Source organism: Schistocerca gregaria, chromosome 1, assembly GCF_023897955.1.
Source record: "Schistocerca gregaria isolate iqSchGreg1 chromosome 1, iqSchGreg1.2, whole genome shotgun sequence".
NCBI classification, from domain to species: domain Eukaryota; kingdom Metazoa; phylum Arthropoda; class Insecta; order Orthoptera; family Acrididae; genus Schistocerca; species Schistocerca gregaria.
In genome coordinates this window covers 391,685,993-391,758,081 of record NC_064920.1, presented here as the reverse complement: position 1 = coordinate 391,758,081, position 72,089 = coordinate 391,685,993, and positions in this window count along the sequence as shown.

Below are 72,089 nucleotides of genomic sequence, written 5' to 3'. Positions count from 1 at the left end.
TAAATTAATGTTACTTCTTAATGCTGCAGCTTTTCTTTTACTATAGTGGGCGTCACGAAAATAGACGCATCAAGGTCATCTCACCACTCTAGTGATAATTTCAAATGTTAGAAAAAATTGCAGAAAATAGCACAAAACATCTCTATTTTAGCCAAGAATATGCTGGAGCACTTTCTAAAAGATAATTCTAGGCAGTTGCTACGAAAAAAAGTCTGATGTTACAAGAAATATTAAAGAAAAAATTTTTATAGTTTGCCGTGCGGGAAAAAAAAATCCTGACGTACTTGGAGTGAAAATAATACACAAGCATTCTCAAAGCTTATGCATATGATACATATTTTATCGTGAAAACTTTGTATTATTCCGAAATAAAAAATTAAATACCGTAAATGGTGTGACGCTGTTCCGCCTGCGGAGCCATCGTTTAGTAATGGATTGTTCAAAATTCCACCCCTAAGGGGGGGGGGGGGGGGGGGACAAGGCTACGAAAGGTTTTTTGAAAATAAGTTGCTATTAAGGCAATTTTGGAAGCAAGTACTCTCAAAATTGTTATCAGGTTTCTCGGTAAAAAGTAAAGAAACACGAGCCTAAGTATTTTTGGGAGGGGGTTAAATAATCGGTGAACTTTTTTTAAAATAAATCATTGTTGCAGTACTATTAAAGCTTTTTAAAGCTACATTTGTGACAACTCGTATTTGACTTGTAAATAAATACTTGTCAGGGGATGAAAATTTCAGCGGTAATATTACTATAAGAACGCAAAAAGTAGGTGCACAAATATGTCCGATCTCAGCTACCAGAATCGTTTCTTGGTCAGAAGTACTTTCTGAAAAGACCATTTCTCTTTGGCCTTAATTACCGTAACAAGTTTCGTTGTTTCAATTTGTGAACAACATAAAAATTCGATAAAAGAAAAAATCTGTTTAGACCATACAGTTTAAGTGAGCGAAGCAGCGGACGCTAATCTAGTTTGTTAATAAATTAATGTTACTTCTTAATGCTGCAGCTTTTCTTTTACTATAGTGGGCGTCACGAAAATAGACGCATCAAGGTCATCTCACCACTCTAGTGATAATTTCAAATGTTAGAAAAAATTGCAGAAAATAGCACAAAACATCTCTATTTTAGCCAAGAATATGCTGGAGCACTTTCTAAAAGATAATTCTAGGCAGTTGCTACGAAAAAAAGTCTGATGTTACAAGAAATATTAAAGAAAAAATTTTTATAGTTTGCCGTGCGGAAAAAAAAAATCCTGACGTACTTGGAGTGAAAATAATACACAAGCATTCTCAAAGCTTATGCATATGATACATATTTTATCGTGAAAACTTTGTATTATTCCGAAATAAAAAATTAAATACCGTAAATGGTGTGACGCTGTTCCGCCTGTGTAATGAAAAATACCGTCACTGATGAATATGTGTTCGTTTGAAACTAGTAAAAACTTTCTGCTGGGAAACTGTTAAGAAAACTATGAAATTAATTTTGGTAACATCTGAGACATTATTATTGTATCCTATACCCTATGAATGCATTTTATTTACGAGAGATTCCGTGCGCGAGATTGCGCAACTGCTTGCATATGAAAATTCAAATGGCTCAGAGCACTATGGGACTTAACATCTGTGCTCATCAGACCCCTAGAACTTAGAACTACTAACACTTAACCAACCTAAGGACATCATACACATCCATGCCCGGGGCAGGATTCGAACCTGCGACCGTAGCGGTAACGCGGTTCCAGACTGAAGTGCCTAGAACCGCACGGCCACACAAGCCGGCACTTGCATATCACCGCCAAGATTTTAGTTCCGATGACTCGCCTTAATACGACAGAAAATATTCCTTGCCTCCCAATTTTTTTTATTTACATCTCTGACTGATCCTCTACCACTCAACCCATCAGCCAGATCACCGATACGGGCTACATAAAAGTAACTGTAGGTCCTTCTAGGCCAATATTTCTCTTGAAATCAAGTAAAAATATACCTTTGCGTATGGTTTACTGAAACCTAAATTTTAACGAAGTATATTACAATGCTATATTTCTCAGTATGCCGTAAGTGAAGTTCACACAAACCTTCGTTCTTTCAGCAGCAGCCTTTGCTTTCCATTAACATTTTTTTCATCGTAATACTCTCTGAATCAAAAATCAAGTAAACGAAAAAGTACTTAAAGGTTGTGTTGTCATTTTTACTCATAATTTACATTATTCGTGCTTCCTTCTCTGTTAGCAGGGGCAGTAAAAAGATCTCCATTACGTCCGATACCTTCTTCTCTTCACTGATCTTTCCCGATGTATTCCGTTAGTCCTACCTGGTAAGAATCCCATACCGTGCGGCAGTATTCTAAAAGAGGACGGAAAAGGGTAGCGTGGGCCCTCTCTTTAGTAGATCTCTTACATTTGCAAATGTTCTGTCAACAAAACGCCACCGGTCGCGGTGGCCGTGCGGTTCTGGAGCTGCAGTCCGGAACCGCGAGGCTGCTACGGTCGCAGGTTCGAATCCTGCCTCGGGCATGGGTGTGTGTGATGTCCTTAGGTTAGTTAGGTTTAAGTAGTTCTAAGTTGTAGGGGACTTATGACCTAAGATGTTGAGTCCCATAGTGCTCAGAGCCATTGGAACCAACAAAACGCCGTCTTTTGTTCGCTTTTCCTAGAACATTTTCTACCTGTTCTTTCCAATTTAAGATTTATTAACTGTACTTCCTAGGTAATAAGTTGAATTTACTACCTTTAGTTTTGATTGATTTATCGTGTAACCTAAGTTTAAGGGATTACTTTTTAGCGCTCAGGGTCAGCTGCCAATTTTCGCAGTATACAAATGTCTTTTGTAAATCGTTTTGCAATTTATTTTCATCTGATAACTAGCATCATCTGCAAACAACCTTAGATTGGTGCTCAGATTATCTCCTAAATCTGTTATACAGGGTGGTCCATTGATAGTGACCGGGCCAAATATGTCACGAAATAAGCATCAAACGAAAAAACTACAAAGAACGAAACTCGTCCAGCTTGAAGGGGGAAACCAGATGGCACTATGGTTGGCCCGCTAGATGGCGCTGCCATAGGTCAAACTGTCGTGATTACCTTTTATAGTGTTCTTTAACAGTGGCTGATTTTCCTGCTCTTGGCTGATAAGTGAATGTCTAAATCTTGTAAGTTTACTGGAATGCGAAAGTGCCAATGGGAATATATTTCTCTCCGTTTTCGTTAATTCCGTGCTTGTTAATCTGTGTCGAATCACGGGAGTGAGGTGAAGCTTAATAGTTTACTATCTTCAGGTAAACTGTTTATTTTACGAATCTGATAGTGCACTGTCCGTTTGTGAGAGTTCATTGAAGTTTTTCAGAAGTAGTCGAAATGTGCTACAGAAATACATAAATACTTGCGATACCATTTTTAGTGTACCGTGCCTCAACCGGTAGAGACGGAACCATTATAGGATCACGTTGTTGTACATTTGTCTGCGTCTCTGTGTTTCTGCCTCACCGATTGTTAAGAGCACTTTTTCTCAGGAGCGGGTGTACGTGTCAGTTTCAAATTTATGTCACAGTACCTAAAAAATTTAATCTTCTAAGTCAGTGCAATCAAAAGACAGTCTTTAGTGCCACTCATCGGAACCTAATAGGGTAATTCCAGTTGACCTAGAATCATGATATCTCAAGAAAAGCCAAAATTCATAGACCAGGAAAGGAAAAGTGTTCGAAGACTTTTAAATGGCTCTGAGCACTATGGGACTTAACATCTATGGTCATCAGTCCCCTAGATCTTAGAACTACTTAAATCTAAGTTACCTAAGGACATCACACACATCCATGCCCGAGGCACGATTCGAACCTGCGACCGTAGCAGTCGCGCGGTTCCGGACTGAGCGCCTAGAACCGCTAGACCAGCGCGGCCGGCAGCAACAAATGGGGATGCGCAGTTACCACGCTGTCGCAGTGAGACGAGCGTCGTCTTGTCTGAGACACAAGACAACGCCATCGCTTTTCACAGAAAGCTGTCAGTCTCGCAAGCGGCAGGCCAGCCATTATTAGGAACGCTGGCCTCTAATCTCCTAGCACTTTCCCACGTTGTGCATGGAAATGAGCGCAGCCCTCACCCTTCAGCCTTCAGCCTTCAACCCTCAGCCCTCAGCATTCAAACCTCAGCCCGCAGCCGTCAGCCCTCAGACCTGCTTGGCAGACTACTGGGAGGCGACAACGAGACGCTGCTACTATTAGCTACTATTTCTCTCTCTCTCTCTCTCCGGAACACTCAGCGGGCGCCAACTCTGGCTCCAGCCAGCACCGCAAATTGTAAATAGCGCGCTGCAGAAGTGAAATGTTCTCGGCTTTCACGACGCGTAATCTCTCTAGAACTGTACGGCCTTCCTGTCTTTTGGCAAAGTTCCATGTATGGTACTAGTTCGCGAGATGTAATACAGGATAACATTTGTTTGCGAGTTTGTGTGAGTGGATAAACAGTTGCATTGCTCTTACTATAAGGTACCGTAATTGACAACAGAATTAGAGATGGAAGACACACTATAAGTCGAAAAAACGACGCACCGCGAAGGAATTATCCGAATGTGACAAAACTCGGTGCCGGCCGGAGTGGCCGAGCGGTTCTAAGCGCTACAGTCTGGAACCGCGCGTCCGCTACGGTCGCAGGCTCGAATCTTGTCTCGGGCATGGATGTGTGTGATGTCCTTAGGTTAGTTAGGTTTAAGTAGTTCTAAGTTCTAGGGGACTGATGACCTCCGAAGTTAAGTCCCATTGTGCTCAGAGCCATTTGAACCATTTTGAACAAAACTCGGTAGATGTGGTGTACGAGTGCAGACAAACAAATCACTACAGATTCAAAAGAAGTGGATGATTTATTCAAGAGAAGGAGCTTCACAAATTGGATGAGTCACTAACTCGTTGGTACACCTCTGCCCATCTCCGCCCCCTGTAGCTGAGTGGCCAGCGCGATAGGATGTCAATCCTAAGCGCCCGGGTTCGATTACCGGCTGGGTCGGATATTTTCTCCGCTCAGGGACTGGGTGCTTTGTTGTCCTAATCATCATCATCATCATTTCATCCCCATCGACGCGCAAGTCACCGAAGTGGGGTCAAATCGAAAGACTTACATTCGGCGAACGGTCTACCCGACGGGAGGCCCTAGTCGCACGACCTCTGGCCCTTATGCGAGTAGTTATTCTGATTGATACTGACTGACTGGGTTGTTGGATGTCTTCCTGCGAGTTATCGAGGCCAAATTCTGTCCAAACGATAAATCTTCAGAAGTAAGCTTGCCATGAAGGGCAACAAAACGTGGCGTATAATATCGTTCACGTACCGCTGAGCCGTGAGTGTGACACGGATGTCAACTAAAGGTGTCCTTCCATGAAAAGAAATGGCACCCCAAACATCACTCCTGGTTGTCGAGCCGTACGGCAGGCGACAGTCGCTTTGGTATCCTATCACTGTGCTGGGTGTCTCCTGACACGTCTTCGCCGGTAATCGGGGCTAAATTTGAACCTGGACATATCACTGAAGACAATTGTACTCCAGTCGATGACATCTTGTCAGAATATGCCGGACACCACTGTAATGGGGCTTGTTGGGGTACAGAGGTCAATGGCAGTCAGCGTAAGGGTCGTCGCGAGCTCAGTCCTCCATTCGGTGAGCCGCTTGGGTCCTTGTGGTCAATGAATCACCAGACGCATGTCGCATCAACGACTCGGAGTCCCTCTCTAACCATTGCTCAGTCCTCACGTTTTATCGTCTCTGTAAGTCGACCGCTTCCTTCTTGATGCTGCGTTCGTCCGTGGTTGACAAATTCCTGCCAGTATCATGGAGGAGTGGCGTCGCTGTTCAAATGTCGAACGATTCGCCGATTTCTCCAACCGGCTTATTCCCATCTACACGTCCTCTCTCAAAAGCTGAGATTTGCGTCTGTTGCTCCCGCGCGTACCTGCGAGTTGTAGTTACTTTCCAACTGAGTAAATGGAAAGAAATTCGCAAATGTTTCACCAACTGCGGCATGGTCGCGTATACAAACAGTGATCCAATACTATCAAATGTCTTTATTCCAGTCTTTGATCACAATATGAATTCTTTAGACGATGACCGGTTTCAGTTCGTAATGACCATCTTCAGATCTTTTTACACCATGGCCTTATCACTTTAGGACACGGTGTAAAAAACATCTGAGGATGGTAATTACGGACTGAAACCGGTCATAGTCTAAAGAATACATATTGTGATCAAAGGCTGGAATAAAAAACATTCGCAAAGGTTTTATGCCATGGTATCGACATATCCTATGTTTACTATTCTTGCCATATGCGAAGTAGAATTGCGTTGCAGTCTCATATACTCATTCATCGGACGCCAAAGTTTACAGTTTTCGTTTTCTGACGATACCCGTACGAATACCAGATTGTGGCCCATTTCTATAACTCCATCGTGGAGCGTTTTTCTTATTTATATATTTATCTTTTTTGTCTAACTCCTTATTTTCACAAGGGGTATCCACAGGTATGGGAGTCGGCAGAAGTTTATCCAAAGGAGCGGGATGAAGAAAGTTCCATCTTTGATACAAACGATTAGTTGAGTTTGAGAACTTGTGCCCTCAGGAAGTCGACAAAGCGTTTAGTATCTTAAACTTCAGCTTTTTACGAAGGTAGATTACTGCTGTACCTTATAGGTAAGCATATTTCATTAATATATCCAAAATACTTTTTTGAGACAATAAAATGAATGTAGGAAACCTTTAGAAACAACCATGAAATTTGTTCCCAGCACCGAGACTTAACAGTCTAAGGCCGGCCGCTGTGGTCGATCGGTTCCAGGCGCTTTATTCCGGAACCGCGCTGCTGCTACGGTCGCAGGTTCGAATCCTCCTCAGGCATGGATATGTGCGATGTCCTTGGGTTAGTTAGGTTTGAGTAGTTCTAGGTCTAGGGGACTGACGACCTCAGATGTTAAGTCCCATAGTGCTTAGAGCCACTTGAACCATTTTTTGAACAGTCCAGGTCTTCACCAAAATGACTTATTTCTCCCTGGTTGGGCGCGATATTCTGCAGACATGGCAACTTAACTACAGAAGTCATAACTTTATGGTTGAATTTCGCATAGCGCTGTACCCCATATAGTCCAAGCACCTTATAATTTACGAACGTTCCAGCACCTTTTCAGCCTTAATATTTCATCTTTTTTTCTTCTCTTCGAGCGCAGTGAGTTGTATTTTTTTCTGCATTTCGGACCGAAGATGAACTGTAGGCAAATGCACCCACATTACAAAACAACTATTTTCATCACACTCTGCCACGGCCGCTCCACATTGTGTGTACAAATGAATGCCATTTCATCACCCTTGACGGGTCAAATGCAGACTAGGTGCTCAGATTTAAGACTCCTTGAATGAGACTGAGGATAATTAGAGATAGTCATTTCTAGAAATACGTGAGAATATTGAAGCTAGTAACAAGTCTGCCACAGTTCCAGAAGGGGAGTGCTGCCTTCCCGCCCCCTCCCTCCTTCCTCCCCCCCAACTCACTTCTGGTGAAGCCTATGTCTGTATCTGTGGTAAACTGCAGGAATGAAGTTTGGATAGCGCCTTCAGTTGCTGAAGTATGCTACCCTGGAAACAACAGCATATGATGGACGAAGCGAGGAGGACATAAAGAGCAGGCTAGCACAAGAAAAGAGGGTAATGTGGGACAAACGAAGTCTGCTAACATCAAACATCGGTCTAAATTTAAGGATAACATTTTTGGCAATGTACATTTGGAACATTGCGTTATACGTAAAGGAATCGTTAACTATTGGAAAAACCAGGCATATGAGAATCTAAGCGTCCATGTAGTGCTACAAAGATGAAAATTATTATGAAGGCTGTTAAGAGATGAGAAGGTTGTTCACATAACCAGTCGGGAGAGAAACATGTGGAAAACATTGAGAGAAGGGATAGGACGATAGTGTAGCACTCCCACTCCGTTCTCCGCTCTAATCTACCGTGTTGACGCGCAACTAGTTTGTCGGAAAGCCATAGATTTCGTGGATACTTAAGCGAAACAATGTGGAAAAGTTGTAAGACTTATCACCAATGTGGCAGCTCAGTACACTGTCTTAGTAAAGACTGAATGCGGTGAAGTGTAATTATAAAAATCGGCTTAGACTCATTTACCAGATCTATCATTAATTAAAATTTATATTTTTTGGAGGCATTCCCCTCATGCAGTGACATATTTCGGTCGCCCGAGCAAAAGTGGTAAATTTATTCCTCAAACTAACTGGTTGTGGTCAGTCTTAAGTTCAAGTACCAATGATGATGCCAATCACTTCGTACAGACGTGTAACTTCACTACCAATGGGATCAAATAATTTTGGCACAGTCGAAGTTCATACTCAGAATTTTGGAACTGTTTGAAGTAATGATAAACAAAATGAAAACTGACTGCTTTACATTCGTATATGACACAGTGTTAATTTCGTAGCCTGACATGCCCATAAACTTTAACGTTATAAATCTTGATAGACAAATTTTTTCAAATATCTAAAATTCGGTCTCACAATTTTTTTACCTAAACGTTAATTATTACAACAAAACAGCATGACATCGCTGGAATACGATAGCCAAAACATCGATTCACAAGTATTGAAAATCACAGAGAAAAATAAATTCATTTAAATAAGATGTGAAAATTTAATCTGACTGTCAGAGTCAATGGTATTTACAGCTCCTTTAAGTATCAGCTCCAAAGCTAATCCTTGTTGATGTTACTCAACTTTTATTAATGACTTTAATTAATTAGCAACAATATGAACTTCAAACAGTAGAAAAATTTGGTTTTGCTTCCTAATAAAGCCGTTGTCCTGAACAGTAATTAAATACTGGATATAGTACATCGATTCTGTCCTGGATAATAATAATTGCATTAATGATGAGTGCGAAATTATAATTAAATGTAATACAAAAATTATATTTGTCAAATCACTCAAAACACTGGCCAGCCGCTTGTCATTCGTTGTTACAGGTCTGGGTACAGAATGGGCGTAGTAATAGCACGGCGGCCACGATATTCCGTAATCGCAATTATAATATTCTGTGTCCAGCTCCAGATACTCCTTACAGAAGCTGTGGTCCAACAGTACTCTTACTTCTATTCCTCATAACTCATGATTACGAACAAGCAATGTGCTGTGGCCTATGGAAATTACAGTAGTTTCTGTAGACACAATTTATCCCTGCACTTGCATTACCTGCGCCAGAATAGCCCACGCTAGCGTTCTACCACATGAAAAGTCCCCTTAGAACACTTTATACAAGACTGTGCTTAAACTGACACACAATATTTTTTTTAGCGCAACGCAATCTGACTTTCAATAATCCCTACAAAAGAATGGCCTGACTAACATTAACCTATACGTTTTACAAATCACTTACCTCACAAAAATCTTCGTTACTCTAGCTACTGCAATACAGCGAGCGCCACTACTGCCAGCTAAATAAAAGATTCAAACTATTGAAGGCACTAACTACTGATAGGCATAGTTCGTAAATGAAAGATTTTGATAGAGAACAAACAATGTATTTACCTGAATAGTGTTCAAAAGTGATAATATATATAGCAGTTCATGACATCCAGTCTTACAAATTTCAAAACTCCTCCATTTCTCTCCCCACATCCACCACTGCTGGCGGCTCACCTCCAACTGCGCAACGCTACGTGCTGTTAACATCCAGCTGCCCAACACTACAATGGCAGACAACAATGCAAACTAACCACAGACTGCACACAGCACAGCCAGTGATTTTTCATACAGAGCGCTATGTGGCATTACCAATAAGAAAACCTAGACAGCCTACTTACATACCCCCATGCTCCCCACAAAAAAATTTTACAAATTGTTTTGGGCACTGGCCAATACAGATTTGAAAAATTTTTTCATAATTACAATAACAAAGAAATCAAATGCACACACTTATTGATACAATGTTGGTCAAAAGCTAAAATTTCTCACAGTCCATAAAGATAGTCCTGATCGTTCATCACAGAAAAATAGCAGTGTTTTTCTCAAAGTCTGAGCAGTAAAAGAAAATGCACATGGAAGTAGTGGATTTCCATGCAGTCTTGAAGAAGTAGTGTTGTCCTTCCAACGGACAGACAGTGCTGACTTTTGACATGCAGACAGGTAATGGGCCACAACAGAGCAAACCCACAGCAGAGTCAGTCGAAGTTTTGAAGAATATTGGTAGGTATATCATCACAGAGCAGACCCACTGTAGTCCTGGTAGAGATTATGGTATTGGTGGGCTACCGGAGGTGTAGAACCACTGCAGTCCTTGTAGAAATAATGGTATTGGTGGGCCATCAAAGATGCAGACCCACTGTAGTCCTTGTAGAGACGGATAGCAGTCATGTGTTGCGACTGTGCAGATGCACAATCACTATCGAAGAGTCTTGCGGACAATATAGCAAGTCCATAAACCACCACTTGTGCACTCACAAAGTTTTTTTTTTAATTGCCCTTAGAACCAGCAATGCTGTTATCCAGTCCCTTCCTGAATTATTAGCACATGTGCAAACACTATGATACCCTATTTCTCACATATTATCCTTATATTATGACCAACAGAAACGTGTGCAGTGAAATGTAACTTACAAGTTACTTAATTTGAAGATTACAATTTTGTAACATAAGAATACAATAACAAAGGTACAAAATACATCATTGAAAACATAACAATACAGATAACATTTGTAGTAATACGGGCTTTACAAAAGAATAGAAATAAAAATATACATCAGTGGTACAGGAATTATGACATAATTAAATACATAAAAGATCAGAATAATTATTTAAATATCAACTTCACATATGAGCATTAAAACAGAACAGAATTAATAATGTCTAACATCTTTACAAAGTAAGTAACATATTATTAATACAAATTATATTTGAGGATAACAGTATTCCTCATCATAGTTCATTTAGCTGAGTATTAGAAAAATTCTACAACATAAGTCTTATCAGATAAACATATGAAGACAGGAAGAACACAAACACCCAAGAGTACACAAACACATAGTGGGATAACACAAGAGGAAAGTGCAGGGTTTGTTTTCAGTGTAACATTTGGTACTGCAGTCCAACCCAGAACTTCATTCCATAGATCTTTCGTCTTATTTCAACATTTGTTTCCACCAAAAAAATCCTATCCATGCATGCTTTCTCTATTTATATGTTCACATATTTCTGACCTCATTATTTATTTTCCAGTATCTTACCTCATAATTTATTTCCAAGAAAATCCTACCTATACCTGCTTTCTGTACATTTTTCGCATAACTTCTCAATGCATTTCTGCCAATTCATCACAATCGTTCTCTCATATAGTCTACCCCTTCTTAAGCTAACTTAAATCCACTGAGTTCAAATTCTGCCGTCACTGTACACAAGTGTGAAGTCATCAGGTAGCACAGGGCACAGGCGTACTGGGAAGAACCAGTACGTTGCGGTTAAAACAGCGCCAGGGGACCTGTGTTTGGGAGCCGAAACGGGCTCAGGAAAGCTGACACAGTAATTGTTAAAGAACACACTACTAGTCCCCTCTTGAGGAAATACATCGTGTCGTGAAAATTCGTACAAATAAGCGAACCCAGAAGCTCAAATCACTGTCGACATTCTGTCGGCGTCTAGTACCGGAAAGAATGACTATTGTTTAAGGTGCAGGCCAACCACGACGACCTCTGATGACTACCGCTGGACGGATACACCATAGCTGTGGCGGGCGACGTTGCACCTTGTAGCTGCACCAGCAGGAGGAGTGAGAGGGTTGCTGGCTTCCGCTCTCTCAGTGACATCGTCCGGTGGACAGCGAACTACCGTCAGTGGGGGCGGGGCCGGGACAGAACTCGAGGCCTCCCAGGTGCAGAACTGTCTGCGGTCACTGAGCAAACTAGCTTGGGTGAACAGCTCACTACAATCCTTCATGCTGTACATGGGTTAGCCGTGGCGAGAGTTGGAGCGCTACGTCTACAAGGATGGGCAAACGGATGCCGATGCAACAGATTCCCCCACTCGCATGCCGCACGGCGCCATAACCGGGTGTGTACCTTGTGTACCTTCAATGCAATAAAGTCAGTGATACACTGGCGAGTCACCCTTCTCTGCCAATATTTACCTGTCGATCGTTCTGACACATTGCAACTCCTAAATCTGGGGAGTTGTATCATAGGGAAGGGACAAAGAAATACCGATGTTCGATATACGCAGTGAGACAGAAAAATGATGCACCAGGAAGGAATTACCCCGAAAGGACGGTAATCGGTAGATAATTCAAGTTGCTCGCCTTGTTTACCTCCCACTGCCGTCACTCGAGGCCCACAAGAAAGACAGTCCGTGGCACCTACGTCACGAAGATAGGCCTGCGCTCGCTCAGCTGAGCAGGCCAACTAAGTTTCTGCTCTTGTTAAATCATAACTAGGTGTATACGTACAAACAAGAACTGCATCTTCCACTGGAATCCGCTATTATGGTGTCCTGTAATGATCGGAAGCCCATAGGCCTACTTTTAATTTGTTACGGCTGTACTGGGGTACAATAAAATTAAAATAATGCCAAAATGATTCATATGGCTCTGAGCACTATGGGACTTAACATCTGAGGTCATCAGTGTCCTAGAGGTTAGAACTACTTAAACCTAACTAACCCAAGGACATCACACACATCCATGCCCGAAGCAAGATTCGAACCCGCGACCGTAGCGGTCGCGCGGTTCCACACTGTAGCGCCTAGAACCGATCGGCCACAACCCCCCGGAGCCAAACTGACTGTCAGTTGCAAGAGGCACCACTTCCTGTTTGAAATTAGTACAGTTAAGTAGGAGAGACTAAATGCTATAAACAATCCGTTATACCATGAAACGTCCCCTTAACATGACACACAATAATTTTAGCGCAACGCAATCTGACTTTCAAAAATCCCTACAAAAAATGGCCCTGACTAACATTAACCTATACGTTTCACAAATCGCTTACCTCACAAAAATCTTGGTTACTCGAACTACTGCAATACAGCAAGCGCCACTACTGCCAGCTAAATAAAAGATTAAAAACTACTGAAGGCACTAACTACTGACAGGCACAGTTAGCAAATGAAATATTTTGACAGACAACAAACGATGTTTTTACCTTAATAGTCATAATATATATAGCAGTTCATGACATCCACTCTTACAAATTTCAAAACTCCGCCATCTCTCTCCCCACATCCACCACTGCTGGCAGCTCACCTCCAACTGCGCAACGCTACGCGCTGTTAACATCCAGCCGCCCAACACTACAATGGCGAATATTACAACAATGCCAACCAGCTACAGACTGCACACAGCACACCCAGTGATTTTTCATACAGAGCGCTATGTGGCGTTACCAATAAAAAAAATCTAAACAGCCTATTACAACCATTTATATCGAGTACTGATCTTAATTAAACTTTGTTATACTACTGTTGATCTGTAGGACTTCATAATAGCAGATTCCAGTAGATAATGCTGTGGTACCGATAGCTACGATGCCACAACGTAGGTGCGCTCTGCCAGGTTGGTACTACTTCACCGACACCGACGACAGCGCCCTCTAGCCTCGCTGTGCAGCTCTATGAGCGCCGCTCCATATTCTACTCATTTGGATGCCGAGCAGACGACCAAGCAACATTGTTTTCTACTTCATAGTGGGCGACCCACAACAGATTTTGCCTTTGTAACTTGATGTACGGCTTCGCACCTACATGCTCATCTATCATTCAGCAAGTAAAATAGTAAAACCACTTTTAAACGCCGTTCCGAAGCGTTTCCCTGCTCCTACTCTCGCTTCCTACATTCGGCCTATCCTTCAGTTACAGGAGCAGATCCACGCGCCGCCAACCAGTCCGGATACAAAAGATGCAGTTCTCGTTAGTACGTACACGCCAAGCTGCGAGTTAACAGGTTTAGAAATGTATTTTGTCTACTGAGCTGAGAAAGCGGGCGAGTTCAGGCCTACCTTCGTACGCATCGCGGCCTATCTCTCTCGTAGGCCTCGCCGAGACTACCGTGGCGTCGTACCGCGACAACATCATGGCGAATCTATACCGAAAATCAACATGGAGATTCGCTTTTAGATACGACTTTGCTAGACCAAAATCACTAGACGCCGAGCGCTTTTTAAGGAAAAGGCCTCGACCCTGGCTGACGACACCATCAGCATCCTCTTTTCGATTGTAGGTTACACGGTCTGTGTGAAACTTTTTAACGATGGTACATGCGACAGGGTTCTTCGAGAGATGTAAAAAGGATTACGCTTCTGCCATGCGGTCGAATATGTTGGCAACGTCGAGGTTGCTCATTCCAAACTAGGACTGCGGACTATAAGAGTATTCAAATTAACATCGAAATTACGAACAACTTCAGTTGGAAGGACCACATAGATAATATTGTCGGGAAGGCGAACCAAAGGTTGCGTTTCATTGGCAGGACACTTAGAAGATGCAACAAGTCCACTAAAGAGACAGCTTACACTACACTCGTTCGTCCTCTGTTAGAATATTGCTGCGCGGTGTGGGATCCTTACCAGGTGGGATTGACGGAGGACATCGAAAGGGTGCAAAAAAGGGCAGCTCGTTTTGTATTATCGCGTTATAGGGGAGAGAGTGTGGCAGATATGATACACGAGTTGGGGTGGAAGTCATTACAGCATAGACGTTTTTCGTCGCGGCGAGACCTTTTTACGAAATTTCAGTCACCAACTTTCTCTACCGAATGCGAAAATATTTTGTTGAGCCCAACCTACATAGGTAGGAATGATCATCAAAATAAAATAAGAGAAATCAGAGCTCGAACAGAAAGGTTTAGGTGTTCGTTTTTCCCGCTCGCTGTTCGGGAGTCTAATAGTAGAGAGATAGTATGATTGTGGTTCGATGAACCCTCTGCCAAGCACTTAAATGTGAATTGCAGAGTAGTCATGTAGATGTAGAACTTACGCCGGCAGACGTTGTGGCGGCGCTCCGCACCTATGGTACGTACACAAACATGTGACAGAAAAATTGACCCAATTTCAAATGTATCTGTCAGTGGAGTACGCGACTGATATGGTCGCAGATTTTCGAATTCTGCTTGGGGCATGGATGTGTGTCTTGTCCTTAGGTTAGTTAAAATTTAAGTAGTTCTAAATTCTAGCGGACTGATGACCTCAGATGTTAAGTCCCATAGTGCTCAGAGCCATTTGAAACATTTTTTTGTCCACGTGACACATATTTAAAGTATGTAATGGCTTCTCACCCTCCCCGTGCGCGATGGAGGGCTGGGACTGGTTAACGTCTCAGCACGGGAAGCGGACCCTTATATGAGCGATATGCAGAAGCGATGGACCAGTCAGTCTGCCTCCCTCTCGACTTGGAGATCCTGATGGTGTCTCTCATGTCCCGCCTGTTCCGGTAATGCACGTCGGACACAGATCTTCCATGTATCGATATTCATTCTGGAATACAGCTATGTGGCCTTGGATCTCACCACAATGTGTCCACCCAAGGTAAAAAATTTTCACACCACCCTTAAGCCGTCGTTTCCCCGTAACTTTGTTGGAACCAAATACCCTACTGTCAATTGACGGCAAGTGTGGGAAACGATACACCACCACATTATGCTAGCATTGAATGCAGAGATGACAGCGGACAGGTGGATCGAAGTCTCTATGAGTGGAAGATTAGACTTATGTGATAGGGGATCCCGTGTTGGAATAAGAATTTAAGAGAGCTCTGTGGAACTTGAGATCAAATAAGGCAGAAGGGATAGATAACATGGCATTAGTTTCTCTAAAATCATTGGAAGAAGCAGAAACAAAACGACTATTCACGTTGGTCTGTAGAATGTACGAGTCTGGCAACATACCATCTGACTTTAGGAAAAAAATCATCCACGCAATTGAAAAGAGCAAAAGCGAACAAGTGCGAGAATTACCGCACAATTAGCTTCTCAGCTCATGCATCCAAGTTGATGACAAGAATAGTACATAGAATAACGGAAAAGAAAATTGTGGATGTGTTAGATCATTAGTTTGGCCTTAGGGAAAGTAAAGGCACCAGAGTGGCAATTCTGACGTTGTGGTTGATAATGGAAGCAGGGCTAAAGAAAAATAAAGGCATCTTCATTGAAACTGTTAACCTAGAGAAATCGCTGTGCAATGTAAAATGGTGAAAGATGTTCGGAATGCTGAGATAAGCCTCTACATCCTTACAACTGTCCTGAAGCCATCCCTGCTTAGCCATTTTGCACTTCCTGTCGATCTCATTTTTGAGACGTTTGTATTCCTTTTTGCCTGCTTCATTTACTGCATTTTTATATTTTCTCCTTTCATCAATTAAATTCAATATTTCTTCCGTTACCCAAGGATTTCTACTACCCCTCGTCTTTTTACCTACTTGATCCTCTGCTGCCTTCACTACTTCATACCTCAAAGCTACCCATTCCTCTTCTACTGTATTTCTTTCCCCCATCCCTGTCAATTGCTCCCTTATGCTCTCCCTGAAACTCTGTACAACCTTTGGTTCTTTCAGTTTATCCAGGTCCCATCTCCTTAAATTCCCACCTTTTTGCAGTTTCTTCAGTTTTAATCTACAGTTCATAACCAACAGATTGTGGTCAAGAGTCCACATCTGCCCCTGGAAATGTCTTACAATTTAAAACCTGGTTCCTAAATCTCTGTCTTACCATTATATAATCTATCTGATACCTTTTAGTATCTCCAGGGTTCTTCCATGTATACAACCTTCTTTCATGATTCTTAAACCAAGTGTTAGCTATGATTAAGTTGTGCTCTGTGCAAAATTCTACCAGGCGGCTTCCTCTTTCATTTCTTAGCCCCAATCCATATCCACCTACTACGTTTCCTTCTCTCCCTTTTCCTACACTCGAATTCCTGTCACCCATGACTATTAAATTTTCATCTCCCTTCACTATCTGACTAATTTCTTTTATTTCATCATAAATTTCTTCAATTTCTTGGTCATCTGCAGAGCTAGTTGGCATATAAACTTGTACAACTGTAGTAGGTGTGGGCTTCGTATCTATCTTGGCCACAATAATGCGTTCACTATGCTGTTTGTAATAGCTTACCCGCATTCCTATTTTCCTATTCATTATTAAACCTACTCCTGCATTACCCCTATTTGATTTTGTGTTTATAACCCTGTAGTCACCTGACCAGAGGTATTGTTACTCCTGCCACCGAACTTCACTAATTCCCACTATATCTAACATTAACCTATCCATTTCCCTTTTTAAATTTTCTAACCTACCTGGCCGATTAAGGGATCTGACATACCACGCTCCGATCTGTAGAACGCCAGTTTTCTTTCTCCTGATAACAACGTCCTCTTGAGTAGATCCCGCCCGGAGATCCGAATGGGGGACTATTTTACCTTCGGAATATTTTACCCAAGAGGATGCCATCATCATTTAATCATACAGTAAAGCTGCATGCCCTCGGGAAAAATTACGGCTGTAGTTTCTCCTTGCTTTCAGCCGTTCACAGTACGAGCACAGCAAGGCCGTTTTGGTTATTGTTACAAGGTCAGATCAGTCAATCATCCAGACTGTTGCCCCTGCAACTACTGAAAAGCCTGCTGCCCCTCTTCAGGAACGACAAATTTGTCTGGCCTCTCAACAGATACCTCTCCATTGTGGTTGTACCTACGGTGCGGCTATCTGTATCGCTGAGGCACGCAAGCCTCCCCACCAACGGCAAGGTCCATAGTTTATGGGGGGGGGGGGGGGGGGGTCACTGACCTCATGATCTTAAAATTACAAGGTGGAGATTCAAACGTAGTTCATCGACGGCATGCTATCACAGCGTATACTGGTAAGCTGCAGCACTGAAAAATTCCTGCGGATTCGCAAATAAAATAATTCCTGGAAAACAATAACATGGGTCAAGGTGACACGATAAGTATTTGTGCCACTCACAGATATTTAAGACAGGAGATAGACCGCATCAAACGAGTCAGAAGACTGATCAACCAAAAACGAAGTGTCGCTTTGGAAACTTTGAGACCAAATATTCATATTAATGTTGAGATGTAAATATGATGACATGCTGAAGACGTTGTTACAAGAACGTGCCGAAAAGTAATGCCTCCGAATTTTTATCTGAAAACCCTTTTTAAATCAAACAAACGTTATCGACATCCTACATCTTTATTATTCAAGGGCTACGAACTATAGCTTTTAACATGGTGGCATCTAACGTAACTACGTTGGTGCGTGAGAAACAGCATGCTGTAATCGAGTTTCGAATTCGAAGAGTTCATGCAAACTTGGAGAACCCTCTCCCCGTCCATGACAATGCCAGGACACACATGAGCTCTGCGATATCTGCAACAATCCGATGCCTTGGTTACACAGTCGTCGTTCATCCTCCTTAGAATCCCGACTTAGCCTCATCCAATTTTCGTTTACATAAAGGATACTTTTTCTCGTTATCAGGAGAAAGAAAACTGGCGTTCTACGGATCGGAGCGTGGAATGTCAGATCCGTAATCGGGCAGGTAGGTTAGAAAATTTAAAAAGGGAAATGGATAGGTTAAAGTTAGATATAGTGGGAATTAGTGAAGTTCGGTGGCAGGAGGAACAAGACTTCTGGTCAAGTGACTACAGGGTTATAAACACAAAATCAAATAGGGGTAATGCAGGAGTAGGTTTAATAATGAATAGGAAAATAGGAATGCGGGTAAGCTACTACAAACAGCATAGTGAACGCATTATTGTGGCCAAGATAGATACGAAGCCCACACCTACTACAGTAGTACAAGTTTATATGCCAACTAGCTCTGCAGATGATGAAGAAATTGAAGAAATGTACGATTAAATAAAAGAAATTATTCAGATAGTGAAGGGAGACGAAAATTTAATAGTAATGGGTGACTGGAATTCGAGTGTAGGAAAAGGGAGAGAAGGAAACATAGTAGGTGAATATGGATTGGGGCTAAGAAATGAAAGAGGAAGCCGCCTAGTAGAATTTTGCACAGAGCACAACTTAATCATAGCTAACACTTGGTTTAAGAATCATGAAAGAAGGTTGTATACGTGGAAGAACCCTGGAGATACTAAAAGGTATCAGATAGATTATATAATGGTAAGACAGAGATTTAGGAACCAGGTTTTAAGTTGTAAGACATTTCCAGGGGCAGATGTGGACTCTGACCACAATCTATTTGTTATGACCTGTAGATTAAAACTGAAGAAACTGCAAAAATGTGGGAAATTAAGGAGATGGGACCTGGATAAACTAAAAGAACCAGGGGTTGTACAGAGTTTCAGAGAGAGCATAAGGGAACAATTGACAGGAATAGGGGAAAGAAATACAGTAGAAGAAGAATGGGTAGCTCTGAGGGATGTAGTAGTGAAGGCAGCAGAGGATAAAGTAGGTACAAAGACGAGGGCTGCTAGAAATCCTTGGGTAACAGAAGAAATATTGAATTTAATTGATGAAAGGAGAAAATATAAAAATGCAGTAAATGAAGCAGGCAAAAAGGAATACAAACGTCTCAAAAATGAGATCGACAGGAAGTGCAAAATGGCTAAACAGGGATGGCTAGAGGACAAATGTAAGGATGTAGAAGCTTATCTCACTAGGGGTAAGATAGATACTGCCTACAGGAAAATTAAAGAGACCTTTGGAGAGAAGAGAACCACGTGTATGAATATCAAGAGCTCAGATGGCAGCCCAGTTCTAAGCAAAGAAGGGAAGGCAGAAAGGTGGAAGGAGTATATAGAAGGTTTATACAAGGGCGATGTACTTGAGGACAATATTATGGAAATAGAAGAGGATGTAGATGAAGAGGAAATGGGAGATACGATACTGCGTGAAGAGTTTGACAGAGCACTGAAAGACCTGAGTCGAAACAAGGCCCCCGGAGTAGACAACATTCCATTAGAACTACTGACGGCCTTGGGAGAGCCAGTCATGACAAAACTCTACCAGCTGGTGAGCAAGATGTATGAGACAGGCGAAATACCCTCAGACTTCAAGAAGAATATAATAATTCCAATCCCAAAGAAAGCAGGTGCTGACAAATGTGAAAATTACCGAACTATCAGTTTAATAAGCCACGGCTGCAAAATACTAACGCGAATTCTTTACAGACGAATGGAAAAACTGGTAGATGCAGACCTCGGGGAGGATCAGTATGGATTCCGTCGAAATGTTGGAACACGTGAGGCAATACTGACCTTACGACTTATCTTAGAAGAAATATTAAGAAAAGGCAAACCTAAGTTTCTAGCATTTGTAGACTTAGAGAAAGCTTTTGACAATGTTGACTGGAATACTCTTTTTCAAATTCTAAAGGTGGCAGGGGTAAAATACAGGGAGCGAAAGGCTATTTATAATTTGTACAGAAACCAGATGGCAGTAATAAGAGTCGAGGGGCATGAAAGGGAAGCAGTGGTTGGGAAAGGAGTGAGACAGGGTTGTAGCCTCTCCCCGATGTTATTCAATCTGTATATTGAGCAAGCAGTAAAGGAAACAAAAGAAAAATTTGGAGTAGGTATTAAAATTCATGGAGACGAAGTAAAAACTTTGAGGTTCGCCGATGACATTGTAATTCTGTCAGAGACGGCAAAGGACTTGGAAGAGCAGTTGAACGGAATGGACAGTGTCTTGAAAGGAGGATATAAGGTTAACATTAACAAAAGCAAAACGAGGATAATGGAATGTAGTCAAATTAAATCGGGTGATGCTGAGGGAATTAGATTAGGAAATGAGACACTTAAAGTAGTAAAGGAGTTTTGCTATTTAGGAAGTAAAATAACTGATGATGGTCGAAGTAGAGAGGATATAAAATGTAGACTGGCAATGGCAAGGAAAGCGTTTCTGAAGAAGAGAAATTTGTTAACATCTAATGTAGATTTATGTATCAGGAAGTCGTTTCTGAAAGTATTTGTTTGGAGTGTAGCCATGTATGGAAGTGAAACATGGACGATAACTAGTTTGGACAAGAAGAGAATAGAAGCTTTCGAAATGTGGTGCTACAGAAGAATACTGAAGATAAGGTGGATAGATCACGTAACTAATGAGGAGGTATTGAATAGGATTGGGGAGAAGAGAAGTTTGTGGCACAACTTGACTAGAAGAAGGGATCGGTTGGTAGGACATGTTTTGAGGCATCAAGGAATCACAAATTTAGGTTGGAGGGCAGCGTGGAGGGTAAAAATCGTAGAGGGAGACCGAGAGATGAGTACACTAAGCAGATTCAGAAGGATGTAGGTTGCAGTAGGTACTGGGAGATGAAGCAGCTTGCACAGGATAGAGTAGCATGGAGAGCTGCATCAAACCAGTCTCAGGACTGAAGACAACAACAACAACAACAAAGGATACTTTCGAAAACATCACTTTGATAGTGATGGAGTAGCGCAAGCAGAGTTGCGCTTGTGACTCCGTGAATGAAGTCGAACATTCTGCAGTGACGATATCAACAAACTGCTCTCTCGTTGGGAGAAATGTGACTGTTGAGAAATAAATATGTCAATACCTTTTGCATTATTTAAAAAGCTTTAGGGGTTTTTACAGCAAAAATTCGGACCCATTACTTTTCATTACTCCCTCGTAGTAACTTAGAGAGACACTGAAGTAACAAAGGTCATGGGCACGCAAACTCCTACCTAAAGAGGACATTTTACAACTATGTAAAACACAAACTGTCGTAATATTGAAGTCCTCACTACAAGAAATAGGCATGTATCGTACTGCAGGTAAGCCTAATGAAGGGGCATCAACGCAACGGAAGCACATATATGTGACGTATAATAAACAGAAGCCAGAAGGAGAAGGAAGTGAGGCTGGACGCTGCTTCATAAAAGAAAAATTATTCAAAAGGACTGCGTGTTTAACCGAAATATGCTCATTGAAACGCCCGATGGATCATGGTTAATGCGGCTGATAATTGATTTTTCTTCTAAAATGTTTAAAACAGTACCGTTACCTTGAATATGTAAAATGCTACAGTCTGTGTTTATATCTGAGGTGTGTTCCTTCAAGTGGTTAGTGGTGGTTGATTTAGATTCTCCCTGAACCACATGCTAAAGGAACGCCCAGTTTGGCGTGCTCACTGCACTGTATGCGGTAAACACCCGATTGTGCGTAGCGATTGTACTCTTCGCTTTCGTGGTGATTCAGTAGGTGTCCGACATTATTGGGATATAGAATGCAGATACAATCCTCTCTTCTCCAGCCAATTGCCGATTCTGTCGGAGGTAACACCTAGGTATGGGACGCTGAAAATTTTTAATTTTCTCTCTCCCTCTCTCTCTCTCTCTCTCTCTCTCTCTCTCTCTCTCTCTTTTTAATTTTCAACACTAGTAATCTGCTAGCGATTATTAGAAACCATTTTCGACTGTATTTCTTGGAGAAGAACATCAACAACGTTTGGCTGGTTGGTTGGTTTGGGGTATGAAGGGACGAGACTATAGGGTCATCAATCCCTTTTTCGTGTCGCAAGCAAGGCTCAAGGTAGAAACGTCCCGTCGAGAGTCTAACGCCACAGTTGTGAACTGGGTCGAGTAAACGCAACGCTGAGGGCGCCGCCGAACCATAAACCAGACTCCCATAGTGAACGTGGGATTCAACAAGGGCTCTGTAGAGCTGCAGCACCGTAGAGTGATCTGCACTCCAGTTGGTGTTGCTCAGGCAGCGGAAGGCATTGAAGTTCTGCCAGCACTTCAGATTCAGGTGACGGAGACGAGGAAGCCACGTCAATCGTACGTCGAAAACCAGTGGTAAGAATGGATATGTCTCCACTACAGTGAGTGCATCGTCTTTAAGGTAAAGTTCTAGTTCCGTATGAACGATATGACGCCGGCAGAAGTGCATGATATGTGACTTCACGGTTGAAAACTGGAAGCCGTGGGCTAGAGCCCATGACTGCGCCTTGTGGATGGCTCCCTGTAGGCGCCGCTCAGCAACACCAGTACTGGAGGAGCAGTACGAAATGCAGAAGAAGTCTGCATACAGAGATGGTGTGAAGGACGGCCCGACAGCTGCTGCTACACCGTTGGTGGCCACTAAAAACATAGATGCAGTACAGGGCCCTGCGGGGCCCCATTACCTGGATATGGGGAGAACCATGGGAGGCACCAAATTGGACACGCAAAGTACAGAGCGATAGGAAATTTTGGTTAAAAATCGGGAGCGGGCCTCGGAGACCCTACTCATATAATGCGGCAAGGATATGATGTCGTTAGGTCGTAAATAAAAAAAAAAGAAGAAGACAACCAGGTGTTAGCGTCTGTAAAAGGTTGTTCGGATGGCAGACTCGACGAAAACTAGATTATCAGTGGTAAAGCAACCCTGGCAGAAACCGCCCTGGCATGGAGTCAGTAGGCAATGTGACTCAAGGACCCAACTTACCATACGGTGTAACACCTTACATAGAACGTTGGTGAGGCTGATGGGCCTATAGCTATCCACATGAAGCGGGTATCTGCCGGGTTTGATCATTGGAATGATGGTGATCTCTCGCCATTGCGAGGGAAAGATGCCATTGCACAAGATCCGGTTGAAGATGACGAGAGATGTTTGATCATCTGACTGTAGATCCGATCTGGTCCAGGAGCTGTGTCGGGGCAATGTGCAAGGACGCTGAGGAGCTGCCACTCTGTAAATGGAGCATTATAGCGTTCACTGTGACGTTCAGTGAACGAGAGGGCTTTCTTATCCATTCTCTGTTTGAGGGTGCAAAATGCTGGGGATAATTCTCTGACGTGGAGGCTCGAGAATAGTGCTCAGCAAAGTGCTCGGCATTTGTCTTTGCGTCGATAGATAACACATTGATGTTAATGCCAGTGACACCTTGGGGGTCTGGTATCCACAAACACGTCCAGACCTGGGAAGGTGACGTATGGCACCCAATGGTCGAGACGTACCTCTCCCAAAATTCCTGTTTCCGTCTTTTTATAAGCTGGCGAATGCAGGCATGGAGCGGTTTAAAAGCTATTAGGTGCTCTACGGAATAGTACCGCTTATGTCGCTGTAGAGCTCTCGGACGCTATTTAATGGCCTCAGCGATTGCCGGCGACCACCAAGGTACTGATTTTTGCCAGGGGCGCCTAAAGGACAAGGGGCCATGTTTTCCGTCACAGAAACGATCGTTCTAGTGACACGCTCAACCACCACATCGATGGTACCATGTGGGGAAGATTCAGCGGTAACAGCAGAAGTGAAAGCTTCCCAGTCTGCCTTATTTAAAGCCCTTCTTGGTAGACGCCAGTGGACATGGCAGTGGCGGAGTAATAGGAAGGTATCAAAGTGGTCACTACCATACAAGTCATTGTGTGTTCTAAAGTGGACAGATGGGAGAAGTCTTGGGCTGCAGACATACGCCAATGGCCAAGTAAGTGTCATCACCTCTCTGGGGGAAACCATCATGACGAAGCACTGTCCCTGCTGGTGGAGAGGCTTGTCTATCCACTGAAGCTGAGCGCTATGCCAAATACATGACCTACTGCCGGAAAGGCCTACATGTACATCTACATTCATACTCCGCAAGCCACCCAACGGTGTGTGGGGGAGGGCACTTTACGTGCCACTGTCATTACCTCCCCTTTCTGTTCCAGTCGCGTATGGTTCGCGGGAAGAACGACTGTCTGAAAGTCTCCTTGCGCGCTCGAATCTCTCTAATTTTACATTCGTGATCTCCACGTGAGGTATAAGTAGGGCAAGCAGTATATTCGATACCTCATCCAGAAACGCACCCTCTTGAAACCTGGCGAGCAAGCTACACCGCGATGCAGAGCGCCTCTCTTGCAGAGTCTGCCACTTGAGTTTGCTAAACACCTCCGTAACGCTATCACGGTTACCAAATAACCCTGTGACGAAACGCGCCGCTCTTCTTTGGATCTTATCTATCTCCTCCGTCAACCCGATCTGGTACGGATCCCACACTGATGACCAATACTCAAGTATAGGTCGAACGGGTGTTTTGTAAGCCACCTCCTTTGTTGATGGACTACATTTTCTAAGGACTCTCCCAATGAATCTCAACCTGGTACTCACCTTACCAACAATTAATTTAGAAGTAACTGCTACGAGTGCTCGTTCCGCTATCATATAATCATACAATAAAGGATCCTTCTTTCTATGTATTCGCAATACATTACATTTGTCTACGTTAAGGGTCAGTTGCCACTCCCTGCACCAAGTGCCTATCCGCTGCAGATCTTCCTGCATTTCGCTACAATTTTCTAATGCTGCAACTTCTCTGTATACTACAGCATCATCCGCGAAAAGCCGCATGGAGCTTCCGACACTATCTATTAGGTAATTTATATATATTGTGAAAAGCAATGGTCCCATAACACTCCCCTTTGGCACGTCAGAAGTTACTTTAACGTCTGTTGACGTCTCTCCATTGATAACAACATGCTGTGTTCTGTGTGCTAAAAACTCTTCACTCCAGCCACACAGCTGGTCTGATGTTCCGTAGGCGACAGTGCGGAACTGTTCCGAACGCCTTCCTGAAGTCAAGGAAAATAGCATCGACCTGGGAGCCTGTATCTAATATTTTCTGGGTCTCATGAACAAATAAAGCGAGTTGGGTCTCACACGATCGCTGTTTCCGGAATCCATGTTGATTCCTACAGAGTAGATTCTGGGTTTCCAAAAACGACATGATATGCGAGCAAAAAACATGTTCTAAAATTCTACAACAGATCGACGTCAGAGATATAGGTCTATAGTTTTGCGCATCTGCTCGACCACCCTTCTTGAAGACTGGGACTACCTGTGCTCTTTTCCAATCATTTGGAACCTTCCGTTCCTCTAGAGACTTGCGGTACACGGCAGTTAGAAAGGGGGCAAGTTCTTTCGCGTACTCTGTGTAGAATCGAATTGGTATTCCGTCGCCGGCCGCGCTGGTCTCGCGGTTAAGGCGCTCAGTCTGGAACCGCGCGACTGCTACGGTCGCAGGTTCGAATCCTGCCTCGGGCATGAACCAACGAAAAAAACTCTCATGTAGTCAGTATGAGGGTACGTCAGTATCTTAGCTTTTGATATTCAATGGTCAAAATGTAAGCAAGTTGCAGTGAGCAGAATCTAGACTCAACATTTACCGTGGTCTAATGCGCGGTAGTACTTTACCAAGCGGCATATGCAATGGCGTTCACCCCATGCTAATTCCCTACTCCGCCCTTGACTGAATTCACTCAATGGCAACTTTCCTGCATTCTGTAGAATCTTAATCTTCCCCTAGTCAAAATAATGGCTATCTGTTGAAGCGGTGTGAACAATTTATTTGCCCACAAAAATTCCTGCACGAATAACTAATACCGCTTTTCGGCCGGCCGGTGGGGGCCGAGAGGTTCTAGGCGCTACAACTGGAACTGCGTGACTGCTACTGTCGCAGGTTCGAATCCTGCCTTGGCCATGGATATGTGTGATGTCCTTAGGTTAGTTAGGTTTAAGTAGTTCTAAGTTCTAGGGGACTGATGACCACAGATGTTAAGTCCCATAGTGCTCAGAATCATTTTTTGGTATTCCGTCAGGTCCAGTGGACTTTCCTCTGTTGAGTGATATCAGTTGCTTTTCTATTCCTTGGACACTTATTTCGTTTGTGCGAGGATTTAGATAAGGAACTGCAGTGTTGGCTTCCTCTGTGAAACAGCTTTGGAAAAAGGTGTTTAGTATTTCAGCTTTACGCGTGTCATCCTCTGTTTCAAAGCCATCATCATCCCGGAATGTCTGGATATGCTGTTTCGAGCCATTTCCTGATTTAACGTAAGATCAGAACTTCCTAGCATTTTCTGTCAAGTCGGTACATAGAATTTTATTTTCGAATTCACTGAACGCTTCACGCATAGCCCTCCTTGTGCTAACTTTGATATCGTTTAGGTTCTGTTTGTCTGAGAGGTAATTGGCTGCGTTTAAACTTGGAGTGAAGCTCTCTTTGATTCTTCAGTAGTTTTCTAACTTTGTTGTTGAACCACGGTGGGTTTTTCCCGTCCCTCACAGTTTTACTCTGCACGTACCTGTCTAAAACGCATTTTATAATTGCCTTAAACTTTTTGCATAAACACTCAACACCACTTGGGACATTCGTGAATTGGACCGAGCAGGTCCCCAAATCTCGTAGGACCAATTTGGATATGACTAAAGAAAGTAAATTAAAACAAAGTGAGGGGCAATATGAGACCTCAAACACCCAAACATAGGGTCAGGACCGATGGAAGGCATTACCACTACTGAATCAGGGTCCATACCTCAGCCAGAAGTGGGAACTGAAACCGAGAAGTTGGACCAGATAAAGATTAAAGCCTTGTCTGTCTCAGGTTGAAGGGGAAACACAGATCCCCAGAATGTCGAATACAGGCAGCAAGATGGTAAGCGAGGATTGTAAGACTCCCATCTCCCTGGATAAGTGATCCCAGAAAAATCCGAGGCAAGAAATAGGGAAACAGACCTGTAGTACTGCAGTCTCGGTTTATAAAATGGCAGTTATCCAGGAAGGTTATTCACCTCTGAGGAGGTGCAGATGGCCCTATTTGAAAAGATTTAGGGGGACGCCGGTCCTGGATCCAGCTTCAGGAGGGTCTATCTAAATCATGGTTCCCTCATTTTTGTTTGTGAGAGGGTGCACACAGTTGAATGACTTAAGGACAAAGTGACTATGATATCGCTGTGGGAGGATGGGAAGCAGCTGGTCAAGACAGCAGAGGAGCTTCTTAAGACCGCAAAGAATCCCAAGGATGTCTCCCGTAAGACTGCGTTCGAGAAAGTAGGGGCCGAGAACCCAAAAGACTGGAGATTGATCAACCAGGAGGCTGTACCAGAAGAACGAAACCTGGTGGTGGAGATCAGAGAGAAGTCTCCGAAGGAGATGTGAGAGCAGACCTGAAAGTGATTTTAGGGTTCTCGCGGGTCACTGCCAGGGCTATCAAAATCCTCAAGGCAATGATGGCTGCAAGACGGTGACTGGAGGTGCTAGATTAATCTTCAGCACAGTAAAGGGGCCTCTGCTGCCTTGAGCCGCCGCCTGGGGAGGCAGGAAGTGGACATGGCCCTGATACAAGAACGCTACTTATATAAAGGTATATAAAGGGGGCCTCAGTATAACTGGAGGTAAGCTGATTTACACTAGAAATCTAAGAAACTCCAGAACATGCATCTGTGTAAGAGATAGAATTTCTTTCATGCCAATGATGTATTTCTGCTTCAGGGACCTAGTGACCATTAGAATGCAGCAATGTGAGGAAGGTGAGGAAGATATCACCTTGGAAATTGTTTTGGCCTCACCTTCCTTACGAAGACAGCTCTTCTCCTCCTTTGGAGGTGAGGAGACCGGTAAAAGTGACCAAGTGTTGGTGGGATTTGGCAATCTAGTGTGGAGCAGCATCGGCACCAACAGTGGAGGTGAGTACCTTCTTGAATTTCCTTTAGCTAACAACTTCGAGGTTCTGAATAGGGACAATGTACTTACATTCAAGAATAGCAGAAGGGAAGAAGTAATTGACATAACCTTTGGCTCCATGATGCTGGGCAGCTAAGTCAAACAATGGCATGTGGCATTAGAGCCATCCTCGTCGGACCACATGTACATTAAATTCTAGGTTGAAACGGGAATCAGACACTCCATAACCTAATAGCAATCTCGGGAGAATAGACTGGGAGATATATAAGAGGGACCTTGACTTAGGCTTATCAGAAATTAAAAACTTGATAAGGAATTCAGTAGAGTTTGACAAAGTAGCAAAGATTGTTGCCTCTGCCACAGTGACCCAATATCAGGACAATTGCACAGTCATCAAGAAGTGCACAAGTAGGAGTGTGCCTTGGTGGAATAATAACCTGGAAACGCAAAGAAAACAGGTATAAAGACTGTTTAACCTTGCGGGACATATAGGAGAAAGGGCTAAATATCGTGAGGCCCTTGTCAACTACATCCTAGCAAACAGACAAGCAAAGGAGGTATGCTAGAAAGCATTCTGTGAGGAAGTGGAGAGTACGGCTGCTCAAGCCAGACCTCACAGAACTCTCACTAGAGTACCAATCAGTCCAGGAGGTACGTTGAGGATGATGCATGGGGAATATATCAAGAAGCACGTGAGACGCTGGAACTGCTCCTCAAAACTCACTTTCCTCAATATGCTCTGGCAGACAACACAGACCAGAATGTGATCCCGGGGAGACGATGGTTCTCAGGTACTCGAAGAGAGGATTGGGAATCGACCAACGAGTGGGTGGACTTCAATAAAATCTCATGGGCGTTGGGAACATTCCAACCGCTCAAGTTGTGTGTCTTGGCGTCCATTGCATATTTCTTTACCCTGGCTGTTGTCTGTTATATTGGCTGGTGTCGCTTTGGCATTGACTTAAGTTTTGCCGCACCTATCCCAACCGCTGTTTTCTAAAGTGTGTATGGAACTTCTCTTTTTGTTTCCTCATAAGCACTTCTGCGTGTAAAAATTATTGCTAGTTTCGGTCTCTCATTTATTTTCGGTATCACACCTGATAGTGGGATGTATGGGCCCGAAACCGGATGTGCTTTAACCTTTGGAAAATAAAAAGCACCTTACAACTGGAGCTGTACTTTCAACCTCTGCTGTCCTTTTTGTATATGACAGATATATCCCTGGAAGAAGTGAATGATTTATCGACAACGAAAACAGAAATATCTCCACGTGAAACATGCAACATAAGGCCACAAACCCTGTAACTGGGTTGTTTTACAAGGTAAGACTCGTGATAGAAAAGCTGACAGATACCATAGTGTCAACAGAATAATGTGTTACAAAGCTTCATATCAAGACTTGGTTGTGTGTTCAAGACATGGAAAATATTTGTCGTAAGCCAGAAGAGCATCGAGTAAAAGAAACCATTCCACATTTAATGGCGATATACAACATTGTTTGCAACGTGATTGTGTGTAGACCTTTCGATTGACTTAGCAACTGCAGCTGCATAACAAACTATCTTTGATGGTTCAGGGTAATCGTTAGGTATATTTATGTCTGTCAGATAAGATATGGGCAAATACGAGCTTTACTACTTCATTCACATAAAAGCTTAGTCGTAGGCCTAGAAACGTGTCAGTTGCCAGCAAAGCATGACTGGATTTGTAGGCTAAAGTCCATTCTCTTTACGAAGTTTTCACTTCACACACCGAGTCTTGATTCGTTGGCGTCAGAATCCTTGTACTTCGATTACTGTATTCATGTAGACAATTTGGACGCACTATAACGTTTAACAAATGGTCCTGGTACAGACGATGGCCTCAAACACAGCAAACAAGTCTGCCCCCTAGATGTATGAACGTGTGTGTGTGTGTGTGTGTGTGTGTGTGTGTGTGTGTGTGTGTGTGTGTGTGTGCGTGTGACTTGCTCAGTTGGAAATTATCACGGTTATCTGAGATGTGGAACGTCCCAGTCTTCCTCAGAACGCGGCATATCCTGCTCCACTTCAAATGTTAGATTCCTCTCAATCTACAAACGCCAGAAGGTGCACTTGTAATCTTAAACTGTTTCTTAAGTTCATACTATTAGCATCAGAATCACTCTTCCAATACCATTATAATATTTGGTGCTCTTGTTATACTTCTCTGTTACGTGAATATTTCTTTAATTTACCTGTGTGAAATGATACTAGAAAAATTTCTTCCGAGTACATCAGTTTTTTATGAAAGCTTCAGCTCTATTTGCATTTTCGATTTTGCTGTGTTTCTAGTGTTTTCTTAAAACATGCCGACTCTCGAATGGATTTTCTAATGCTTTTGTTTTTGCCGTAGGCTACCTATTCGTGAAATTTCTTTTTTCCAGTCAATGTGTTATTAATAATTACTAAAGGCACGTAGAAGTCACGTAACTTTTGTAAACTATCTACGCGAACTTCTAATGTTCTGAGCCCATTATAGTAAAATAATAAGACATAAAATTTTATATCCTGAAGCTAAGTCTGCGTGACATACGAATTTGAGTCATTTCAGGTGTAATACAGTGAAGCGCCAAAGAAACTGGTCTGGGCATGCGTATTCAAATACTAAGATATGTAAACAGGCAGAATACGGTGCTGAGCTTGGCAGTGCCTATATGCTGTATATTAGAGTGTATTAGAGTGTACACTGAAAAGTACCGGTATGTATCGCAAACAGGCAAATTTCAATACTATTTAATTACTTTAATTTCATCCTGGCACTTTTCGCAGATCTAACCGTCGTCTTCGTAAACGAGTAATGCAATAATAATAATAATAATAATAATAACAAACCGTTGAGGTGTCTGTCTAAAAATCTGAAGATATAGCACTACAACACAGTAGTAAAACCAGAACGACTTTACGCAAGTGAATGTTTAGTACTGAACTACAAATTACACAAACTTGAAGTCCTAGAAAGAAAAATCATTCGAAAAATACTTGGACCACCAAAAAATACGGAGGTATGGAAATTAAGACGCAATGAAGTAGTTAATCGCAACGTAGATAACATAAATGAAACACTACGAAAGAAGCGGCAGCAATTTTTTGACACTTATTCAGAATGAGCACCAACAGCTTAACCAAATAGATTTTTAAATATCTTTGGAACAAGAAGTTAACAATAGCCTGGATTCAAGAAGTCAGGAAAAATTTTGAAAGGAACAAAATTAATGAAAAAGATGCAACAGAAAGAGAGATTTTTAAGAGGGAAGAGTTAAAATGGAATAGTTCCAAGGCAGGGGAGAGAAGAAGACAGGTTCAAAATTGTCCGAGGCGAGAAAAAGGATACATGGTGAAAAGATGAAAGAATACTGAAGGAAAAAGAAAGAACAGCAAAGAAGAAAGCATTGAAATTGGTGCTTAGTCCTTAGATGACCCTAAGGAAAAAAGAAGAAAGAAGAAAAGAACGTTAAGGAGCTGCGCTTATTCAATAAATGTTCTAGCACGGACAACCAACTGACCGATATACACTCCTGTCTGTCTTTAAAACAATGTATCCCATTTTTTTATAACTCTCTCACTTTGGTTAACGCATGCCTTGTGGTCAATCATAGTACAGGTTATATTTCATCCTCACCCTTCCATAAAAATATAAGATTAAATGCTTTGTGACTCCAACGACAAATTTCAAAGAGGTGTAAATGAAAGGCTCCTTTCGCAGCACAGATCTCCAGTTTCATTTCCTGGCTCTGTAATGGCTCATACTGGAAGACTTTAAGTAAACAGCAGACACACTTTCAGATTAAATATTCGAAACTCTGCAGTTTTGCTCCTCCCTATTTGCAATAAACTTTTCTCGGTACGTCCGTCTAAAGGAGGATGGGATTAATTCCGCCTTCTTCTGTGAAAGGTTTACATTCACCAGGCGGAGATGGAAACGAAAGGTCAGCATAGTCACCACGCACCTTCCCACGCAGTGAGCGTTTCCGCGAACGCTCGTGAAGCACTGCTGGGAACAGAGAACGTCTGTCCCTTGACCCGGATACCTGTATGCAGGTTTCACGATAAAATCTCCCCGTTGCCCTCAGAAGTGGCGTGTTCTGACAATCATATTTATCCGAAACTGCGTGCAATCGCTATTGTACTTACTGTGTCTCAAAGCAATTGCTTGTGATTTCCTAGTCTAACATCCCTACCACAACAAAGGTCAAAAATTAATTATGATTGCAGTGTTGCTCACGCTGCTAAATATTGCATTTTCGGGCAACAACAAAGTTATATTATGTGGCAGGTGTCATTGGAGTACAGTTAATAAAGTCATTTCCTGAAATAATGGATAAACTAGGCACTCAGCTTTTCGTGTTTCTCACGCTGGTCTCGTTGTGAACTCATGGCTCAATCGTCAAAAATCTAGGTAGTGATGCTTCCAAGCTCGGATGCACACATTGTCACACGCAATTCCTTGATTTAATGTAGTCTTGTTCTTTTTTAACACCGTCACAAGAAAACGAATGCGGACGCTCTATAGTTTAAAACTGAGTGTCGGACAGGAACTCGAACCAAGGAAATTACTTTTCAGCGGTAGTGCTTTTACGGAGTTGTCCAGGCACGACACATAAATCTTCATCACAGTTTCAATTTTGCGGTTACCAATCTCTAAACTTCTCAAAAGCTGTCCCGCCTAATTCGATGGAAGCATAATCCGCAGCAGAGTGAAACAGTCGTTCAGGAGAAATCTCCTAGATCAAGTCATTTATCAGCAGTAGCCTTTCATCCAGAAGTGCTAATTCTGCAATATCTGCAAGAGAGCTGTGAAGTCTGAAAAGTAGCACAGAGGTAGTGACCGAAAAGAAGTTGTGTGAAGAGGAAATAGAAAGGAAAATGGGACTTCACGTCCCGGCGATGTCGAGCTTTTACGAGGCGGACAACATGTTTGAATTGTGTCAAGGATAGGGAAGAAAATCGGCCGTGCCCTTTCAAAGAAACCACCTCGGCGTTTGCCTGTAGCGATTTAGAAAAAATCACGGAAAACCTAAATCTGGATGCCCAGACGCGGATTTGGACCGTCCTCCTCCCAAATGCAAGTCCAGTGTGCCAAGAAGCACTGAAGGCCAGTCGTGACATTGTCCACGAATTACCGGGTTCCGAGTTCTAACCCCGTTGCGGCATTCAGTTTTAATCAGGAATTTTCTGCAACAAAGCATACTGCGCAGCGGAATGAACGATTCACTCTGGAGAAAAAGAAAAACCATTTGCATCGAAAACAAAACCGTATGCAGAGCGAATCATGACCGCCTTAGTACACGATCAATTGGACGACTCTCGTAGGACATAATTGACGGTACTGGTGTGAAGTCCTTGAAGTAGTGAAAGGTATTGCACCTGGAAGACAGTATACCTTAGAATACATGATGTTTCCTGATCGGTGTTTCAATATAGTGATTCATTATACACTACTGGCCATTAAAATTGCTACACCACGAAGATGACGTGCTACAGACGCGAAATTTAACCGACAGGAAGAAGATGCTGTGATATGCAAATGATTAGCTTTTCAGAGCATACACACAAGGTTGGCGCCGGTGGCGACACCTACAACGTGCTGACATGAGGAAAGATTCCAGCCGATTTCTTCTACACAAACAGCAGTTGACCTGAGTTGCCTTGTGAAACGTTGTTGTGATGCCTCGTGTAAGGAGGAGAAATGCGTACCATCACGTTTCCGACTTTGATAAAGGTCGGATTGTAGGGTACCGCGACTGCGGTTTATCGTATCGCGACATTGCTGCTCGCGTTGGTCGAGATCCAATGAGTGTTAGCAGAATATGGAGTCGGTGTGTTCAGGAGGGTAATACGGAACGCCGCGCTGGATCCCAACGGCCTCGTATCACTAGCAGTCGAGATGACAGGCATCTTATTCTCATGGCTGTAACGGATCGTGCTGCCACGTCTCGATTCCTGAGTCAACAGATGGGGACGTTTGCAAGACAACAACCATCTGCACGAACAGTTCGACGACGTTTGCACCAGCATGGACTATCGGCTCGGAGACCGTGGCTACGATTACCCTTGACGCTGCATCACAGACAGGAGCGTCTGCGATGGTGTACTCAACGACGAACCTGGGTGCATGAATGGAAAACGTCATTTTTTCGGGTGAATCCAGGTTCTGTTTACAGCATCATGATGGTTGCATCCGTGTTTGGCGACATCGCGGTGAACGCACATTGGAAGCGTGCATTCGTCATCGCCATACTGGCGTATCACCCTGCGTGATGGTATGGGGAGCCATTGATTACACGTCTCGGTCACCTCTTGTTCGCATTGACGACACTTTGAACCGTTGACGTTACATTTCAGATGTGTTACGACCCTTGGCTCTACCTTTAATTCGATCCCTTCGAAACCATACATTTCAGTAGGATAATGTTGCATGTCCTGTACGGGCCTTTCGGGATACAGAAAATGTTCGACTGCTGTCCTGGCCAGCACATTCTCCAGACCTCTCACCAATTGAAAACGTCTGGTCAATGGCGGCCGAGCAACTGGCTCATCACAACACGCCAGTCACTACTCTTGATGCACCATGGTATCTTGTTCAAGCTACACGGGCAGCTGTACGTGTCCACGTCTACCAAGTTCTGTTTGACTCAATGCCCAGGCGTATCAAGGCCGTTATTACGGCCAGAGGTGGTTATTCTGGGTACTGATTTCTGAGGATCTATGTACCCAAATTGCCTGAAAATGTAATCACATGTCAGTTCTAGTATAATATATTTGTCCAATGAACACACGTTTATCATTTGCATTTCTTCTTGGTGCAGCAATTTTAATGGCGAGTTGTGTAGAATCACGTGAAAGACCGCTCGCTACATCTACATCTACGTGTACATACAAACTCCGCAAGCGACAATATAATGCATGGTGGAGAATACCTTGAATCACTGTAGTGATAACCTTTCCTGTTCCACTCGCAAACAGAACGGATACTAATTTTGTAGGTAGGCTGTTTAGGTTTTCTTATTGGTAACGCCGCTTAGCGCTCGGTATGAAAAATCACTGGCTGTGCTGTGTGCAATCTGTGTTTAGTTTGCATTGTTGTCTGCCATTGTAGTGTCGGGCAGCGGCAGCTGGATGCTAACAGCGCATAGCGTTGCGCAGTTGGAGGTGAGCCGCCAGCAGTGGTGGACGTGGGGAGAGAGATGGCGGAGTTTTAAAATTTGTAAGAATTGGTGTCACGAACTGATTTATATATTATGACTATTAAGGTAAATACATTGTCTGTTCTGTATTAAAATCTTTCATTTGCTAACTATGCCTGTCAGTATTTAGTGCCTTCAGTAGTTTGAATATTTTATTTAGCTGGCAGTAGTGGTGCTCACTGTATTGCAGTAGCTCGAGTAACGAAGATTTTTGTGAGGTACGTAATTTCTGAAAGGTATAGGTTAATGTTAGTCAGGGCCATTCTTTTGTAGGGATTTTTGATAGTCAGATTGCGTTGCGCCAAAAATTATTGTGTGTCAGTTTAAGCACAGTCGTGTAATAATTTTACAAAGGGTACGTTTCATATGTCGACCCTTAGCCAAGGATACCTCACTGGAATCTTCTGATTTTTTTTCTTGTAGTTTGTGTAGTTAGTGTAGCCTTTGTTTATTGCTAGCGCGTTATCATAGAGAGAATTTCCTTTGTAGTTGTAGTCTTTCATTATTGTACAGTACAACAGTTGTGGCATGCATGTAGAGTTGCACCAAGTATTTCGCAGCTGCGCTTGCAATTAACTAGATATTATTTTCAGTGATATGTTAATGTGTTCTCTTATTTTTGCTTTTCAAATTGTGCTTTTTTGTGTTGTCGTGTGAAATATTGTGACAATAATGGCGTGTGAGAAACGTAATACTAGGCTCCAAAGTAGACTGAGAAATGACAGTGAAGACGAAAGCAGTGTGTTAACGTCACCATGTAATGAATTCACTAATGTTCAAAGTAGTAATTTGGTAATAGCGCATAGGGAAATGGAGCGAGTTGCAAATAATGGTGTAGGCAGTGAAACAATTAGTGAACAGGGAAGCATTATCGATCGATCGGTCGGCAACAGCTCGCCTCAGGATTCCGAAATGACAGGACACAATCTTGCAAATACTGTAGATTCAGTTTTTGCGTCCTCACCGTTCACTCAAATAAATCAAGACACATTTTCTGCTTTTCAAAATGCGAATATTGTCGGTTCAAATGCACTGCCGAAAAGCACTGAGAAACATGTTTCAGACACCAGTGCACTGTTATTACAGTTAATGCAACAAATGGGACAAAGGCTACAAAAGTTAGACACAACACTTGAACAAAATCAGAAACAAGTGGGACAAAATCTTCAAAAGTTAGACACAATGGAACAAAATCAGAGACAAACACAGCAAAAGCTTCAAAAGTTAGACACATTGGAACATAATCTTCAAACGTTAGACACAATGGAACAAAATCAGAGACAAACACAGCAAAAGCTTCAAAAGTTAGACACAATGGAACAAAATCTTCGGAAGTTAGACACCACACTTGAACAAACACGTGAAGATTTAACTACTGAGTTACATAACATTGAATCGAAATGTCAAAAAATCTGTAATGGCGTAAAAACACAAATTTGTGAGCATTTTCAACCTATTTTTTCGCGGCATGAAAACGCATTACAGAATCACGAAGCAGCCATAAAAGAATTGCAAACTGTTGTTCGTGAAAATCACGACACCTTGCAAGCTAAAATGGACTCAGTTGCATCCACCGATTCGGTTACGCAACTTGCAAGAACTCAGGAAAACTTAAAGGACACAGTAGATTCTATTTCAACACAAATGGACACTCTGAAACTTGGTTCAGAAAAACACACTGAGGAGATGTGTTCACTATCGGAGAAAGTAGCCGAACTTTCAGATCAGTTCTTTAACTTATCTACAAAGGTAGATGATGATCTGAATGATATAGAAGAGTGCGAACAAATTAGGAAATTCAAACAAAATCAGAATCAAATTAATACACAACACCAAAGAGAAATCCGGGAAGTGCAAGATCAACTGACACAGGTAGTACAAGAATTACGTATTTCAGAGGACAGTCGCGCTCCAACACGGGAAGAGGGACTTATAAATACGGAAAAGCCACAAAATAATAACACAGGGCATTTCGGAAATTGTGAAAGAAATTGGCAAGGTGCACCGAATTTTGAGATGGAATTGCCGACACGATGTAACAATGAACGATATGCTACCCGCCGACACGATGATTTTGACTATAAGCTGTTCATTACTGCACGTAAATTCAAAACATTTAAGAATTCTGGCAACGACATTCATCCACAAGCGTGGCTCCATCAATTCTCTCATTGTTTTCCTCCCAACTGGTCACTAGAGCACAGATTAGAATTTATGTGTGGCTACTTAGAGAATGAACCAGCTGTAAGAATGCGATCGGTCATTCACGATTGTCACAGTGAAGGATAATTTCACCATGCCTTCCTCTCAGCATATTGGTACCAAGCCACACAAGACCGAGTAAAACATGGCATCATGATGATGAAACATTTCGAACAATCTGAATTTTCAAGTCTTGTGAAATATTTTGAAGACATGTTACATAAGAATCAATATCTTTCAAACCCATACAGCCCCACAGAACTCATCCACATTTGCTTAATGAAATTGCCTGAACATTTACGACATATTATTTTGGCAGGACGTTGCAAAGACGACATTGAAGCTTTTCAGCGACTCTTACAAGAACTGGAAATTGACACTGACAATCACGGAACGCAAAAACAGAAGCACAATAATTACAGGTCATATCCGTCGCATTTCCTCCATGAAAGAAATAACAACTGGACACGACAAGGCTATTCTCACAACACAAATCGTGACCGAAACAGACAACACCCGTATGACAACCATTGGCAGAATAATAGTTACAGAGAAAGATCGTATTTCCGTAGTAATGAACATGACAGAGACAATCACATAAACAGACAATATGGCAACCAGAGCTATTATTATTATCACGGGAGACAGAATAACTTCAGACGCAACGGTCCAGCGCGCAATTACGATTCAGGGAGTAATTCTCCACCACGTGGCCGACAAGAAAGAAATTATGGAATCTACCGACAAAATGGCAGACCTGAATTGCATCATAACTGGCGGGATTCCTGCAGGACAGGGCCCTCTCGGCAAGGTGAATTTGTAGAAGTTAGGTCTCCTAATCCCAGTAACGACGCGCGCCAACAAAGAGGTAACGGACAATGACTCACACCGCAGGCAGCCACGTGCGCCGGCTGGCTCAGAGAAAAATAACATAAAACGCTAACCTTGAGAAAAATTTTAGCATTCCTTACCGACGTACACAACATGATAATTGCTTTGAAGTTAAAACTCTGCGAACTAGAAAGGGTAAATGATGGCACCACATTTCACATGTAAAATCGTTTATTGAAAGATAATCTGCTTTTTAACTTTGTCTTTGCCATAAAACATTTCACTTCACATTTCTAGTATGCTTTGTCACACTGAGAAACTGTTAATATGCAACAATGTTTGAAGTTTACTATCCAGTCTAGAACCTAGGGAACATTTTTAAACAGAAATTACAATACATTGTTATAGTGAACAGACGTCACTGTGTTATTGTGTGTGTACATTCTTGCTTGTTAGGTGCACGATTACGTAACGACTATAAGGCTTACATACTTAGAACATTTACCAGTACTGCTAATGAGATTTTAATGCAACATTTTGGTTTACTTCAAAACACATTCTTTATTTGAAGCTCATTCGGTGAGATTAAAGATGACTTAGCATTTGGTTTCTATACTAGCTACACGATTATATCACGACGCTACTAATGTGTGTCACAATTTACATTGTGCTTTTGCGGTGTATCTGTTTTATATCTGTACGGTTTTTCTAAATTTTTCTGGAAAGTAAAACATGTTTTAGTAGTAACTTTTGTGGTATAGCTACAATGAGACAGCCTTTTCTGTAGCACATCAATACGTACAGTACAGTACTTACTTCATCACGGCAATAAGCGTAATAACTAAGATATCTATACGCAAAGCATTTCAATTTCGTTTATCATGAGGTAAGTACATTGACTTCTGCAGAACTTAGTTTTCGGAGGACGATAACTACGACACTTCCACAGAGATTACCTTACAACAAGACGCACAGTTTAGCGCTACCCTTACACGTATTTGAGTGATTAATTTTGTACTTAAACATTTATTCTTAAAGATATTTGAAGTACAATTATACAAAGGTTTTCCATGATACATTTCATTCCATTGCTGTAATCTGCAACACCTGAGGATATAATTACATTAATCCTCAGGGGGGTACATGCCTACTTTGTGTACCATGTGTATGGCAAGCACAAGGAGCCCTAGCTAATATGGTATTTGCTTATACAACTTTACACATCGGTACCATATTTCTCTAACACATTAATTACACAGTTATCTGATCATTTAACTGAGAGAAACAAACATTTATTTTACTTCATCAGTGACAGATGTTTACGTAATTACACCGTTCGATAACTTCACACTTACGAAATTGTATTTTGTCTGTACTTTGTGAACTGTTCACATTTTTTCGGAACCATTGTGAACTATGAGAGCTTTGAATGACTTATTTGGTATGGGATCATGATTTTTAAAGTACGTTTGAGGTAGATGACACTTTTGACATGAGCGGAGAATTTTTTTAGGTTTTGAAATTATTGGAGGAAGCTACGACGATTTTGATAATTTGACTGAGGTGTTATGATGTTATTATTACGATGACGATGTGTATTATGCTGTTGTGGCATGTTTATGATCAATAAGCTGATGCTATATGAGGAATTTGATTATGCTACTTATTTGTTATGATGAAATATTGAAGAAGTGTGGACGAATATGTATATGTGTAATAAGGTAAGGAATAATGAGTAGTGGTTAGGGACTCTGGTTTGTGAGAAAGGTGGTTGGAAACCAAGAGTCGTACTTTAAGAGATGAAATGTATGTAAATGCGTGAATGTACCACAATGCCGCCGAAAATTTTTTGGACACTGTTATATTTACAGGATTTTGTTTCTACAGATTTGTAACGCAAGTTCTTGACCTGTGAAATTTTTTATATGAGACTGCCACTGTAGCGGAAACTGGTGTCGTAAATATTTCGGTAAGACAGTTAAGAGACCACCTGCGCGTAATGTGTCGTGGGCACCCAGCTGGGCGACAGCCACCAGGAAACAAGCCATTAGTGTGTGCCTTTCAGAGGCACAGGTAAAAAAAAAAGGGAAGCCATTATCCTCGCTATTGACATTTCTTTGTTGAAAGCGTCGCAAATACGACATGCTCATTACTTGGAAACATTCTTACATCTGCACACCTGATTAACAAGTGTCTTTCTACGAGAGTTGAGAGAACTTCTACTGACTTATGAAATGCCACATAGCTATTGAATGATGTTTTTATTCTTTGCTTTGCATAATTGCTTATTTCATTTGATATCTGTTTTCAAGCTGTGTTACAGCATTGGTTTTATAAAATAAAATTAAATGCATTTGCTAATGTGAAAACTTTCTGTCAACAGATCTGTTAAATAATATTTTATGACCCACATTCTTCAAAAAAAAAAAAAAAAAAAAAAGGAGCACATGGAAAGGAAAGAACAATAAGAAGGGACTAGTAACAGGAACTGCATACATAATTTTCTTTTCAAGTACTTGGTAATTTATTTAATAGAATAAGCTGTGGTGCACCACTTTAATTACATAGACATTAAGATGTGATTATAACTTTCCCTTATCTGCATTGTTGTCTTTAGTATAACATTTTTTCTGCTTGAGCTTTGTCTTGTTTAGGTATAAGTTATAGCATTTGCTGCAGCTGTTTCCCATTGATAGTGCTACTGAATGTCACTTTGTATTACTAGGTTAAGCCAATTTTATTACTGATTTATTTTTCTTGTTTGCTGCACATTGCCTTATATTAGTTGTAATGTTGCTGCCTTTTTTTGCCAATTTCCATTTTTTTTATCATTGCTATTTGTATTTTTGTATTAATTGTTTTGTGCTGCTGCATTGCCTCGTCCCTTAGTTTAGCATCTGAGCTCAGTAGGTTTAAGTTAGCTTAAGAGGGGGTAGACTAAATAAGAAACTAACTATGAGGAATTGGAAGAAATGCATTGAGAAGTTACAAGAAAATGATTTGGCCAAAAAAGTAGAGTACAGTGGAGGAAAACTATTTTTGAAAGAGGATGTGAAGAAAATACAGAAAGCATGCTTGAATATGATATTTTTGGTGGAAACAAATGTTGAGATAAGACGAAAGATCTACAAAATGACGTTTTGGGTTGGACTGCAGTACCAAATGTTACACTGAAAACAAACCCTGTCCTTTCCCTTTCTATTATTCCGCTATGTGTTTGTGTACTCTTGTATATTTGTGTTCTTCCTGTCTTTAAGTGTTTAGCTAATAATATTTACATTGTAGAATTTTTCTGATGTTTAGACATTATTTATTCACTTTTATTTTAATGCTAATGTGTGAAGTTGATGTTTCAATAATTATTCTGATTTTTTATGTATGTACTTATGTCATAATTCCTGTAACACTGATGTATTTGTTATTTCGATTCTTTTGTAAAGCCTGTATTATTGCAAATGTTATCTGTACTATTATGTTCCTTAATGATATATTTTCTGCCTTTGTTATTGTATTCTCATGTTATAAAATTGTAATTGACACCAGTTCATCACATTAAGTAACTTGTAAATTACATTTCACTGCACATGTTTCTGTTGGTCATAGTATATGGACAATATGTGAGAAGTAGGGACTGATAGTGTTTGCACTTGCGTTAATAATTCAGTAAGGGACTGGATAACAGCATTGCTGGTTGTAAGGACATTTCAAAAACAATTTTTGTGAGTGCACAAGTGGTGGTTATGGACTTGCTATATTAACTGCAAGACTCTTCAATGGTGAATGTGCACCTGCACAGTCAAACCAATGGCTGCTGGCCATCTCTACAAGGACTACAGTGGGTCTACACCTTTGATGACCCACCAATACCATTATTTCTACAAGGACTGCAGTGGGTCTGCACCTCTGGTGGCCCACCAATAGTAATATCTACCAGGACTACAGTGGGTCTGTTCTGTGATGACCTACCTACCGATAGTCTTCAATGTCGACTGACTCTGCTGTGGCCCATTACCTGTCTGCATGTCGAGAGTCAGCACTGTCTTTCGTTGGAAGGACAACACTACTTCTTCAAGACTGCTTAGAAATCCACTACTTCCAAGTGCAATTTCTTTTATTGCTGAGACTTTGAAAAAAAAAAAACACTGCAATTTTACTATGATGAACGATCAGGACTGTCTTTATGGACTGTGAGAGAATTTTAGCTTCTGACCAACGTTGTATGAATAAGTGTGTGCATTTGATATCTTTGTTATAGTAATTATGAAAAATTTTATCAAATCATTGTTGGCCACTGCCCAAAACAATTTGTAAAAATTTTTTGTGGGGAGCATGGGGGCTATGTAGGTAGGCTGTTTAGGTTTTCTTATTGGTAACGCCGCTTAGCGCTCGGTATGAAAAATCACTGGCTGACCTGTGTGCAATCTGTGTTTAGTTTGCATTGTTGTCTGCCATTGTAGTGTCGGGCAGCGGCAGCTGGATGCTAACAGCGCATAGCGTTGCGCAGTTGAAGGTGAGCCGCCAGCAGTGGTGGACGTGGGGAGAGAGATGGCGGAGTTTTAAAATTTGTAAGAATTGGTGTCACGAACTGATTTATATATTATGACTATTAAGGTAAATACATTGTCTGTTCTGTATTAAAATCTTTCATTTGCTAACTATGCCTGTCAGTAGTTAGTGCCTTCAGTAGTTTGAATATTTTATTTAGCTGGCAGTAGTGGTGCTCACTGTATTGCAGTAGCTCGAGTAACGAAGATTTTTGTGAGGTAAGTGATTTCTGAAAGGTATAGGTTAATGTTAGTCAGGGCCATTCCTTTGTAGGGATTTTTGATAGTCAGATTGCGTTGCGCCAATAATTATTGTGTGTCAGTTTAAGCACAGTCGTGTAATAATTTTTCTAAGGGGACGTTTCAATTTCTCTTGTCATCGTGGTCCTTAAGCGAAATATACGTTGGCGGCAGTAGAGTGGATTACAGTCGCCTTCAAACGTCGGTTCCCTACATTTTCTCAATAGCATATCGCGACAAGAACGTTGTTTTCCCACCAAGGATTCCCATTTGAGTTCGCGAGCTATATCCATAATACTAGAGAGTTGATCGAGCCGACCGAATCCAGCAGTTCACCTCTGAATTGCTTCGATGTCTTCATTCAATCGCCGGCCGGAGTGACCGAGCGGTTCTAGGCGCTACAGTCTGGAACCGAACGACCGCTTCGGTCGCAGGTTAGAATCCTGCCTCGGGCATGGATGTGTGTTATGTCCTTAGGTTAGCTAGGTTTAATTAGTTCTAAGTTCTAGGTGACTGATGACCTCAGAAATTAATCTGCAAAGTGCTCAGAGGCATTTGAGCCTCTTCCTTCAATCCGATCTCCTGTGGATGCCAGACACACGAGCTGTACTGAAAAATGCGTCACACTCACACTAGTGTTCTACACGCGGTCTTTCTACACATGGTTCTTTTATAAATGAGCTACACTTTCCTAAAGTTATGCCAATAAACTGAAGTCAGCAATTCGCCTTTCCTACTTCCATTCTTACGTGCTCGCTACTTTGCAACGTTATTCCTATACATTAGATGGACACGAATGCGTAGAGCAGCACACTACAGGTGCTGCATTCAAAAATTATGAGTGCGTGCTTACTACTGAAGTGCATCAACTTACGTTGCTCTACACTTAGTGCTAGTTGCCATTCATCATACCAAATGGAAGGTTTTTCCTAGTCATCTTGCATCTTTTTTCAGTCACCAGAGATAGCCATGAGCAGTGTCTTGCATTTTTTACTGTTTTTGTACCTACATTTTGGGCACCGTTTGCAAATATTTCGAATTCTACGAATTTAGGTTCAATAGAACATTGTACATCAAAGCTATTTTGTGGATATTGTTAATTCTTCAATTTTAGAAATTTATGGTATGCAGAATTCAGTACAAATTCAAAATTAACAACATAAGGTACAGACGGTTAAGCTATACTATGTGATCAAAAGTATCCGGAGACCTGGCTGAAAATGACTTAGAAGTCCGTGGCGCCCTCCATCGGTAATGCTGGAATTCAATATGGTGTTGGCCCACCGTTCGCACTGATGGCAGCTTCCACGCTCGCAGGCATACGTTCAATCAGTTGCTGGAAGGCATCTTGGGGAATGGCAGCCCATTCTTCACGGAGTGATGCACTGAGGAGAGGTCTCGATGTCGGTCGGTGAGACCTGACACGAAGTCGGCGTGCCAAAACATCCCATATGTGTTGTACAGGATTCAGGGGTGTAAGCCCCTTCATGAAAAACACGACCACACCATAACACCACCACCTCCGAATCTTGCTGTTGGCACTACACACGCTGGCAGATGACGTTTATCGGGCATTCGCCGCCGTACCCCCACCCTGCCATCCGACAGGCACATTGTGTACCGTGATTCGTTACTCCACACAGCGTGTTTCCACTGTTCAGTCGTCCAATGTTCACGTTCCTTACACCACGCAAGGCGTCATTTGGCATTTTCCGGCGTAATGTGTGCCTTCTGAGCTGCCGCTCTACCATGAAATACACGTTTTCTCACCTCCCGCCTAACTTTCATAGTACTTGCAGTGGATCCTGATACAGTTTGGAATTCCTGTGTGATGGCCTGGATAGATGTCTGCCTATTACACATTACCACCCTCTTCAACTGTGGACGCTCTCGGTCAGTCAACGGACGAGGTCAGTCTGTACGCTTTTGTGCTGTACGTATCCTTCACGTTTCCACTTCATTGTCACATCGGAAATAATGAACATAGTGATGTTTATGAGAGTGAAAATCTCTTGTACAGACTACACCCAATCACCTGGCCACGTTCGAAATCCGTGAGTTCCGCGGAGCGCCCCATTCTGCTCTCTCACGATGTCTAATGACTACTGAGGTCGCTGATATGGAGTATCTGACAATAGGGGTAGCACAATGCACCTGATATGAAAAACGTATGTTTTCGGGAATGTCCGGATACTTTTGATCACATCCATTCGTCAGCCGTGCACAAACGATAAGGCTATACTTCGTCTGTCGTGAACCGTATTGTGCCTTGAAACGTAAGGTCTTTTTACCATGAAAGACGAGATATTTTTAAGGCAACTGAAGATCTTTAATGTCTCAACTACACTGACGGAAAAAAATCGCACTACGAATAAATAATTAACGTATAGTAATGAAATTTCGGGAATACATTTGTCTGTATATTGTATTTAATGATCCTACGCTGAGGATAGCTCAGTTGGACTACCTCCGGTAACGTAACTCGGAGAAGTGTATATTTGTTTCGACATGCAGGGACGGACTGAGCCAGTTTGCACTACGTCCATCTTTTCCCTCCTCCCCTATGCACACACTCCTCCCCCCCGCTCCCCACAATCATCAATTTGTGTAGAAACGTAAGTCTGAGTTCTTGCGTAGGACGACGCGTACGTCTTTGCGATGTGCTGGCGGAAGATTTATTGTTGGTTTAATGGGTATATCACCTGTAATTATGCAGCTCAGAACTGTGTCCGTGTCTCCCTGCGTGTGGACTGGAATGCGAAGGCAATGGTGGAATGTAAGAAGAAGAAGAAAAAATTCTAAGCACAGATGCGAAAATCAGAACAATTACATATATTAAAATTCATGACATTTTTCAAAACCTACATCAGCTCGTGAAAAAAAATACAATCACACAGCAGATCTGCTGTCTAAAAGATTCTCTCAGAATTTTAAGCACTGCCTTACAGACGAGAAAAATGGTTGAGATTTTCGATTCCATACCGCTGGTTGTGCGAAGAAGCTCTAAAGCCACAATGGCAGGTGCAGGACGGCATCCCACCTGTCCAAACCGCAGTAGGCTGCCCTGCCTGGAAATGTCTCTCAACAATCGAACAAAGAAGACATCACGTGATTCTCTGACTTCAGGAAGCATTCTGTAGATGCCTTATTCTTCCCCTGTCTTGTTCGAACCAGGCTGTAGAGACTCCAACACAAAGGATGTTTTGTGAGTCTCTGACGTCATTGAACTTCCTGTGAATAGAACATCCTGATTGCTTCTTACTGAATTTACCCACTAAAATCCTTCTGCTGTTGTGGGAGCGCTGTCTGCCACTTTCTACAGATGGACAAATTGTTGTGGTTGGCAGGAAAGCCAACACCGTGTTACTAGAGGAGGCCGAAAGGCACGCATTTTAGCTCACGCAGGCTGGCGTGAGGCCTGGAACAGGACTGAGAAATTAGACTTCAGAAAAACGGACGTAACTGGTGGAATACTTAACTTTAATCCATTAACGATTAACGTCGGTCTTGACAGTACATGATTCACAATATCAATAATAACTGATAATAGCGCCTTGCTAGGTCGTAGCAAATGACGTAGCTGAAGGCTATGCTAACTATCGTCTCGGCAAATAATAGCGTATTTAGTCAGTGAACCATCGCTAGCAAAGTCGGCTGTACAACAGGGGCGTGTGCTAGGGAGTCTCTCTAGACTAGACCTGCCGTGTGGCGGCGCTCGGTCTGCAATCACTGACAGTAGCGACACGCGGGTCCGACGTATACTACCGGACAGCGGCCGATTTAAAGGCTACCACCTAGCAAGTGTGGTGTCTGGCTGTGACACCACACAAATTACGATAATTTCAGCGCAAAACTAATTTTGTACAAATCGAAAAAAACATCCAATAGTCATTGCACTGACAGTTATTGCAAAAGTGGTCTACAGATGATGAAATACAGAAACTATTGACAAAGACAATGCCCTGCTACTGTTGAGGAAAGCTTCAATTTTTTTACCCATCTCCAACCAGGCTATATCACCACAAACGATTGTACCACTATGCCATTTAGCTACATCGCTGTTGTAAAAACAGTTCATATCCTGCACCATAAAAAATTTATCACTGCCACATCCTGCTTATAGCTATCGAGCACCTGGTACTCATACGTGTACCACGAAAGAACACAGATCTCAAAAACAGAAGCACATGCACCGTACATAGTCGCAGTGCTAGCTCTCCCCGCATGGTCGTTCAGTCATCCGCCGCACCCAACGGCCAAAAGGTAACTGCCCCCCGCACATATTAGCCTGATACCAGCTCGAGACGCTCTCCGCCGACAGCAGCTACTGTCCGTAGTGGTGTACAGACGCTGGGCTGATTCCTCTGGCACAATGGCGTCCGCTTGCAGTACTGTTTCCAGTCGGGCGTGCTTGTTGCCATGGTTTCTGAAACGAGTTGCGACCATCTCCAGACATTCGGATCGCAAGAATATTTACTTTCTGAGCTCTGTCGATGAAAAATGCTTCATCAATCGCGAATTAATTTACTGATCTCGAAACCGGTATCAGCTGCAGTATCGGATTTTATACGCAAAAAAATGGTGATATTTGCGACACTTCTAAGCTTAAATCATCGAATAACATAATTTCATGTATAGTATTTTCACATGATTTCACAGAATATCGATATCAATCTCATAGAGAAGTGCTACTGATCGTCTAGACAGTACAATTTTGAAAATAAAGAGTGGATATTGTATCTTCAGTGAGCCAAAAATTTTGTGTGGGACATACTGAATAACTAGAAAGTAATCTCGTCTACAGAGATTTTTACGTGAAATATAGAAAACAGAGAAAACGGGTAGCTCTACTCGTGCTTTCTCTTGTTGACGCATACCAATACCAATGATATAACAGATTCGAGATCATCCTTGTACTTTACAAATTCAACTAAGGTTTTAATACCTATATGTGTTTCTCATGCCTAGAGAACCAGCAAATGTCTCTTCCACCAGTGTTACACAATCTCGATGCAAGCAACACATCACAATCGATGTTCTCCCAACCAAATAAACACCTGAAAGGTTTAGAATGGCAGTATACCTCAAAGTCAAACAAGAGGCTTCTGGAACTGGCTCAAATGGTTCAAATGGCCCTGAACACTATGCGGCTTAACATCTGAGGTCATCAGTCGCCTAGAACTTAGAACTAATTAAACCTAACTAACCCAAGGACATCACACACATCAATGCCCGAGGCAAGACAGGAACCTGCGACCGTAGCGGTCGCTCGGTTCGAGATTGTAGCGCCTACAACCGCACGGCCACTCAGGCCGGCGCTTCTGGAACTCTCGTACTTGCTGGATGGAGAGAGAGAGAGAGACTTGTAACAACTTGTGTCACTACTGCCCCAAGAAAGCAGTTTGACGTCACTAATCACCGCACCTCACAGTCGAACAAGTGGTTCCGGTTTACGGTCATCAGAAATCATTCATTGGACAAAAGACTCAAGAAGGAGATGCTTCCTGCAAGACGCTAAACATACTTCTCAGAAAGATTGGCCGCCCTGCAACAACAGCGAAATACCTATTACTCATGGACGAAGAAGTGAGCGGTCAACAGGAGTGTGTTTTCGAATGTTCTGCACTTGCCGGCATTATCTGAAAGTGGTCCTTGGCTAATAAAATCAGGCCCAGATAGTAAAAATATTAGGCTGCTCAAAGCTACTCTTTGGCGTTTCACACTGCTGATACCTTCACACCCATACCTGCTGGAAAATTTAACACTGAAATATGGTCTCCTGTGCATATTTCTATTCGTCAGATTCAGTAAATTGGAAATTTGTGGTAAGGTGTTATGGGAGCAAACTGCTGAGGTGATAGGTCCCTAAGCTTACAAACTACTTTACCTAACTTAAATTAACTTGCGCTAAGGACAACACACAGACCTCTGCGTCCAAGGGAGGACTCGAACTTCCGACGGGGGCAGCCGCGCGGACCGTGACAAGGCGCCCCAGACCGTGCGGCTACCCAGTGCGGCTCAGATTCAGTACTTTGGATTAAATGGGTGTCATTTCATATTGAGGTTTTCCAGAACAGTTCCTCTGCAACCTTTTAGATAATGTGTTAGACTGGTCAAAGCAACTCTTTGATGCTTCCCACTTCTGATACCTTCACACCGATACCCGGCGGGATCTGTTATGGTTTGTCGTTCATCGGACTTTGTATCATGTTAGAAATATCCACAGCACCACTTTCGAAAAAATTGACAGGAATTTTGCATAATCTAGTCCACTGGAATTTGACCTCCTAACTGCACTTATAGATCGTGTGCAAAGACTGCATAGCAGACACGTGCGGGGCTGCTGGACCTGAGTTCATAGCCTTAACTGGTAGGTGAGACGACGTATGGGGTCCTTCTTATGATTTAAAAAGAGAGACGCGTACCATGCTGCTGGATCCAGACACATATATGTACTCAGCCTCACGTAGATAGATGGACAAGAGCAAAAAGAAAGTGTCATCGGTATAGTACAACAGCATACTTTCGCAACAGCTGTGTGTGTAGGGGGGCGGGCAAAGGGGGGAGGGGGTGGGACATGTTGCCAGCTGTCCTCCTCGATCGTCAATAATGGACTCTGTCGATCATTTGTATAGACAACGTCCTTCCTCATGTACAGCTCTTTCTATTTACGCTTTCAACCGCAGCCTCCAATAACATGGCTGATTCCAGAGCATCCCACTGTTAATGCTAAAAGCTTTCTCAGCACCTGCAGCCGAGTGAAAGAGAGGTAACACCTATCGGAACGAAACAGTTTTTGTAAACAGAATTCCTGTATAGATTATCTCACGAACCATCGAGCGTTCTTGCTTCAAATACATTCCTGAACGCTTAGGGAGAATGCTTTCTGCAAACCGAAAACGGCCTGCCTTCTGAACAGTACCAAAATATCTCTCTACTGACCACCTTTCTCAAATGTACATCAGCACCTCTTATTCTTAGCGATTGAGCAAACATACGTTTTCACATTGCTAAAGTATCATAACTATCATGTACAACAGTATGTGATAGACCATACATTATTTCTATGATTACTGCACTAGAAATTTGACACTGTGACGGTGCCGTAGTCTTCGTTGCCAGCATAATGTTTCGTGAGAAATAGATCACCTTTTTTCAGTTGGAGCATAACTCCTTAATACGAATCGAGTAGTATCACAGAATTTCAAATACTCTATCCAGTGAATCATTTACATTGATGCAACAATCTCCCACCTCAACGCATTATTCGGAGCCACTGGAAGAATATGGGCAGATACGGGGAAAAATCACAGCACTGCTCATTTTTTACCCCCATTCAATGCTTGATAGTCAACCTATCATGATACTGTATACAGTCCAGAGCAGAGCATATTCTTATGTGTAGTATATGCATGCTTAGTGGTAACTAGTTATTTACACTACTGGCCATTAAAATTGCTACACCAAGAAGAAATGCAGATGATAAGCGGGTATTCGTTGGACAAATATATTATACTAGAACGGACATGGGATTACATTTTCACACAGTTTTCGTGTATAGATACTGAGAAATCAGTACCCAGAACAACCCCTTCCGGCCGTAATAAAGGCCTTGATATGCCTGGGCATTGAGTCACACAGAGCTTGGATGGCGTGTACAGGTACAGCTGCCCATGCAGTTTCAACACGATACCACAGTTAATCAAAAGTAGTGACTAGCGTATTGCGATGAGCCAGTAGCTCGGCCACCATTGACCACACGTTTTCAATTGGTGAGAGATCTGGAGAATGTGCTAGCTAGGGCAGCATTTTCTGTATACAGAAAGGCCCGTACAGGACCTGCAACATGCGGTCGTGCATTATCCTGCTTAAATGTAGGGTTTAGCAGGGATCGAATGAAGGGTGGAGCAACGGGTCGTAACACATCTGAAATGTAACGTCCACGGTTCAAAGTGTCGTCAATGCGAACAAGAGGTGACCGAGACGTGTAACCAGTGGCTCTCCATACCATCACGCTGGGTGATACGCCAGTATGGCGATGACGAATACACGCTTCCAATGTGCGTTCACCGCGATGTCGCCAAACACGGATGCAACCATCATGATGCTGTAAACAGAACCTGGATTCACCCGAAAAAATGACGTTTTCCATTCGTGCACCCGGTTCGTCGTTGAGTACACCATAGCAGACGCTCCTGTCTGTGATGCAGCGTCAAGGGTAATCGTAGCCATGGTATCCGAGCTGATAGTCCATGCTGGTGCAAACGTCGTCGAACTGTTCGTGCAGATGGTTGTTGTCTTGCAAACGTCCCCATCTGTTGACTCAGGGATCGGGATGTGGCTGCACTATCCGTTACAGCCGTGCGGATAAGATGCCTGTCATCTCGACTGTTAGTGATACGAGGCCGTTGGGATCCAGCACGGCGTTCCGTATTACCCTCCTGAACCCACCGATTCCATCTACATCTACATGACTACTCTGCAATTCACATTTAAGTGCTTGGCAGAGGGTTCATCGAACCACAATCATACTATCTCTCTACTATTCCACTCCCGAACAGCGAGCGGGAAAAACGAACACCTAAACCTTTCTGTTTGAGCTCTGATTTCTCTTATTTTATTTTGATGATCATTCCTACCTATGTAGGTTGGGCTCAACAAAATATTTTCGCATTCGGAAGAGAAAGTTGGTGACTGAAATTTCGTAAAAAGGTCTCGCCGCGACGAAAGACGTCTGTGCTGTAATGACTTCCATCCCAACTCGTGTATCATATCTGCCACACTCTCTGCCCTATAACGTGAAAATACAAAACGAGCTGCCCTTTTTTGCACCCTTTCAATGTCCTGTGTCAATCCCACCTGGTAAGGATCCCACACCGCGCAGCAGTATTCTAACAGAGGACGAACGAGTGTAGTGTAAGCTGTCTCTTTAGTGGACTTGTTGCATCTTCTAAGTGTCCTGCCAATGAAACGCAACCTTTGGCTCGCCTTCCCGACAATATTATCTATGTGGTCCTTCCAACTGAAGTTGTTAGTAATTTTAACACCCAGGTACTTAGTTGAATTGACAGCCTTGAGAATTGTACTATTTATCGAGTAATCGAATTCCAACGGATTTCTTTTGGAACTCATGTGGATCATCTCACACTTTTCGTTATTTAGCGTCAACTGCCACCTGACACACCATACAGCAATCTTTTCTAAATCGCTTTGCAGCTGATACTGGTCTTCGGATGACCTTACTAGACGGTAAATTACAGCATCATCTGCGAACAGTCTAAGAGAACTGCTCAGATTGTCACCCAGGTCATTTATATAGATCAGGAACAGTAGAGGTTCCAGGACCCTTCCCTGGGGAACACCTGATATCACTTCAGTTTTACTCGATGATTTGCCGTCTATTACTACGAACTGCGACCTTCCTGACAGGAAATCACGAATCCAGTCGCACAACTGAGACGATACCCCATAGCTCCGCAGCTTGATTAGAAGTCGCTTGTGAGGAACGGTGTCAAAAGCTTTCCGGAAATCTAGAAATACGGAATCAACTTGAGATCCCCTGTCGATAGCGGCCATTACTTCGTGCGAATAAAGAGCTAGCTGCGTTGCACAAGAGTGATGTTTTCTGAAGCCATGCTGATTACGTGTCAATAGATCGTTCCCTTCGAGGTGATTCATAATGTTTGAATACAGTATATGCTCCAAAACCCTACTGCAAACCGACGTCAATGATATAGGTCTGTAGTTAAATGGATTACTCCTACTACTCTTCTTGAACACTGGTGCGACCTGCGCAATTTTCCAATCTGTAGGTACAGATCTATCGGTGAGCAAGCGGTTGTATATGAGTGATAAGTAAGGAGCTATAGTATCAGCGTAATCTGAAAGGAACCTAATCGGTATACAATCTGGACCTGAAGACTTGCCCGTATCAAGCGATTTGAGTTGCTTCGCAACCCCTAAGGTATCTACTTCTAAGAGACTCATGCTAGCAGATGTTCGTGTTTCAAATTCTGGAATATTCCATTCGTCTTCCCTGGTGAAGGAATTTCGGAAAACTGCGTTCAATAACTCCGCTTTAGCGGCACAGTCGTCGATAACAGTACCATCGGCACTGCGCAGCGAAGGTATTGACTGCGTCTTGCCGCTTGTCTACTTTACATACGACCAGAATTTCTTCGGATTTTCTACCAAATTTCGAGACAATGTTTCGTTGTGGAACCTATTAAAGGCATCTCGCATCGAAGTACGTGCCAAATTTCGCGCGTCTGTAAATTTTAGCCCATCTTCGGGATTTCGCGTTCTTCTGAACTTCGCATGCTTTTTCCGTTGCCTCTGCAACAGCGTTCGGACCTTTTTTGTGTACCACGGGGGATCCGTTCCATCTCTTACCAATTTATGAGGTATGAATATCTCAATTGCTGTTGCTACTATATCTTTGAATTTGAGCCACATCTCGTCTACATTCGCATAGTTAGTTCGGAAGGAATGGAAATTGTCTTTTAGGGAGGCTTCTAGTGGCACTTTATCCGCTTTTTTAAATAAAATTATTTTGCGTTTGTTTCTGATGGATTTGGAAGAAATGGTATTGAGCCTAGCTACAATGACCTTGTGATCACTAATCCCTGTATCAGTCATGATGCTCTCTATCAGCTCTGGATTGTTTGTGGCTAAGAGGTCAAGAGTGTTTTTGCAACCATTTACAATTCGCGTGGGTTCGTGGACTAACTGCTCAAAATAATTTTCGGAGAAAGCATTTAGGACAATCTCGGAAGACGTTTTCTGCCTACCACCGGTTTTGAACAAGTATTTTTGCCAACATACCGAGGTAGGTTGAAGTCCCCGCCAACTATAACCATATGAGTGGGGTATTTATTTGTTACGAGAGTCAAACATTCTCTGAACTGTTCCGCAACTATATCATCGGAGTCTGGGGGTCGGTAGAAGGAGCCAATTATTAACTTAATTCGGCTGTTAAGTATAACTTCCACCCACACCAATTCGCACGGAGTATCTACTTCGACTTCACTACAAGATAAACCACTACTGACAGACACAAACACTCCACCACCAATTCTGCCTAATCTATCTTTCCTGAACACCGTCTGCTAACAGTCATTGGATCTCGATCAACGCGAACAGCAATGTCGCGACACGATAAACCGAAATCACGATAGGCTACAATCCGACCTTTATCAAAGACGTGATGGTACAGATTTCTCCTCCTTACATGAGGCATCACAACAACGTTTCACAAGGCAACGCCGGTCAACTGCTGTTTGTGTATAAGAAATCGGCTGGAAACTTTCCTCATGTCAGCACGTTGTAGGTGTCGCCACCGGCGCCACACTTGTGTGAATGCTCTGAAAAGCTAACCATTTGCATATCACAGCATCTTCTTCCCGTCGGTTAAATTTCGCGTCTGTAGCACGTCATCTTCATGGTGTAGTAATTTTAATGTCCAGTAGTGTAGAAACAAATCCATAATCAGGACCCTCACATTAATTCAATTATACTTCGAGAGCAAATTAACAGACAAATATGAATGTCAACGTTACCTCCAGCAACAGCATGTAACACCATAACTCTATCGCTTTACTGATTGAGTTTGCTTTTGTTTTATTTAATGTTACATCATTGAGCTTCTGTAAATGTGTTTGTTTGAATCGATAACATAAAATTGTATACTCCCTTCTTTGTAAGAACTTCGATGTCATGATATGATTATATGCAATTTAATGTATTTGTCGTCTAATTCTTTGTCCCATTTGGAGGGAACAAAACTTACTGTATATAATTGTAATTTCTGTGTGACTATTTTTTTTTTTTTTGTAGAAATGTCAATATGTGCAAATATTCTGTTTTATTGAATGAATTTGATTGCTGTTATGTAAACTGCTGAGCCTCACTTAGTGTTCTTAGTTAGGTTGTGTGTAAAAGGTATTGTGGTAACCCTCGGGAACGGAACTGTGTAGCGCGCGCAAATTGTGGTTGGCCTAGGTCGAAAAGGTGGAACAAGAGTCAGTCGGGGAGAGCTACGAGTCGAGGACGAGCTACAAAACTGTGCATTGCCATGCAAAAGATGCATATTGTGCTGGTTCCGAGAGAGGTTTTTCCGCTACTTTCCAATGCCTCGGATGGATGGATAAATAGCTGGAACTATTCTGGAATTTGTATCTATCATCGCCACCAAGAAATGGCAGAGTCTAGCAATTCTACCTGCAAATCCACCTACCAACATGCAGTTGCCACCACATTGCGCAATCACTGTATCGGAATGCTATAATAGTGTACAGTGAAGGATCAGCTCATCGTATGTTTTAGTGTGCACAAATATAAGGTAAGTTATAACTGAATTTATGTACCTACCTTGATTTTTTCCTTATCATAACACCTCTCAGGCTCCTCTCCGTTTGAACTAAAGTGATTACCGAGTGTCTCTACTGAAATAACATTAAAGACCAGTGTTTTTGCTAATTAATGCCTCTTGAACATAGTAAAAAGAAAGTTAAAGGTAATGTGGCAAGAGAGTGAGTTAAAGTTAATGATGCTTACTGAAAATAATTTTCCTAGTAAAACTGCTTATTAATGTGTTGTTGCCAACTTCAAATTAAGAGTTCTTAAGACTGAGCCTTATAAAGTTTTGCTTAGTAAATGATCACATTACTGCCTGTTGTAAATCGCAGAAGGCGAGTCAGTATCTTACATATATGTTAATTTTGTCTCTCAGTGTCGTAAAAGTGGAAAAATGCAGTGTGAAATGTTATATACTCATGTTTGCTAAGTGTTTGTCTCTCTTGTGTATTTTAAGTGCATATTAATAATGTAACAAGATCCACAGTTTGTCTATTGTGTTAATGCTAGGTAACAAGTAATGGGAAGACTACTAATTACGAAAAACATTATTTCTTTATTCAAATGATAGTGAGAAGCAACCTGTTAGTTAATTCCAATTAACTTTCATTTTAAATAGTAAAGTATTTAACTGAGAGAGACTTAACCTATATCCAATTAATGATTTTGCAGTGAATAGTAATAATAACGTTATAAAGACCATTCAGTTTGTGTAAGCCCTCAAAGCAATAGTGTGTTTCGGTATCTGTTATAATTTTGCAAATAGTTCGTGCTGCTGTAACTGTTGGTTTCAAAGTATAGGTTGTGTTTATCCATTGAAGTTATTAATAACTATTTTCTTGAACGAGAATGTTAATCATTCTCTTGCCTAGTTAGGCTGGCGACCGTTTTCTTTCTCTGTTGAACAGTGCACATGCGCAAAATTTTGTTTGTTACTGTTCAAATATTTACGTAATTCTGACTTTCATTTACGATAAGCCACCTCCGTTAGGTACAACACGGTCAACATAGTAAAATTCCTCTCAGAGCATAACACTGCTCTATTGCTTCAGACCATAATTGCTTTAACAAGATAGTTTTATTTCACGACCTGCTTCCAACTTTAAGGTTATGGTATAGCAGGCGCTGCATGACAGGACGTTGATCAATTCGTACCTACAGACTGAAAATATTATAAGTAGTTAGCATATTACTAACATGGTGTGAACATAAAACGTCTAGATGCACGAACCTGTACTTTATTTGACAGAACGGATAGTGAAAGTTCAATTTATATTGAAAATTAAACGTGTCAATACTTAATAGCAACTGAAATGGACAGGAAATTAGAAATTAATCTAGACAAGCGAGAACAGAATGCAATCGAGAGCAGTTCAGACAGCACACAACAGATGGCATTACGCGCGAGTTAAATTACGTACGGTACCACGCCGATGTCAGTAAACAGATAGAACCTATGAATGTCGCTCGTACTAAGCAAGACAATATGAGCGATGTTGTGGAAGACAGTGGCTATGTTAATGAATCGCGGGATATGTTCGAATCACCAGAAACTGAGAGGGAAGTTGGACTCGAACACGAAAATGCGGTAGAAACCAAAAGTGAAAAGACACCAGATCTGACTGATTTACTTAGAATACTGTCTGCGCAATTTGCAGCGCAAAATGACAATATTAAGGCACAGATTGCAGGGCAAAATGACAATATAAATGACAATATTAAGGCACAAATTGTAGCACACAGTGACAATATTAACGCACAAATCGAAATGCAGGGTACCACACTTAGTAAACAAATTGAAGAAGTTAACTCAAGGGTAGGGACAGTGAGCAATTAAATCAAAAGCATTAAAAGCGAAATTACTGTCATCAATGGCAATATTGCCAATGTACAAGGACAAATTGATGACATTAACGAAAGGTTTGTTACTGAAGTAATTTAAATTCAAGATCAAATAGAATCCTTAATCTGTCCTAAAGTGGGTGAAAAGGTATTTGGTATTAAATCCGAAATACATACAGAATGTAACATGGAATTTGCGCAGATTAAACAATCTAACAGAAACAAGTAGAGAATTAACCAAACAGATTGCTACTTGCGAAAAGAAGTGTTAACATAACACTTCACAAATCCAAGGCAAAATGTATGACTTGGAAAGAAAAATACTATCAGGACCTACACATTTTACTGGAAAAATGCCTTTCAGTAAAATCTTACAGGGCGAGGAAAAATTCGACCCTGCAAAGAGACATAACGGATGGCACCCTCTTGATTATGTAAAGAACTGCGAAAGAAACTTTCCTGAATATTTATCTGATCAGGAAAAAATTAATGTTGTGGTCAGTGCATAAACGGGAGAAGCAAAAAGGTGGGGGTTGAATCAGGAAACTAACCAGATGTCTTTTGAAAACTTTAAACAAAAATTTATTGACGAGTACTGGTCAGATCAGAAACAAGACTAGTTGTGGCGTGAGTTTCTGTTGGCCAGGCTGTATGATGTCAGAGGTAGGCAAACCATGACAGAGTTTTGCGAATCATCGTACAGGAAGTTGATACATCTGAAGGCTACGAGGACTGAAGCCGAGATCGTTTGGGTTCTTTGGCAGAATCGACCTGAGGATTCTAAACGATATGTTGGGAGTACCCATAGAAGTTTTTCTGCGTTTTTGGAAAGGGTAGAGGATGAAGATCACTGGCGAAGAAATCGCGAATCTCGTCCCCATAATAATAACAATTATTCGCCCGAAAGCAATGACCAAAACGAACGCCCTGAAAACGATAGATATCGTGTAAACACGATTCAAAGAGGTCGTGCGAGTGGCAGGGGAAATTACACTACACGCGGCAGAGGATACATGGCGCGGAATTTCCAAAATAGAGACGAAAGGGAAAACTGAAAACCGCGTGTGTTACGGGCCGGATTCACGCGGAAACCGGTTTTGGGCCCAAAGAAAAGATGTGAAATAACAGTTTCGAGAAGGAAAGATGTAAACTACAGGGCGGGGAAGGTTAAGAACGCGCCTATAGGAGACGGGCGCGGAGTGATAGATAGTCGCGTTCCCAGTGCGAAGTCACGTGACCGTTTATGCTCCGGGCAGCACTTGCTGGAGCACCGTGCATTGCACTTGGCAGCACACACAAATGGCAGACATCAGAACAAGATGGCTGCCGTAGAGAGAAACAGAAGAGGTGGGATCGGACACTTCCGTTGGATGGTTTCAGTAATAGATAAACGTAAAAATGGAAATAAAGTTAATAAGTCATATGATAAGGATAACTCAATATCGGAATTGTGGGAAAAGACATTATTAAAGAAAGAAAGGGAGCCAGAAAAGGGGAGTGAAAAGGAAAATATTTGTGCTGTTAGTGACGTATGTGAGATAAAAGACGTAGATGTGGGGGAGGTTATGATGAATAAAGAGGAAAGGGAGGTAGAATATGCTGCTCAAAAGACGTGTGCACAATTAACAATAGGTAAAAGTGATGTAAAGGAGGACGTTAGTGAACATGACATTATAAGCAGTGCAGTTGAAGTTACTTTTGATGGAAAGGTGTTCTGTGATTCTAAAGCAGAAGGGTCTAGTAGGAATTTCGTCCGATTGTTTGAAAGGAAGAAAATGAAATGAAGGTTATCGAAGTATATGACGATATTACTAAGTACGAAGTTAAGGCTGAAATCGTTCAACGTGATACAAGAGAAGTGCCTGAGTCTCCAAACGATGTGCAGTGTGTAGAAAATAAGTCGAAAAACGAAATGGCTCACTGTTTAAAAGTTGTTTTCCTGCTCGAATCTGATACCGAAATAGAACCTAGTGATAGCTCAGACGAAGGAGAGGCCACAGATTCAGATACAGATGAGTTTTCGGAGGTAGACAAACATACTTATACCTTTACTGAAAGAGGTTACGAAAAAGTTAATGACATCTTTTGAAACAAAATCCGGAATGCGTAACTGAAACAAAACTGAAACAGCCGCCAGATGACACTATATTAGGGCAAGCTTTGCTTAATAAAATGGAAGAAATAGATTTACAGAAACCTAAAGAACGGCCAGATATAAATATAGTAGAACGTGAACTGTTGAAGATCCGTAAAGATGTAGAGGTCAACAAACCAAAAAAGTCACCTGATATACAACAGAAATCAGTAGGTAATATTTCCTGGAAAGACATTTTGGTTGACCACGATCTGTTATGGGAAGAACAGGAGGAAAAGGAGCACAGAATTATTAAACAAACTATAACACCTGTAAATGTTTATAACACTGAGCTTTTAGACACAGGGTCACAAATCAGCGCCATATCAGAATCTTTCTTTGATCAGATTTCATGTAAACCAGGACTAATAATAATGTCTGTGAGTGGAGTAAAAATTATAGGAACTACTGGTAGGTCCAGCAAGCCCATTCAAAAACAAGTATTGATGGACTTTGAAATAGGAAGTCAAAAATTTGAACATGATTTTTTAATGGTCCCTGAACCAAGTACTGAAAAGATTCTAGGTATTGATTGGCTAGACAAGGAAAAAGTAATTTTAGATTGTGGTAGTGGAACTGTTTGGATTAATTGGGGAAGCAAACCAATAGAAATTAAATTTGAAGGTGACAACCAGGTCCAAGCTGTTAATGTAGAACGCATTTTGTTAAAAATAGAATGTGAAAATGATGGTTTATCCCAACTATATGAAATATACCATGTGAGAGGTTTATTGCTGGATGATCAAAAAACTGACAGTTTTAGAGAAATTGTTGATATTATCCAAGAAATCTCATGTGAACAGAAAGATGATTTATTTAATATCTTGAATAATAATAAGGTAGTGTTCTCTGATAAACCAGGTGTCGTAAATAACTTTGAATACCGTATGGATATCCTGGAACATGAACCATTCTTTGTCAGACCATATCCAATACCTCTAGCTAAGAAAGAAGCAGTACAAGCTGAAATCGATAAAATGTTGGAGTGGGGGGTAATAGAGAAAAGCAATAGTGCATACAATAGTCCACTTATTATAGTCAATAAGAAGGATGAAGGCGTGAGAGTAGTCATTGATGCATGGACACTGAATAAAATTGTCAGGAGAGAAGTAGACAGACCTGAAAATTTAGACGATTTATTACAAAAGTTCCATAATGTAAAATATCTAACTAGTTTAGACCTCACCGCTGGATATTGGCAAATCCCATTACACAAAGATTATAGGAAATATACAGCCTTTTTGTTTGCAGGAAAGTGTTACCAATAAAAAGTTGTACCATTTGGTTTAAATACCTCTGTTTCCGTTTTCATTATGGCTTTGGATTGTGTGTTAGGAGAAGAACTTTGTGCCAGGTTGACTGTATATGTGGATGACCTATTGATTGCTACTGATAACTGGGAAGAACACTGTGACCTGTTAAACAAAACCCTTATTGCTCTTCAAGCAGGAAGCATGACTTTAAAGTTAAAAAAGTATGAATTTTTGAGACAAGAAATTAAATTGTTAGGACACATAATAACCACATCTGGGGTTGGCAAAGACCTAGAGAAGGTTAATGCTATTGAAAAGTGCCCTCCTCCAAAGAAAAGGAAACAGTTGAAAGCGTTTTTAGGTCTTTGTGGGTTTTACCGCAAATTTTCGAAGGGGCAAGCTTTCAACAGCCCACATTTGAATAGCTTGTTGAAGAAAAATAATGTTTATGTTTGGACATCTGAATGTCAGAAAGATTTTGAAAATTTAAAAGCTGAATTAGTAAGGGAAAACATTTTACATCATCCAGTTTTAAGTGAGCCATTCTACATGATTACAGACAGTAGTGCTTATGGTATTGGTGTTGAAATATTTCAGGAAAACACTGAATCTGGGAAACAGCACACAAGACCATCGCTTTTGCTAGTAGGACTTTATCTAAATATTAGAAAAACTATACTATTTCAGAGAAAGAGGCTTTAGCAATCATTTGGGGATTAAAGAAATTTAGGAATTATTTACGGGGACATAAAACTATAATTCATACAGACCACAAAGCATTAACCTTTTTGAAAAACTGTCCACTGTTTACCGGCAGGTTGAGTCGATGAGCCCTGTATTTACAACAGTTTGAATATTTGATATTGTATATTAAAGGTAGTGACAATAGTGTAGCTGACGCCTTATCACGTTTGCCTGAGGGTAGGAGCAACTTACCAAGAGAATCTAACGAAGGTGGTAGATTTCATATAAGATATATTAAGGAGGTTCCAGGCAGGAAAAGAATTGAGCAAATTTGTAACAGAATGAGGTTCCCCAGAATGAGGATGAAATATGGAAGTCAGTAAAAGTTAATTTTAGTAACCCTAATTTCCCACAAATCAGTAGATTTTGCTAGATATTTAATGGAGTTTTGTACAGGAGAAAGAATACCAGTACAGAAGAATGGAAGGTGTGTTGGCCTAGGCAATTTGAAACTGAAGTGATTGATTATTTTCATCTTGCCTTAGAGCATTGTGGTCCCAATAAGTGTACTGAAAAGTTGACTGATGTGGTTGTGATTAATGTAGCGGCTGCAATGAAAATTACTGAGAGAATAAGATCTTGTGATGTATGTCAGTGGGCAAATGTAACAAATAGAGTAAATGTAGGTTTTATGCAGAATACAGTACCAGATGACACATTAGAATTATTGTCAGTGGATTTGTATGGTCCTTTACCTAAAACCTCAGGGAATTGGTCTTACATTGTTGTAGTGTTGGAAGTGTTCTCCAAATTTATTAAATTATATCCAATCAGGAGAGCCACTGCTAAAGCAGTCTTTAGTAAGATGACTGAGTATTTTAACACCATCGGTAAACCTAAAGCAGTTTTGTCTGACAATAGACCACAGTTTATCTAAAACATCTGGAAGGAAGGTATGAAGCAACGTAATGTTCAAGTTAAATATACAGGGTGATTCAAAAAGAATACCACAACTTTAGGAATTTAAAACTCTGCAACGACAAAAGGCAGAGCTAAGCACTATCTGTCGGCGAATTAAGGGAGCTATAAAGTTTCATTTAGTTGTACATTTGTTCGCTTGAGGCGCTGTTGACTAGACTTCAGCGTCAGTTGATGCTAAGATGCCGACCGCTCAACAGAAAGCTTTTTGTGTTATTGAGTACGGCAGAAGTGAATCGACGACAGTTGTTCAGCGTGCATTTCGAACGAAGTATGGTGTGAAACCTCGTGATGGGTGGTGTATTAAACGTTGGTATAAACAGTTTACAGAGAATGGGTGTTTGTGCAAAGGGAAAAGTTCTGGATGGCTGAGAACGAGTGATGAAAATGTAGCACGCATCCAGCAAGCATTTGTTCGCAGCCCAGGAAAATCAACTCGGAGAGCTAGCAGAGAGCTGAAAATTCCACAATCAACTGTATGGAGAGTCCTAAGAAAAAGGTTATTTATGAAACCTTATCGTCTGAAATTGGTTCAAGCACTGTCTGCAGCTGATAAGATTAAAAGAATCGATTGGCACTTATCTGTCCATAACTACCGGAACGTCAACTACCCGAGGCGATGGATCGGCCGCCCGTGAGAGAGCACTTCATCACTGGCCTCCAAGAAGCCCCGATCTTACCCCCTGCGATTTTTTCTTATGGGGGTATGTGTTTTGGCCACCTCTCCCAGCCACCATTGATTATTTGAAACGAGAAATAACAGCAGCTATCTAAACTGTTATGCCTGATATGCTACAGAGAGTGTGGAAAGAGTTGGAGTATCGGGTTGATATTGCTCGAGTGTCTTGAGAGGGCCATATTGGACATCTCTGAATTTGTTTTTGAGTAAAGAAAAAAACCTTTTTAAATACTCTTTGTAATGATGTATAACAGAAGGTTATATTACGTTTCTTTCATTAAATACACATTTTTAAAGTTGTGGTATTCTTTTTGAATCACCCTGTATTTCAGCTTACGACCCAGCTAGTAACCCTGTCGAAACATATATGTGTGAATTAGGAAGGTTAGGTAGAACCTACTGTCACCATAACCATAAGGTATGAGACAGATATGTAAGTGACTTTGAAGAGACTATGAACACCTTATACCATGAAACCACCGGTTTTACCCCTGAAGAAATTCTGTCGGACCGTAAAAGTAAAAGTATTATTGTAGAGATCTAGCAATTCCCACTTATTGTAGGAATTAACCTGCATGAGAAAATAGAGTTAGTTAAGAAAATAATGAAAGAGAAAGCAGCCGCTAGATCTAAAAGGCATGATAATAACCTCAAAACAACTAAATTTAAGTGTGGAGATTATGTTTTAGTGAAGACCCATGAAAAATCTAGTGAAATTAATAATAAAATTTCTTAATTCAAATACATTTACAATGGGCCTTTTGAAGTGCAAGGAACTCCACATGCAAATGCTTATTTTCTTGTGTATCCTAGGTCAAGGAAGCCTGTAGGAGTTAGAAATATAGTGGACCTGAAATTGTATGTCCACAGAAACCTATGATGAATAAAATGTAGTACCCTCAGGGGACATGCACTGTTTGCATTGTCAGGTGCCTGACGAGCACCAGTGACCCGAGTCGTTGGCAACACTACTTCCATTTCTTTTCGTGTCGCCAACCTTCCTCTTCTTCATTCAGAACTTTTACTATCTTCTTTCCTTCTTCTCTATCAGAGTAGACAAAAAAATGTGGAAATGATGTGAGATACTGTGTATTGCTTGTGGACAAATAAATGAATAATTAAATTGGGTCCACTAGAAAATGACCAAGAATAATGAAAGTATAGTGGGTATTGTAAAGGGAAAATGTAATGGAAAAGTATTTGGAAAGAGAAAATTAAATTGGGTCCACTACAAAATGACCAAGAATAATGAAAGTATAGTGGGTATTGTAAAGGGAAAATGTAATGGAAAAGTATTTGGAAAGTGAAATGGTAAGAATACTGAAAATAAGGTAAATGAAATGTAAATGTTATTTTGAAAATAGAGACAAATATGGTGTTGAAAAACTGTATGTGTGTTTAAAACTGAGGAGATAAACTTGACTAAAGTATGTGAAGTAGATGTTAGAGGTATGTGTCTAGTGCCACCAAAAGTGGGCAGAAAGCACTTACAGTAGGATGTAAAATTATTGTGCTGATCTTGACATATCTGATGACCTAAATATGTGAAAAAATAATTAAAGTAAATATTTACTTTAAAAGGAATGTTACTAAGTAAGAAAGTGGGGAGAAAAACCTCAAATCTGGGACTCTCACATAACAAACAATGTCATTATGCCAAAAATGTCATTTAAAATTTTTCTTGATTAATGTATATGTTACCTGATGTTGTCATTTGAAAAGCAATGGTTTTGTTGCCAGTGTCTAATTACTGCTTTGAAGTTACAGGTTTTATGTTTTATACCATTAATACAAATTTTACCAAAGATGTGACATAATGATGAAAAAACTTATAGATGATGACAATAAACTGCTCAAAAATATTTTGTTGGGCAGCAAAACAAGACAAAAGAATAATAGTGCTGTGGTCCTGAAGTTCAGAACAACCAAACATGCTATGTGAGCAGTAGCCAAAGGACAAGCATTCAGGGGCAAGAAGTTGACAAGTGGTCACGAACTGCCAAACCTAGGTGATGGGGCAGTGTATTAATTTAAAAATGTGTCATTTAGTGTTCTTAATCTAAATTGTCTTTTACACCTTGATGTTTACATACAAAGACTGTCAAACCAATAATGGGCAGAATGTGTAACATGGACTGCTTATGTTGAGGCAAGCAGTGAAAAGTTATTATCAAATATATATAGAACCTTGTTCAAATACTTATAGATGTTTTAAGAGTGGGTTTTCTTATGTAACTTAAAGTTTTGGACTGTCTTGCTTTAAAAATACAGCAGTGAGGATTAAAGATAGGTTCTGAATAGGTTAGTGTGTTTATATGCAACAAACATTTTGGACTGCTATTAATGAAGAGCAGCATAAAGTTAAAAATTTTGAAAAAAACCTTGAAAAGTTGCTTTCATATTTAAATAATCAGCTGAAAAAAGTTTTTCATAGCTGTTCATCTAAATATTTCTGCATATGTGGAAGCAAACTGAAGATTTTAATATTTCATTAATTGCTGAACCTTGTGAAATGTACTATGATCATTAACATATGTGAATATTTACTTTCTTTGAAAATATTGAGAGTCTAATTTGTGTTTTGTTAAGTTAGAATGTTACTGTTCTGTTGTGTATGTAATTTTTTCTAGAATACTATACCTGTTGTACTAATGTGCAGTTTATTTTGTATACTGCTTCTGTGCCAGTGATGTAGTATCTATGTGGAAGAGACAGAACATTTAATGTAGGCCCTGTGTACGGATGCAAAATTAGTTTCCTTAAACCAGTCTGAGGATAAAAATTACTGTAAATGCTTTATTTTGAAATTGTTTTTGGAAGAAGTGTATGAATTTCCTTAGTGTATGTACTGTATGTTTGTAATATGTATTTTTTTCTCTCCCAACTGAAGTTGGATAGAATAATTTTTTTTGTAGCCAACACCATTTAGGTGTTATAGATGTTTCCTTGAAGTATCACTTACAGGAAACTTCAACGAAACATGGGGCATGTGTAACACTATAACTCTAGTGCTTTACTGATTGAGTTTGCTTTTGTTTATTTAATGTTACATCATTGATCTTCTGTAAATGTGTTTGTTTGAATCGATAACATAAAATTGTATACTCCTTTCTTTGTAAGAACTTCGATGTCATGATATGATTCTATGCAATGTAATGTATCTGTCATTTAAATTCTTTGTCTCATTGGAGGGAACAAAACTTACTGTATATAATTGTAATTTCAGTGTGAATATTTTTTTTGTAGAAATATCAATATGCGCAAATATTCTGTTTTATTGAATGAATTTGGTTGCTGTTACGTAAACTGCTGAGCCTCACTTAGTGTTCTTAGTTAGGTTGTGTGTCAAAGGTATTGTGGTAAACCTCGGGAACGGAACTGTGTAGCGCGCGCAAATTGTGGTTGGCCTAGGTCGAAAAGGTGGAACAAGAGTCACTCGGGGAGAGCTACGAGTCAAGGACGAGCTACAAAACTGTGCATTGTCATGTAAAAGATGCATATTGTGCTGGTTCTGAGAGAGGTTTTTCCGCTACTTTCCAATGCCTCGGATGGATGGATAAATAGCTGGAACTATTCTGGAATTTGTATCTATCATCGCCACCAAGAAATGGCAGAGTCTAGCAATTCTACCTGCAAATCCACCTACCAACATGCAGTTGCCACCACATTGCGCAATCACTGTATCGGAATGCTATAATAGTGTACAGTGAAGGATCAGCTCATCGTATGTTTTAGTGTGCACAAATATAAGGTAAGTTATAACTGAATTTATGTACCTACCTTGATTTTTTCCTTATCATAACACCTCTCAGGCTCCTCTCCGTTTGAACTAAAGTGATTACCGAGTGTCCCTACTGAAATAACATTAAAGACCAGTGTTTTTGCTAATTAATGCCTCTTGAACATAGTAAAAAGAAAGTTAAAGGTAATGTGGCAAGAGAGTGAGTTAAAGTTAATGATGCTTACTGAAAATAATTTTCCTAGTAAAACTGCTTATTAATGTGTTGTTGCCAACTTCAAATTAAGAGTACTTAAGACTGAGCCTTATAAAGTTTTGCTTAGTAAATGATCACATTACTGCCTGTTGTAAATCGCAGAAGGTGAGTCAGTATCTTACATATATGTTAATTTTGTCTCTCAATGTCGTAAAAGTGGAAAACTGCAGTGTGAAATGTTATATACTCATGTTTGCTAAGTGTTTGTCTCTCTTGTGTATTTTAAGTGCATATTAATAATATAACAAGATCCACAGTTTGTCTATTGTGTTAATGCTAGGTAACAAGTAATGGGAAGACTACTAATTACGAAAAACATTATTTCTTTATTCAAATGATAGTAAGAAGCAACCTGTTAGTGGATTCCAATTAACTTTCATTTTAAATAGTAAAGTATTTAACTGAGAGAGACTTAACCTATATCCAATTAATGATTCTGCAGTGAATAGTAATAATAACGTTATAAAGACCATTCAGTTTGTGTAAGCCCTTAAAGCAATAGTGTGGTTAGGTATCTGTTATAATTTTGCAAATAGTTCGTGCTGCTCTAACTGTTAGTTTCAATCTTACTGTAAACATATGTATGTGTCAAAAGTTCACTGCACTCGCGTGTGACAAAGTGTAGTTTGTGTTTATCCATTGAAGTTATTAATAACTATTTTCTTGAACGAGAATGTTAATCATTCTCTTGCCGAGTTAAGCTGGCGACTGTTTTCTTTATCCGTTGAACAGTGCACATACGCAAAATTTTGTTTGCTACTGTTCAAATATTTACGTAATTCTGACTTTCATTTCTGATAAGCCACCTCCGTTAGGTACAACACGGTCAATATAACAAAATTCCTCTCAGAGGGTAACACTGCTCTGTTGCTTTAACCATAATTGCTTTAACAAGTAGGTTGTTTCCCGACCTGCTTCCAACTTTAAGGTTATGGTACAGCAGTAGCAGACAGACGGTAGTGTTATAAGGAGTCATCTCACCACCTGTTACGTGTCGATCTGATTTGTGGCGCCGCAGCCTCTAGGTGACGTATCGACGGGACTTAAGGGCACTCGCCTCCTAGACACTCACGTCTTTGTGTGTGGATCATAGTCCTCTTAAAAATCTATGCAAATGAATTTGAGCTTGACATATTCTTCTGCTTTAGCTCACTGACTTATCAAGTCCAGCAAATGAATCCAAACCTGAAGTATGCACTCTACTTCAGCTCGCACCAGATGCTTACTTTTAGAAATTTTATGACAGTTAACGCTTCCGATAACAGTGTATAGGGTTTCAAATCCATTTCATGTGCAATTCATTTCTGTACGTAGGTCAACAATCAACTTCACCACAGGTCTTCTCGCCTCCTTGCATAGAAGCCCAGCATGTAAGACAAATAAAATGCAAGCTGCTGTACTGTGCATGGTGGAGAGTACTTCATACCAGTAGATGGTTAACCGTTGTAGCCGCCCTCCGTCAATCTACTGTCGTCGACATCACTGACGTGAGATACTGATTTTATCTACTGTGTTTGTCCGACTTTCCGTTATATCACTTCAGAGGGGGCAGCCACAAACATCTTCACTGTAACGGCGATTAAATTTCGAGTTTTCATAATAATAATTAATGTTGACCTTTTGCAGAGTCGATCACCTTTCATTTGTTGCCGTGTTACCGAAGACAAGACAATTAAAAACGTCTTTTGATGTCAATTATTATTTCAACTTCCTATATGCGACGTTACTACTTATCCTCGCTGTTTCTGACTGTACATTATTCCTGTCCGATTGGAAATGAAACGTTAATTAGCTTTTGAGTCACAATAATGCTTCATAATATTTCATAACCGAACCTTCCGTTAACCAGAGATATACTTCGCAGCTTGCCTGATATTATCGTTGTCTAATACACAAGCTAATGTGGAAATCACATTAATTTTTTATTAACAACATTTGATAATAATTAAATGATCACGAATGATTGCGTTTTGTGTGTAGAGGAAAGGAGGGTTAATCCTACAATTACTCTGAGCAATTACGACAACTAAAATGTCCATGATTTTTATAGTTCGTCACTCAAAGATATTATGGCAAGGACTACGGTCCATTACTATACTTCGATACAGCGATTCAAACTTTGTACTCTTTTACTTTCACAGAGCTAAGTGTCCAGCTTCGTTTTTATATTCAATATAAAGTCTCTTCGTTTATCGCGCACAAAATTCCTTAGGTATTCTCAGACCGTCACCTTACGGCAGAAACCTACCTAGACCTCAGTATAAGTTCGAACGTCAGTCTGTCCCATATAAAATAACTATACTCACTTTTCTTGCTGTTTAACAGACGCGATCTGATCCCTTCCGTAGCATATCACACGGGAATGCCCACTATATCGCACGCCTCAGCTACGTGGACTTATTCAGAGCGCAGGAAACAAGACAAGAGAACGAACAACACCCGCGCATGGTTTATATTGTAGGATTTAGAAACAAAATTAGCCGCGTTGAACCCCCTTTGATTTCACTGAGGCGCTACTTTGCTGCACGCGTTATTCTGATGAGCGAATATGTACCGATAATTTAATTAAAACTTTTTCAATGCTATTAATTATTTCCGATATTATCGATCACATCTCCCCTACATGGGAATAAGCCTGATAATATTGTTTTCATTCAAAAGAGCGGTTAAACTTTCTATCCCAATATCACACGATGTTCGAGTAAAAAATTAGTGAGGCAACATGTTAGTGAGGTAAGACAGTGTAAACTCCTCTGTGTTTTGGCAAAAGAAGCAAATTTTGACATGGTACACAGAGAAATGTCAAGGTTTTACTTAAAATTCCCCAGTCATGATACTTCTCTGAAAGTTAAAAATGATTATCAAGCCAGACGAAAATAAATTGCTGCACTTTCGGTGGAATTTCTTTTAGATATAAACGAAAGCTGAGGTGACAGTAGATCTTACAAAAGACAGTAGATATTTACAAAACATACGAGTGTATGCTTCAGTTCAGAACAGCACTTTATCCCCCAGCTCACGGAATTTTCCCTACAGCACTCTGAGTGAGTATCCTACACTGCCACTCTCTCCACGCCTCCCCAGTCGACTGCGCATCTGCTGGCCACGGCATTTTGCACGTATTGTAGTACTGTTCGCGTACGCCTTTGTACTGGTGGAACCAATCCAGCATTTGTGCACCAGTTTGGAGAGTGGTTGCGGTTCGAGGAGGGCGCCCCAATCACGCATCAGGCCACCGTGTAGGGAGGGGGGGGGGGGGGAGAACAGTTGCCTCATCACCGTAGGGGGATGTGTAGCATCGCGACTCGTAAATAAGGCACATGTGCTTCTGTTTTGGGATCTGTGTATCTTCGTGTTATATTTAGGAGTGCGTGGCGGTCGATAACTATATGCAAGATTGCAAAGTGATGATTTTTTTTTTGGTGCAGAATGTAAATTGTGTTTACTACAGTGACGAAGCGATATGGGCATGGTGGTACAATCGATTGTGATAATGTAGCCTGGATGGAGATTAGCTTCATGAGGAAAAATTAAAGTTTTCCTCGACAGTAGCAGAGTAGTGTAGCTGACCAAGTGTCTTTGCCAATAGTTTCTATATTTCATGAGCTGTAAACCATTTTTGGAGAGTTTAACTGTCAATATAATATAACTGCTTCACGTTTTTTTTTTCGATTTCTGTAAGAATAGTTTTCTGCTGCAATTTTCATAATTTGATCATAATGCTCCCTCACCAGCAGCGCAATTTAGGCGGGATACACCATTTAATGGAAGCTCCACGACGTCAGATAGTCACGATATATTCTCTATGGGGACATAGGGATTATAGGAATCTCTACAGACAGGTTCGAGCAAGACAGGGGAAGAAAAAGACATCTACGAAAAGTTATGTGATGTAAGAGAGTCATATGATATCTTTTTTGTTTGAGTGTTCAGGGACAAATCAGACATAGCAGCCTTCCCTGGTTTGGCCAGGTGGGACATTTTCCTGCTCTCGCAATTGCAGTTTTAGAGCATCCTGAAACCAGCAACTATAGGGCAACAAATTCACCGAAAATTCCAGCCGATTTCAAATTCTAGGAAGGTCTTCTAAACATCCGATGTGTTGTGCTTATGTTTTTTTCTCTTCTTGATCTGTTTCGAGTTCTGAAATATCTCATGAACTTTAACATATGTAATTGTGCTGGTTTTCCCATCTGTGCTTAGACTGTAATCTTCTTCTTCTTACGCTCCACCATTATATTAATCTTCCAACCCACATGCAGGGAGGTATGGACACTGTCCTTGGCTGTATGATTACAGGTGATACAGCTGTTGAACTCGTTATCTGACACCAAGAACATCTTTTCCATTGAACACACCACAGACTTTTGTCGTCCAGCCCAGGAGCTCATCAGAGACTGAAGCTTCCAAACAAGTGGATGAGCTGGAGGGAGGAGGGAGGGGGAGTGGGCAAGGAGGGGTGAAGGCCAACAGTGGTCTCTGGTGGATGTAGTGCAAACCAGCTCAGTTGGTCCCTGCATGTCGAGGCATACATTCCTGTCTCCAAGTTAGTTAATTAGGTTACTGGGTGTAACCCAACTGAACTACAAATAAATAAATAAATAAATAAAATACTGTGCCTTCCTCTTTAGAACAGAATTACCATTTCGCGCCATTTCCACGAGTTAGGTTAGGTCATCTGACCTTTCCCCAGCGTTTCCATGGGTGTCTTCGTAGTATGGGGTGAGGGGAAGTTTAGTT